This window comes from Phyllobates terribilis, unplaced genomic scaffold (assembly GCF_046119375.1).
Source record: "Phyllobates terribilis strain yellow unplaced genomic scaffold, ASM4611937v1 Scaffold_583__1_contigs__length_1024312, whole genome shotgun sequence".
Classification (NCBI taxonomy): Eukaryota; Metazoa; Chordata; class Amphibia; order Anura; family Dendrobatidae; genus Phyllobates; species Phyllobates terribilis.
Genome location: NW_027363343.1, coordinates 803752 through 875840, shown reverse-complemented (window position 1 = coordinate 875840; position 72089 = coordinate 803752).

Genomic DNA, 72089 nt, shown 5'->3' with positions numbered 1-72089 from the left:
CCTGTTTTTTACCATTACACCCCTGTACAGGGATAGATACTTACCATAGGCCCAGGGTTGCATCTACAGAGTAGCTGCTGGCCGGAGGAGTGCGCTTGGGGCTTGAGTAGTTGAATCAATCCTAACTAAAGAAAAACCTATCTAATGCCACTTTCTTGTTAGGACCTGTCTGAGGCCTATGGCTCAAAAAAGCTTCTTTGGAAAGACTTGGCAAAAGCCAGTCTATCATACAGGTTCCAAAGGAACTCTGGCCTTCACTCTTTCAGCTCTGTACAGCGATAAAGACTTATTGCAGGGCCTTGATTGCATCTACATAGTAGATACTGACTGGAGGGGCAAACTTAAGGCTAGAATGGTTCAGCCAACCCTAACTATTGCTACTTTCTTAAATGTTAGGATATTTCTGAGGCCGTTGGCTCAAACAGGCTTCCTTGGACAGACTGGGCGCAAAACACACCATTTCTGATGTTTCCAAATGAACCCTGGGCTTCACCCTTGAACCTCAATACAAGGACAGTTTCATAGTTTTAAGGTTGAAAGACACAAGTCCATCAAGTTCAACCTAAAAGCTAATGTGTTGATCCAGAGGAAGGCAAAAACCCCATGAGGCAGATGCTAATTGCCCCATATTAGAGGAAAAATTCCTTCCCGACTCCACATATGGCAATCAGACTAGTTCCCTGGATCAACGTCCCATAACAAAATCTAGTACGGATAACCTGCAATTTTATATTATTCAAGAAAGGCACACATATGCCCTCCTTGAATTTTTTTTAGAAAATTAAGTATTTCAATTTCATGTGGTAGAGAGTTTCATAACCTCATTGCTCACACAATAAAAATTTGCCAACTAACTTCCTTTAGACAAAGTGAATTAGGATCTTTATGCTAGAGTAATTGAATTAACTCTAACTGAAATAGATTAATGCTTTTTTCCTAAATGTTGAAATTTGTTTAAATCCATCAGCTCAAAAAGGCTTTCTCGGACAGACTTGGCGCAAGCTACTCCATTCTGCAGATCCCAAGGGAACCCTGGCCTTTACCATTACACCCCTGTACAGGGATAGATACTTACCATAGGCCCAGGGCTGCATCTACAGAGTAGCTGCTGGCCGGAGGAGCGAGCTTGAGGCTATAGTGGTTGATTCAACTCTAACTAAAGCTTTTTTTTCCTAAATACTGGGATCTGTTTAAGGCTGTTGGCTCAAACAGACTTCCTCGGACAGACTTGGCGCAAGCTACTCCATTCTGCAGATCCCAAGGGAACCCTGTTTTTTACCATTACACCCCTGTACAGGGATAGATACTTACCATAGGCCCAGGGTTGCATCTACAGAGTAGCTGCTGGCCGGAGGAGTGCACTTGGGGCTTGAGTAGTTGAATCAATCCTAACTAAAGGAAAACCTATCTAATGCCACTTTCTTGTTAGGACCTGTCTGAGGCCTATGGCTCAAAAAAGCTTCTTTGGAAAGACTTGGCAAAAGCCAGTCTATCCTACAGGTTCCAAAGGAACTCTGGCCTTCACTCTTACAGCCCTGTACAGCGATAAAGACTTATTACAGGGCCTTGATTGCATCTACATAGTAGATGCTGACTGGAGGGGCAAACTTAAGGCTAGAATGGTTCAGCCAACCCTAACTATTGCTACTTTCTTAAATGTTAAGATATTTCTGAGGCCGTTGGCTCAAACAGGCTTCCTTGGACAGACTGGGCGCAAAACACACCATTTCTGATGTTTCCAAATGAACCCTGGGCTTCACACTTGAACCTCTATACAGGGACCGTTTCATAGTTTTAAGGTTGAAAGACACAAGTCCATCAAGTTCAACCTAAAAGCTAATGTGTTGATCCAGAGGAAGGCAAAAACCCCATGAGGCAGATGCTAATTGCCCCATATTAGGGGAAAAATTCCTTCCCGACTCCACATATGGCAATCAGACTAGTTCCCTGGATCAACGTCCCATAACAAAATCTAGTACGGATAACCTGCAATTTTATATTATTCAAGAAAGGCACACACATGCCCTCCTTGAATTTTTTTTAGAAAATTAAGTATTTCAATTTCATGTGGTAGAGAGTTTCATAACCTCATTGCTCACACAATAAAAATTTGCCAACTAACTTCCTTTAGACAAAGTGAATTAGGATCTTTATGCTAGAGTAATTGAATTAACTCTAACTGAAATAGATTAATGCTTTTTTCCTAAATGTTGAAATTTGTTTAAATCCATCAGCTCAAAAAGGCTTTCTCGGACAGACTTGGCGCAAGCTACTCCATTCTGCAGATCCCAAGGGAACCCTGGCCTTTACCATTACACCCCTGTACAGGGATAGATACTTACCATAGGCCCAGGGCTGCATCTACAGAGTAGCTGCTGGCCGGAGGAGCGAGCTTGAGGCTATAGTGGTTGATTCAACTCTAACTAAAGCTTTTTTTTCCTAAATACTGGGATCTGTTTAAGGCTGTTGGCTCAAACAGACTTCCTCGGACAGACTTGGCGCAAGCTACTCCATTCTGCAGATCCCAAGGGAACCCTGTTTTTTACCATTACACCCCTGTACAGGGATAGATACTTACCATAGGCCCAGGGTTGCATCTACAGAGTAGCTGCTGGCCGGAGGAGTGCGCTTGGGGCTTGAGTAGTTGAATCAATCCTAACTAAAGAAAAACCTATCTAATGCCACTTTCTTGTTAGGACCTGTCTGAGGCCTATGGCTCAAAAAAGCTTCTTTGGAAAGACTTGGCAAAAGCCAGTCTATCATACAGGTTCCAAAGGAACTCTGGCCTTCACTCTTTCAGCTCTGTACAGCGATAAAGACTTATTGCAGGGCCTTGATTGCATCTACATAGTAGATACTGACTGGAGGGGCAAACTTAAGGCTAGAATGGTTCAGCCAACCCTAACTATTGCTACTTTCTTAAATGTTAGGATATTTCTGAGGCCGTTGGCTCAAACAGGCTTCCTTGGACAGACTGGGCGCAAAACACACCATTTCTGATGTTTCCAAATGAACCCTGGGCTTCACCCTTGAACCTCAATACAAGGACAGTTTCATAGTTTTAAGGTTGAAAGACACAAGTCCATCAAGTTCAACCTAAAAGCTAATGTGTTGATCCAGAGGAAGGCAAAAACCCCATGAGGCAGATGCTAATTGCCCCATATTAGAGGAAAAATTCCTTCCCGACTCCACATATGGCAATCAGACTAGTTCCCTGGATCAACGTCCCATAACAAAATCTAGTACGGATAACCTGCAATTTTATATTATTCAAGAAAGGCACACATATGCCCTCCTTGAATTTTTTTTAGAAAATTAAGTATTTCAATTTCATGTGGTAGAGAGTTTCATAACCTCATTGCTCACACAATAAAAATTTGCCAACTAACTTCCTTTAGACAAAGTGAATTAGGATCTTTATGCTAGAGTAATTGAATTAACTCTAACTGAAATAGATTAATGCTTTTTTCCTAAATGTTGAAATTTGTTTAAATCCATCAGCTCAAAAAGGCTTTCTCGGACAGACTTGGCGCAAGCTACTCCATTCTGCAGATCCCAAGGGAACCCTGGCCTTTACCATTACACCCCTGTACAGGGATAGATACTTACCATAGGCCCAGGGCTGCATCTACAGAGTAGCTGCTGGCCGGAGGAGCGAGCTTGAGGCTATAGTGGTTGATTCAACTCTAACTAAAGCTTTTTTTTCCTAAATACTGGGATCTGTTTAAGGCTGTTGGCTCAAACAGACTTCCTCGGACAGACTTGGCGCAAGCTACTCCATTCTGCAGATCCCAAGGGAACCCTGTTTTTTACCATTACACCCCTGTACAGGGATAGATACTTACCATAGGCCCAGGGTTGCATCTACAGAGTAGCTGCTGGCCGGAGGAGTGCGCTTGGGGCTTGAGTAGTTGAATCAATCCTAACTAAAGAAAAACCTATCTAATGCCACTTTCTTGTTAGGACCTGTCTGAGGCCTATGGCTCAAAAAAGCTTCTTTGGAAAGACTTGGCAAAAGCCAGTCTATCATACAGGTTCCAAAGGAACTCTGGCCTTCACTCTTTCAGCTCTGTACAGCGATAAAGACTTATTGCAGGGCCTTGATTGCATCTACATAGTAGATACTGACTGGAGGGGCAAACTTAAGGCTAGAATGGTTCAGCCAACCCTAACTATTGCTACTTTCTTAAATGTTAGGATATTTCTGAGGCCATTGGCTCAAACAGGCTTCCTTGGACAGACTTGGCGCAAGACACACCATTTCTGATGTTTCTAAATGAACCCTGGGCTTCAACCTTGAACCTCTATACAGGGACCGTTTCATAGTTTTAAGGTTGAAAGACACAAGTCTGTCAAGTTCAACCTAAAAGCTAATGTGTTGATCCAGAGGAAGGCAAAAACCCCATGAGGCAGATGCTAATTGCCCCATATTAGGGGAAAAATTCCTTCCCGACTCCACATATGGCAATCAGACTAGTTCCCTGGATCAACGTCCCATAACAAAATCTAGTACGGATAACCTGCAATTTTATATTATTTAAGAAAGGCACACACATGCCCTCCTTGAATTTTTTTTAGAAAATTAAGTATTTCAATTTCATGTGGTAGAGAGTTTCATAACCTCATTGCTCACACAATAAAAATTTGCCAACTAACTTCCTTTAGACAAAGTGAATTAGGATCTTTATGCTAGAGTAATTGAATTAACTCTAACTGAAATAGATTAATGCTTTTTTCCTAAATGTTGAAATTTGTTTAAATCCATCAGCTCAAAAAGGCTTTCTCGGACAGACTTGGCGCAAGCTACTCCATTCTGCAGATCCCAAGGGAACCCTGGCCTTTACCATTACACCCCTGTACAGGGATAGATACTTACCATAGGCCCAGGGCTGCATCTACAGAGTAGCTGCTGGCCGGAGGAGCGAGCTTGAGGCTATAGTGGTTGATTCAACTCTAACTAAAGCTTTTTTTTCCTAAATACTGGGATCTGTTTAAGGCTGTTGGCTCAAACAGACTTCCTCGGACAGACTTGGCGCAAGCTACTCCATTCTGCAGATCCCAAGGGAACCCTGGTTTTTACCATTACACCCCTGTACAGGGATAGATACTTACCATAGGCCCAGGGTTGCATCTACAGAGTAGCTGCTGGCCGGAGGAGTGCGCTTGAGGCTTGAGTAGTTGAATCAATCCTAACTAAAGGAAAACCTATCTAATGCCACTTTCTTGTTAGGACCTGTCTGAGGCCTATGGCTCAAAAAAGCTTCTTTGGAAAGACTTGGCAAAAGCCAGTCTATCCTACAGGTTCCAAAGGAACTCTGGCCTTCACTCTTACAGCCCTGTACAGCGATAAAGACTTATTACAGGGCCTTGATTGCATCTACATAGTAGATGCTGACTGGAGGGGCAAACTTAAGGCTAGAATGGTTCAGCCAACCCTAACTATTGCTACTTTCTTAAATGTTAAGATATTTCTGAGGCCGTTGGCTCAAACAGGCTTCCTTGGACAGACTGGGCGCAAAACACACCATTTCTGATGTTTCCAAATGAACCCTGGGCTTCACACTTGAACCTCTATACAGGGACCGTTTCATAGTTTTAAGGTTGAAAGACACAAGTCCATCAAGTTCAACCTAAAAGCTAATGTGTTGATCCAGAGGAAGGCAAAAACCCCATGAGGCAGATGCTAATTGCCCCATATTAGGGGAAAAATTCCTTCCCGACTCCACATATGGCAATCAGACTAGTTCCCTGGATCAACGTCCCATAACAAAATCTAGTACGGATAACCTGCAATTTTATATTATTCAAGAAAGGCACACACATGCCCTCCTTGAATTTTTTTTAGAAAATTAAGTATTTCAATTTCATGTGGTAGAGAGTTTCATAACCTCATTGCTCACACAATAAAAATTTGCCAACTAACTTCCTTTAGACAAAGTGAATTAGGATCTTTATGCTAGAGTAATTGAATTAACTCTAACTGAAATAGATTAATGCTTTTTTCCTAAATGTTGAAATTTGTTTAAATCCATCAGCTCAAAAAGGCTTTCTCGGACAGACATGGCGCAAGCTACTCCATTCTGCAGATCCCAAGGGAACCCTGGCCTTTACCATTACACCCCTGTACAGGGATAGATACTTACCATAGGCCCAGGGCTGCATCTACAGAGTAGCTGCTGGCCGGAGGAGCGAGCTTGAGGCTATAGTGGTTGATTCAACTCTAACTAAAGCTTTTTTTTCCTAAATACTGGGATCTGTTTAAGGCTGTTGGCTCAAACAGACTTCCTCGGACAGACTTGGCGCAAGCTACTCCATTCTGCAGATCCCAAGGGAACCCTGTTTTTTACCATTACACCCCTGTACAGGGATAGATACTTACCATAGGCCCAGGGTTGCATCTACAGAGTAGCTGCTGGCCGGAGGAGTGCGCTTGGGGCTTGAGTAGTTGAATCAATCCTAACTAAAGAAAAACCTATCTAATGCCACTTTCTTGTTAGGACCTGTCTGAGGCCTATGGCTCAAAAAAGCTTCTTTGGAAAGACTTGGCAAAAGCCAGTCTATAATACAGGTTCCAAAGGAACTCTGGCCTTCACTCTTTCAGCTCTGTACAGCGATAAAGACTTATTGCAGGGCCTTGATTGCATCTACATAGTAGATACTGACTGGAGGGGCAAACTTAAGGCTAGAATGGTTCAGCCAACCCTAACTATTGCTACTTTCTTAAATGTTAGGATATTTCTGAGGCCGTTGGCTCAAACAGGCTTCCTTGGACAGACTGGGCGCAAAACACACCATTTCTGATGTTTCCAAATGAACCCTGGGCTTCACCCTTGAACCTCAATACAAGGACAGTTTCATAGTTTTAAGGTTGAAAGACACAAGTCCATCAAGTTCAACCTAAAAGCTAATGTGTTGATCCAGAGGAAGGCAAAAACCCCATGAGGCAGATGCTAATTGCCCCATATTAGAGGAAAATTCCTTCCCGACTCCACATATGGCAATCAGACTAGTTCCCTGGATCAACGTCCCATAACAAAATCTAGTACGGATAACCTGCAATTTTATATTATTCAAGAAAGGCACACATATGCCCTCCTTGAATTTTTTTTAGAAAATTAAGTATTTCAATTTCATGTGGTAGAGAGTTTCATAACCTCATTGCTCACACAATAAAAATTTGCCAACTAACTTCCTTTAGACAAAGTGAATTAGGATCTTTATGCTAGAGTAATTGAATTAACTCTAACTGAAATAGATTAATGCTTTTTTCCTAAATGTTGAAATTTGTTTAAATCCATCAGCTCAAAAAGGCTTTCTCGGACAGACTTGGCGCAAGCTACTCCATTCTGCAGATCCCAAGGGAACCCTGGCCTTTACCATTACACCCCTGTACAGGGATAGATACTTACCATAGGCCCAGGGCTGCATCTACAGAGTAGCTGCTGGCCGGAGGAGCGAGCTTGAGGCTATAGTGGTTGATTCAACTCTAACTAAAGCTTTTTTTTCCTAAATACTGGGATCTGTTTAAGGCTGTTGGCTCAAACAGACTTCCTCGGACAGACTTGGTGCAAGCTACTCCATTCTGCAGATCCCAAGGGAACCCTGTTTTTTACCATTACATCCCTGTACAGGGATAGATACTTACCATAGGCCCAGGGTTGCATCTACAGAGTAGCTGCTGGCCGGAGGAGTGCGCTTGGGGCTTGAGTAGTTGAATCAATCCTAACTAAAGAAAAACCTATCTAATGCCACTTTCTTGTTAGGACCTGTCTGAGGCCTATGGCTCAAAAAAGCTTCTTTGGAAAGACTTGGCAAAAGCCAGTTTATCCTACAGGTTCCAAAGGAACTCTGGCCTTCACTCTTTCAGCTCTGTACAGCGATAAAGATTTATTGCAGGGCCTTGATTGCATCTACATAGTAGATGCTGACTGGAGGGGCAAACTTAAAGTTAGAATGGTTCAGCCAACCCTAACTATTGCTACTTTCTTAAATGTTAGGATATTTCTGAGGCCATTGGCTCAAACAGGCTTCCTTGGACAGACTTGGCGCAAGACACACCATTTCTGATGTTTCTAAATGAACCCTGGGCTTCAACCTTGAACCTCTATACAGGGACCGTTTCATAGTTTTAAGGTTGAAAGACACAAGTCTGTCAAGTTCAACCTAAAAGCTAATGTGTTGATCCAGAGGAAGGCAAAAACCCCATGAGGCAGATGCTAATTGCCCCATATTAGGGGAAAAATTCCTTCCCGACTCCACATATGGCAATCAGACTAGTTCCCTGGATCAACGTCCCATAACAAAATCTAGTACGGATAACCTGCAATTTTATATTATTTAAGAAAGGCACACACATGCCCTCCTTGAATTTTTTTTAGAAAATTAAGTATTTCAATTTCATGTGGTAGAGAGTTTCATAACCTCATTGCTCACACAATAAAAATTTGCCAACTAACTTCCTTTAGACAAAGTGAATTAGGATCTTTATGCTAGAGTAATTGAATTAACTCTAACTGAAATAGATTAATGCTTTTTTCCTAAATGTTGAAATTTGTTTAAATCCATCAGCTCAAAAAGGCTTTCTCGGACAGACTTGGCGCAAGCTACTCCATTCTGCAGATCCCAAGGGAACCCTGGCCTTTACCATTACACCCCTGTACAGGGATAGATACTTACCATAGGCCCAGGGCTGCATCTACAGAGTAGCTGCTGGCCGGAGGAGCGAGCTTGAGGCTATAGTGGTTGATTCAACTCTAACTAAAGCTTTTTTTTCCTAAATACTGGGATCTGTTTAAGGCTGTTGGCTCAAACAGACTTCCTCGGACAGACTTGGCGCAAGCTACTCCATTCTGCAGATCCCAAGGGAACCCTGTTTTTTACCATTACACCCCTGTACAGGGATAGATACTTACCATAGGCCCAGGGTTGCATCTACAGAGTAGCTGCTGGCCGGAGGAGTGCGCTTGGGGCTTGAGTAGTTGAATCAATCCTAACTAAAGAAAAACCTATCTAATGCCACTTTCTTGTTAGGACCTGTCTGAGGCCTATGGCTCAAAAAAGCTTCTTTGGAAAGACTTGGCAAAAGCCAGTCTATCATACAGGTTCCAAAGGAACTCTGGCCTTCACTCTTTCAGCTCTGTACAGCGATAAAGACTTATTGCAGGGCCTTGATTGCATCTACATAGTAGATACTGACTGGAGGGGCAAACTTAAGGCTAGAATGGTTCAGCCAACCCTAACTATTGCTACTTTCTTAAATGTTAGGATATTTCTGAGGCCGTTGGCTCAAACAGGCTTCCTTGGACAGACTGGGCGCAAAACACACCATTTCTGATGTTTCCAAATGAACCCTGGGCTTCACCCTTGAACCTCAATACAAGGACAGTTTCATAGTTTTAAGGTTGAAAGACACAAGTCCATCAAGTTCAACCTAAAAGCTAATGTGTTGATCCAGAGGAAGGCAAAAACCCCATGAGGCAGATGCTAATTGCCCCATATTAGAGGAAAAATTCCTTCCCGACTCCACATATGGCAATCAGACTAGTTCCCTGGATCAACGTCCCATAACAAAATCTAGTACGGATAACCTGCAATTTTATATTATTCAAGAAAGGCACACATATGCCCTCCTTGAATTTTTTTTAGAAAATTAAGTATTTCAATTTCATGTGGTAGAGAGTTTCATAACCTCATTGCTCACACAATAAAAATTTGCCAACTAACTTCCTTTAGACAAAGTGAATTAGGATCTTTATGCTAGAGTAATTGAATTAACTCTAACTGAAATAGATTAATGCTTTTTTCCTAAATGTTGAAATTTGTTTAAATCCATCAGCTCAAAAAGGCTTTCTCGGACAGACTTGGCGCAAGCTACTCCATTCTGCAGATCCCAAGGGAACCCTGGCCTTTACCATTACACCCCTGTACAGGGATAGATACTTACCATAGGCCCAGGGCTGCATCTACAGAGTAGCTGCTGGCCGGAGGAGCGAGCTTGAGGCTATAGTGGTTGATTCAACTCTAACTAAAGCTTTTTTTTCCTAAATACTGGGATCTGTTTAAGGCTGTTGGCTCAAACAGACTTCCTCGGACAGACTTGGCGCAAGCTACTCCATTCTGCAGATCCCAAGGGAACCCTGTTTTTTACCATTACACCCCTGTACAGGGATAGATACTTACCATAGGCCCAGGGTTGCATCTACAGAGTAGCTGCTGGCCGGAGGAGTGCGCTTGGGGCTTGAGTAGTTGAATCAATCCTAACTAAAGAAAAACCTATCTAATGCCACTTTCTTGTTAGGACCTGTCTGAGGCCTATGGCTCAAAAAAGCTTCTTTGGAAAGACTTGGCAAAAGCCAGTCTATCCTACAGGTTCCAAAGGAACTCTGGCCTTCACTCTTTCAGCTCTGTACAGCGATAAAGACTTATTGCAGGGCCTTGATTGCATCTACATAGTAGATGCTGACTGGAGGGGCAAACTTAAAGTTAGAATGGTTCAGCCAACCCTAACTATTGCTACTTTCTTAAATGTTAGGATATTTCTGAGGCCATTGGCTCAAACAGGCTTCCTTGGACAGACTTGGCGCAAGACACACCATTTCTGATGTTTCTAAATGAACCCTGGGCTTCAACCTTGAACCTCTATACAGGGACCGTTTCATAGTTTTAAGGTTGAAAGACACAAGTCTGTCAAGTTCAACCTAAAAGCTAATGTGTTGATCCAGAGGAAGGCAAAAACCCCATGAGGCAGATGCTAATTGCCCCATATTAGGGGAAAAATTCCTTCCCGACTCCACATATGGCAATCAGACTAGTTCCCTGGATCAACGTCCCATAACAAAATCTAGTACGGATAACCTGCAATTTTATATTATTTAAGAAAGGCACACACATGCCCTCCTTGAATTTTTTTTAGAAAATTAAGTATTTCAATTTCATGTGGTAGAGAGTTTCATAACCTCATTGCTCACACAATAAAAATTTGCCAACTAACTTCCTTTAGACAAAGTGAATTAGGATCTTTATGCTAGAGTAATTGAATTAACTCTAACTGAAATAGATTAATGCTTTTTTCCTAAATGTTGAAATTTGTTTAAATCCATCAGCTCAAAAAGGCTTTCTCGGACAGACTTGGCGCAAGCTACTCCATTCTGCAGATCCCAAGGGAACCCTGGCCTTTACCATTACACCCCTGTACAGGGATAGATACTTACCATAGGCCCAGGGCTGCATCTACAGAGTAGCTGCTGGCCGGAGGAGCGAGCTTGAGGCTATAGTGGTTGATTCAACTCTAACTAAAGCTTTTTTTTCCTAAATACTGGGATCTGTTTAAGGCTGTTGGCTCAAACAGACTTCCTCGGACAGACTTGGCGCAAGCTACTCCATTCTGCAGATCCCAAGGGAACCCTGTTTTTTACCATTACACCCCTGTACAGGGATAGATACTTACCATAGGCCCAGGGTTGCATCTACAGAGTAGCTGCTGGCCGGAGGAGTGCGCTTGGGGCTTGAGTAGTTGAATCAATCCTAACTAAAGAAAAACCTATCTAATGCCACTTTCTTGTTAGGACCTGTCTGAGGCCTATGGCTCAAAAAAGCTTCTTTGGAAAGACTTGGCAAAAGCCAGTCTATCCTACAGGTTCCAAAGGAACTCTGGCCTTCACTCTTTCAGCTCTGTACAGCGATAAAGACTTATTGCAGGGCCTTGATTGCATCTACATAGTAGATGCTGACTGGAGGGGCAAACTTAAAGTTAGAATGGTTCAGCCAACCCTAACTATTGCTACTTTCTTAAATGTTAGGATATTTCTGAGGCCATTGGCTCAAACAGGCTTCCTTGGACAGACTTGGCGCAAGACACACCATTTCTGATGTTTCTAAATGAACCCTGGGCTTCAACCTTGAACCTCTATACAGGGACCGTTTCATAGTTTTAAGGTTGAAAGACACAAGTCTGTCAAGTTCAACCTAAAAGCTAATGTGTTGATCCAGAGGAAGGCAAAAACCCCATGAGGCAGATGCTAATTGCCCCATATTAGGGGAAAAATTCCTTCCCGACTCCACATATGGCAATCAGACTAGTTCCCTGGATCAACGTCCCATAACAAAATCTAGTACGGATAACCTGCAATTTTATATTATTTAAGAAAGGCACACACATGCCCTCCTTGAATTTTTTTTAGAAAATTAAGTATTTCAATTTCATGTGGTAGAGAGTTTCATAACCTCATTGCTCACACAATAAAAATTTGCCAACTAACTTCCTTTAGACAAAGTGAATTAGGATCTTTATGCTAGAGTAATTGAATTAACTCTAACTGAAATAGATTAATGCTTTTTTCCTAAATGTTGAAATTTGTTTAAATCCATCAGCTCAAAAAGGCTTTCTCGGACAGACTTGGCGCAAGCTACTCCATTCTGCAGATCCCAAGGGAACCCTGGCCTTTACCATTACACCCCTGTACAGGGATAGATACTTACCATAGGCCCAGGGCTGCATCTACAGAGTAGCTGCTGGCCGGAGGAGCGAGCTTGAGGCTATAGTGGTTGATTCAACTCTAACTAAAGCTTTTTTTTCCTAAATACTGGGATCTGTTTAAGGCTGTTGGCTCAAACAGACTTCCTCGGACAGACTTGGCGCAAGCTACTCCATTCTGCAGATCCCAAGGGAACCCTGTTTTTTACCATTACACCCCTGTACAGGGATAGATACTTACCATAGGCCCAGGGTTGCATCTACAGAGTAGCTGCTGGCCGGAGGAGTGCGCTTGGGGCTTGAGTAGTTGAATCAATCCTAACTAAAGAAAAACCTATCTAATGCCACTTTCTTGTTAGGACCTGTCTGAGGCCTATGGCTCAAAAAAGCTTCTTTGGAAAGACTTGGCAAAAGCCAGTCTATCCTACAGGTTCCAAAGGAACTCTGGCCTTCACTCTTTCAGCTCTGTACAGCGATAAAGACTTATTGCAGGGCCTTGATTGCATCTACATAGTAGATGCTGACTGGAGGGGCAAACTTAAAGTTAGAATGGTTCAGCCAACCCTAACTATTGCTACTTTCTTAAATGTTAGGATATTTCTGAGGCCATTGGCTCAAACAGGCTTCCTTGGACAGACTTGGCGCAAGACACACCATTTCTGATGTTTCTAAATGAACCCTGGGCTTCAACCTTGAACCTCTATACAGGGACCGTTTCATAGTTTTAAGGTTGAAAGACACAAGTCTGTCAAGTTCAACCTAAAAGCTAATGTGTTGATCCAGAGGAAGGCAAAAACCCCATGAGGCAGATGCTAATTGCCCCATATTAGGGGAAAAATTCCTTCCCGACTCCACATATGGCAATCAGACTAGTTCCCTGGATCAACGTCCCATAACAAAATCTAGTACGGATAACCTGCAATTTTATATTATTTAAGAAAGGCACACACATGCCCTCCTTGAATTTTTTTTAGAAAATTAAGTATTTCAATTTCATGTGGTAGAGAGTTTCATAACCTCATTGCTCACACAATAAAAATTTGCCAACTAACTTCCTTTAGACAAAGTGAATTAGGATCTTTATGCTAGAGTAATTGAATTAACTCTAACTGAAATAGATTAATGCTTTTTTCCTAAATGTTGAAATTTGTTTAAATCCATCAGCTCAAAAAGGCTTTCTCGGACAGACTTGGCGCAAGCTACTCCATTCTGCAGATCCCAAGGGAACCCTGGCCTTTACCATTACACCCCTGTACAGGGATAGATACTTACCATAGGCCCAGGGCTGCATCTACAGAGTAGCTGCTGGCCGGAGGAGCGAGCTTGAGGCTATAGTGGTTGATTCAACTCTAACTAAAGCTTTTTTTTCCTAAATACTGGGATCTGTTTAAGGCTGTTGGCTCAAACAGACTTCCTCGGACAGACTTGGCGCAAGCTACTCCATTCTGCAGATCCCAAGGGAACCCTGGTTTTTACCATTACACCCCTGTACAGGGATAGATACTTACCATAGGCCCAGGGTTGCATCTACAGAGTAGCTGCTGGCCGGAGGAGTGCGCTTGAGGCTTGAGTAGTTGAATCAATCCTAACTAAAGGAAAACCTATCTAATGCCACTTTCTTGTTAGGACCTGTCTGAGGCCTATGGCTCAAAAAAGCTTCTTTGGAAAGACTTTGCAAAAGCCAGTCTATCCTACAGGTTCCAAAGGAACTCTGGCCTTCACTCTTACAGCCCTGTACAGCGATAAAGACTTATTACAGGGCCTTGATTGCATCTACATAGTAGATGCTGACTGGAGGGGCAAACTTAAGGCTAGAATGGTTCAGCCAACCCTAACTATTGCTACTTTCTTAAATGTTAAGATATTTCTGAGGCCGTTGGCTCAAACAGGCTTCCTTGGACAGACTGGGCGCAAAACACACCATTTCTGATGTTTCCAAATGAACCCTGGGCTTCACACTTGAACCTCTATACAGGGACCGTTTCATAGTTTTAAGGTTGAAAGACACAAGTCCATCAAGTTCAACCTAAAAGCTAATGTGTTGATCCAGAGGAAGGCAAAAACCCCATGAGGCAGATGCTAATTGCCCCATATTAGGGGAAAAATTCCTTCCCGACTCCACATATGGCAATCAGACTAGTTCCCTGGATCAACGTCCCATAACAAAATCTAGTACGGATAACCTGCAGTTTTATATTATTCAAGAAAGGCACACACATGCCCTCCTTGAATTTTTTTTAGAAAATTAAGTATTTCAATTTCATGTGGTAGAGAGTTTCATAACTTCATTGCTCACACAATAAAAATTTGACAACTAACTTCCTTTAGACAAAGTGAATTAGGATCTTTATGCTAGAGTAATTGAATTAACTCTAACTGAAATAGATTAATGCTTTTTTCCTAAATGTTGAAATTTGTTTAAATCCATCAGCTCAAAAAGGCTTTCTCGGACAGACTTGGCGCAAGCTACTCCATTCTGCAGATCCCAAGGGAACCCTGGCCTTTACCATTACACCCCTGTACAGGGATAGATACTTACCATAGGCCCAGGGCTGCATCTACAGAGTAGCTGCTGGCCGGAGGAGCGAGCTTGAGGCTATAGTGGTTGATTCAACTCTAACTAAAGCTTTTTTTTCCTAAATACTGGGATCTGTTTAAGGCTGTTGGCTCAAACAGACTTCCTCGGACAGACTTGGCGCAAGCTACTCCATTCTGCAGATCCCAAGGGAACCCTGTTTTTTACCATTACACCCCTGTACAGGGATAGATACTTACCATAGGCCCAGGGTTGCATCTACAGAGTAGCTGCTGGCCGGAGGAGTGCGCTTGGGGCTTGAGTAGTTGAATCAATCCTAACTAAAGAAAAACCTATCTAATGCCACTTTCTTGTTAGGACCTGTCTGAGGCCTATGGCTCAAAAAAGCTTCTTTGGAAAGACTTGGCAAAAGCCAGTCTATCATACAGGTTCCAAAGGAACTCTGGCCTTCACTCTTTCAGCTCTGTACAGCGATAAAGACTTATTGCAGGGCCTTGATTGCATCTACATAGTAGATACTGACTGGAGGGGCAAACTTAAGGCTAGAATGGTTCAGCCAACCCTAACTATTGCTACTTTCTTAAATGTTAGGATATTTCTGAGGCCGTTGGCTCAAACAGGCTTCCTTGGACAGACTGGGCGCAAAACACACCATTTCTGATGTTTCCAAATGAACCCTGGGCTTCACCCTTGAACCTCAATACAAGGACAGTTTCATAGTTTTAAGGTTGAAAGACACAAGTCCATCAAGTTCAACCTAAAAGCTAATGTGTTGATCCAGAGGAAGGCAAAAACCCCATGAGGCAGATGCTAATTGCCCCATATTAGAGGAAAAATTCCTTCCCGACTCCACATATGGCAATCAGACTAGTTCCCTGGATCAACGTCCCATAACAAAATCTAGTACGGATAACCTGCAATTTTATATTATTCAAGAAAGGCACACATAGGCCCTCCTTGAATTTTTTTTAGAAAATTAAGTATTTCAATTTCATGTGGTAGAGAGTTTCATAACCTCATTGCTCACACAATAAAAATTTGCCAACTAACTTCCTTTAGACAAAGTGAATTAGGATCTTTATGCTAGAGTAATTGAATTAACTCTAACTGAAATAGATTAATGCTTTTTTCCTAAATGTTGAAATTTGTTTAAATCCATCAGCTCAAAAAGGCTTTCTCGGACAGACTTGGCGCAAGCTACTCCATTCTGCAGATCCCAAGGGAACCCTGGCCTTTACCATTACACCCCTGTACAGGGATAGATACTTACCATAGGCCCAGGGCTGCATCTACAGAGTAGCTGCTGGCCGGAGGAGCGAGCTTGAGGCTATAGTGGTTGATTCAACTCTAACTAAAGCTTTTTTTTCCTAAATACTGGGATCTGTTTAAGGCTGTTGGCTCAAACAGACTTCCTCGGACAGACTTGGCGCAAGCTACTCCATTCTGCAGATCCCAAGGGAACCCTGTTTTTTACCATTACACCCCTGTACAGGGATAGATACTTACCATAGGCCCAGGGTTGCATCTACAGAGTAGCTGCTGGCCGGAGGAGTGCGCTTGGGGCTTGAGTAGTTGAATCAATCCTAACTAAAGAAAAACCTATCTAATGCCACTTTCTTGTTAGGACCTGTCTGAGGCCTATGGCTCAAAAAAGCTTCTTTGGAAAGACTTGGCAAAAGCCAGTCTATCATACAGGTTCCAAAGGAACTCTGGCCTTCACTCTTTCAGCTCTGTACAGCGATAAAGACTTATTGCAGGGCCTTGATTGCATCTACATAGTAGATACTGACTGGAGGGGCAAACTTAAGGCTAGAATGGTTCAGCCAACCCTAACTATTGCTACTTTCTTAAATGTTAGGATATTTCTGAGGCCGTTGGCTCAAACAGGCTTCCTTGGACAGACTGGGCGCAAAACACACCATTTCTGATGTTTCCAAATGAACCCTGGGCTTCACCCTTGAACCTCAATACAAGGACAGTTTCATAGTTTTAAGGTTGAAAGACACAAGTCCATCAAGTTCAACCTAAAAGCTAATGTGTTGATCCAGAGGAAGGCAAAAACCCCATGAGGCAGATGCTAATTGCCCCATATTAGAGGAAAAATTCCTTCCCGACTCCACATATGGCAATCAGACTAGTTCCCTGGATCAACGTCCCATAACAAAATCTAGTACGGATAACCTGCAATTTTATATTATTCAAGAAAGGCACACATATGCCCTCCTTGAATTTTTTTTAGAAAATTAAGTATTTCAATTTCATGTGGTAGAGAGTTTCATAACCTCATTGCTCACACAATAAAAATTTGCCAACTAACTTCCTTTAGACAAAGTGAATTAGGATCTTTATGCTAGAGTAATTGAATTAACTCTAGCTGAAATAGATTAATGCTTTTTTCCTAAATGTTGAAATTTGTTTAAATCCATCAGCTCAAAAAGGCTTTCTCGGACAGACTTGGCGCAAGCTACTCCATTCTGCAGATCCCAAGGGAACCCTGGCCTTTACCATTACACCCCTGTACAGGGATAGATACTTACCATAGGCCCAGGGCTGCATCTACAGAGTAGCTGCTGGCCGGAGGAGCGAGCTTGAGGCTATAGTGGTTGATTCAACTCTAACTAAAGCTTTTTTTTCCTAAATACTGGGATCTGTTTAAGGCTGTTGGCTCAAACAGACTTCCTCGGACAGACTTGGCGCAAGCTACTCCATTCTGCAGATCCCAAGGGAACCCTGTTTTTTACCATTACACCCCTGTACAGGGATAGATACTTACCATAGGCCCAGGGTTGCATCTACAGAGTAGCTGCTGGCCGGAGGAGTGCGCTTGGGGCTTGAGTAGTTGAATCAATCCTAACTAAAGAAAAACCTATCTAATGCCACTTTCTTGTTAGGACCTGTCTGAGGCCTATGGCTCAAAAAAGCTTCTTTGGAAAGACTTGGCAAAAGCCAGTCTATCATACAGGTTCCAAAGGAACTCTGGCCTTCACTCTTTCAGCTCTGTACAGCGATAAAGACTTATTGCAGGGCCTTGATTGCATCTACATAGTAGATGCTGACTGGAGGGGCAAACTTAAAGTTAGAATGGTTCAGCCAACCCTAACTATTGCTACTTTCTTAAATGTTAGGATATTTCTGAGGCCATTGGCTCAAACAGGCTTCCTTGGACAGATGTGGCGCAAGACACACCATTTCTGATGTTTCCAAATGAACCCTGGGCTTCAACCTTGAACCTCTATACAGGGACCGTTTCATAGTTTTAAGGTTGAAAGACACAAGTCTGTCAAGTTCAACCTAAAAGCTAATGTGTTGATCCAGAGGAAGGCAAAAACCCCATGAGGCAGATGCTAATTGCCCCATATTAGGGGAAAAATTCCTTCCCGACTCCACATATGGCAATCAGACTAGTTCCCTGGATCAACGTCCCATAACAAAATCTAGTACGGATAACCTGCAATTTTATATTATTTAAGAAAGGCACACACATGCCCTCCTTGAATTTTTTTTAGAAAATTAAGTATTTCAATTTCATGTGGTAGAGAGTTTCATAACCTCATTGCTCACACAATAAAAATTTGCCAACTAACTTCCTTTAGACAACGTGAATTAGGATCTTTATGCTAGAGTAATTGAATTAACTCTAACTGAAATAGATTAATGCTTTTTTCCTAAATGTTGAAATTTGTTTAAATCCATCAGCTCAAAAAGGCTTTCTCGGACAGACTTGGCGCAAGCTACTCCATTCTGCAGATCCCAAGGGAACCCTGGCCTTTACCATTACACCCCTGTACAGGGATAGATACTTACCATAGGCCCAGGGCTGCATCTACAGAGTAGCTGCTGGCCGGAGGAGCGAGCTTGAGGCTATAGTGGTTGATTCAACTCTAACTAAAGCTTTTTTTTCCTAAATACTGGGATCTGTTTAAGGCTGTTGGCTCAAACAGACTTCCTCGGACAGACTTGGCGCAAGCTACTCCATTCTGCAGATCCCAAGGGAACCCTGGTTTTTACCATTACACCCCTGTACAGGGATAGATACTTACCATAGGCCCAGGGTTGCATCTACAGAGTAGCTGCTGGCCGGAGGAGTGCGCTTGAGGCTTGAGTAGTTGAATCAATCCTAACTAAAGGAAAACCTATCTAATGCCACTTTCTTGTTAGGACCTGTCTGAGGCCTATGGCTCAAAAAAGCTTCTTTGGAAAGACTTGGCAAAAGCCAGTCTATCCTACAGGTTCCAAAGGAACTCTGGCCTTCACTCTTACAGCCCTGTACAGCGATAAAGACTTATTACAGGGCCTTGATTGCATCTACATAGTAGATGCTGACTGGAGGGGCAAACTTAAGGCTAGAATGGTTCAGCCAACCCTAACTATTGCTACTTTCTTAAATGTTAAGATATTTCTGAGGCCGTTGGCTCAAACAGGCTTCCTTGGACTGACTGGGCGCAAAACACACCATTTCTGATGTTTCCAAATGAACCCTGGGCTTCACACTTGAACCTCTATACAGGGACCGTTTCATAGTTTTAAGGTTGAAAGACACAAGTCCATCAAGTTCAACCTAAAAGCTAATGTGTTGATCCAGAGGAAGGCAAAAACCCCATGAGGCAGATGCTAATTGCCCCATATTAGGGGAAAAATTCCTTCCCGACTCCACATATGGCAATCAGACTAGTTCCCTGGATCAACGTCCCATAACAAAATCTAGTACGGATAACCTGCAATTTTATATTATTCAAGAAAGGCACACACATGCCCTCCTTGAATTTTTTTTAGAAAATTAAGTATTTCAATTTCATGTGGTAGAGAGTTTCATAACCTCATTGCTCACACAATAAAAATTTGCCAACTAACTTCCTTTAGACAAAGTGAATTAGGATCTTTATGCTAGAGTAATTGAATTAACTCTAACTGAAATAGATTAATGCTTTTTTCCTAAATGTTGAAATTTGTTTAAATCCATCAGCTCAAAAAGGCTTTCTCGGACAGACTTGGCGCAAGCTACTCCATTCTGCAGATCCCAAGGGAACCCTGGCCTTTACCATTACACCCCTGTACAGGGATAGATACTTACCATAGGCCCAGGGCTGCATCTACAGAGTAGCTGCTGGCCGGAGGAGCGAGCTTGAGGCTATAGTGGTTGATTCAACTCTAACTAAAGCTTTTTTTTCCTAAATACTGGGATCTGTTTAAGGCTGTTGGCTCAAACAGACTTCCTCGGACAAACTTGGCGCAAGCTACTCCATTCTGCAGATCCCAAGGGAACCCTGTTTTTTACCATTACACCCCTGTACAGGGATAGATACTTACCATAGGCCCAGGGTTGCATCTACAGAGTAGCTGCTGGCCGGAGGAGTGCGCTTGGGGCTTGAGTAGTTGAATCAATCCTAACTAAAGAAAAACCTATCTAATGCCACTTTCTTGTTAGGACCTGTCTGAGGCCTATGGCTCAAAAAAGCTTCTTTGGAAAGACTTGGCAAAAGCCAGTCTATCATACAGGTTCCAAAGGAACTCTGGCCTTCACTCTTTCAGCTCTGTACAGCGATAAAGACTTATTGCAGGGCCTTGATTGCATCTACATAGTAGATACTGACTGGAGGGGCAAACTTAAGGCTAGAATGGTTCAGCCAACCCTAACTATTGCTACTTTCTTAAATGTTAGGATATTTCTGAGGCCGTTGGCTCAAACAGGCTTCCTTGGACAGACTGGGCGCAAAACACACCATTTCTGATGTTTCCAAATGAACCCTGGGCTTCACCCTTGAACCTCAATACAAGGACAGTTTCATAGTTTTAACGTTGAAAGACACAAGTCCATCAAGTTCAACCTAAAAGCTAATGTGTTGATCCAGAGGAAGGCAAAAACCCCATGAGGCAGATGCTAATTGCCCCATATTAGAGGAAAAATTCCTTCCCGACTCCACATATGGCAATCAGACTAGTTCCCTGGATCAACGTCCCATAACAAAATCTAGTACGGATAACCTGCAATTTTATATTATTCAAGAAAGGCACACATATGCCCTCCTTGAATTTTTTTTAGAAAATTAAGTATTTCAAGTTCATGTGGTAGAGAGTTCCATAACCTCATTGCTCACACAATAAAAATTTGCCAACTAACTTCCTTTAGACAAAGTGAATTAGGATCTTTATGCTAGAGTAATTGAATTAACTCTAACTGAAATAGATTAATGCTTTTTTTCCTAAATGTTGAAATTTGTTTAAATCCATCAGCTCAAAAAGGCTTTCTCGGACAGACTTGGCGCAAGCTACTCCATTCTGCAGATCCCAAGGGAACCCTGGCCTTTACCATTACACCCCTGTACAGGGATAGATACTTACCATAGGCCCAGGGCTGCATCTACAGAGTAGCTGCTGGCCGGAGGAGCGAGCTTGAGGCTATAGTGGTTGATTCAACTCTAACTGAAGCTTTTTTTTTTCCTAAATACTGGGATCTGTTTAAGGCTGTTGGCTCAAACAGACTTCCTCGGACAGACTTGGCGCAAGCTACTCCATTCTGCAGATCCCAAGGGAACCCAGGTTTTTACCATTACACCCCTGTACAGGGATAGATACTTACCATAGGCCCAGGGTTGCATCTACAGAGTAGCTGCTGGCCGGAGGAGTGCGCTTGAGGCTTGAGTAGTTGAATCAATCCTAACTAAAGAAAAACCTATCTAATGCCACTTTCTTGTTAGGACCTGTCTGAGGCCTATGGCTCAAAAAAGCTTCTTTGGAAAGACTTGGCAAAAGCCAGTCTATCCTACAGGTTCCAAAGGAACTCTGGCCTTCACTCTTACAGCCCTGTACAGCGATAAAGACTTATTACATGGCCTTGATTGCATCTACATAGTAGATGCTGACTGGAGGGGCAAACTTAAGGCTAGAATGGTTCAGCCACCCTAACTATTGCTACTTTCTGAAATGTTAGGATATTTCTGAGGCCGTTGGCTCAAACAGGCTTCCTTGGACAGACTGGGCGCAAAACACACCATTTCTGATGTTTCCAAATGAACCCTGGGCTTCACCCTTGAACCTCAATACAAGGACAGTTTCATAGTTTTAAGGTTGAAAGACACAAGTCCATCAAGTTCAACCTAAAAGCTAATGTGTTGATCCAGAGGAAGGCAAAAACCCCATGAGGCAGATGCTAATTGCCCCATATTAGAGGAAAAATTCCTTCCCGACTCCACATATGGCAATCAGACTAGTTCCCTGGATCAACGTCCCATAACAAAATCTAGTACGGATAACCTGCAATTTTATATTATTCAAGAAAGGCACACATATGCCCTCCTTGAATTTTTTTTAGAAAATTAAGTATTTCAATTTCATGTGGTAGAGAGTTTCATAACCTCATTGCTCACACAATAAAAATTTGCCAACTAACTTCCTTTAGACAAAGTGAATTAGGATCTTTATGCTAGAGTAATTGAATTAACTCTAACTGAAATAGATTAATGCTTTTTTCCTAAATGTTGAAATTTGTTTAAATCCATCAGCTCAAAAAGGCTTTCTCGGACAGACTTGGCGCAAGCTACTCCATTCTGCAGATCCCAAGGGAACCCTGGCCTTTACCATTACACCCCTGTACAGGGATAGATACTTACCATAGGCCCAGGGCTGCATCTACAGAGTAGCTGCTGGCCGGAGGAGCGAGCTTGAGGCTATAGTGGTTGATTCAACTCTAACTAAAGCTTTTTTTTCCTAAATACTGGGATCTGTTTAAGGCTGTTGGCTCAAACAGACTTCCTCGGACAGACTTGGCGCAAGCTACTCCATTCTGCAGATCCCAAGGGAACCCTGTTTTTTACCATTACATCCCTGTACAGGGATAGATACTTACCATAGGCCCAGGGTTGCATCTACAGAGTAGCTGCTGGCCGGAGGAGTGCGCTTGGGGCTTGAGTAGTTGAATCAATCCTAACTAAAGAAAAACCTATCTAATGCCACTTTCTTGTTAGGACCTGTCTGAGGCCTATGGCTCAAAAAAGCTTCTTTGGAAAGACTTGGCAAAAGCCAGTCTATCCTACAGGTTCCAAAGGAACTCTGGCCTTCACTCTTTCAGCTCTGTACAGCGATAAAGATTTATTGCAGGGCCTTGATTGCATCTACATAGTAGATGCTGACTGGAGGGGCAAACTTAAAGTTAGAATGGTTCAGCCAACCCTAACTATTGCTACTTTCTTAAATGTTAGGATATTTCTGAGGCCATTAGCTCAAACAGGCTTCCTTGGACAGACTTGGCGCAAGACACACCATTTCTGATGTTTCTAAATGAACCCTGGGCTTCAACCTTGAACCTCTATACAGGGACCGTTTCATAGTTTTAAGGTTGAAAGACACAAGTCTGTCAAGTTCAACCTAAAAGCTAATGTGTTGATCCAGAGGAAGGCAAAAACCCCATGAGGCAGATGCTAATTGCCCCATATTAGGGGAAAAATTCCTTCCCGACTCCACATATGGCAATCAGACTAGTTCCCTGGATCAACGTCCCATAACAAAATCTAGTACGGATAACGTGCAATTTTATATTATTTAAGAAAGGCACACACATGCCCTCCTTGAATTTTTTTTAGAAAATTAAGTATTTCAATTTCATGTGGTAGAGAGTTTCATAACCTCATTGCTCACACAATAAAAATTTGCCAACTAACTTCCTTTAGACAAAGTGAATTAGGATCTTTATGCTAGAGTAATTGAATTAACTCTAACTGAAATAGATTAATGCTTTTTTCCTAAATGTTGAAATTTGTTTAAATCCATCAGCTCAAAAAGGCTTTCTCGGACAGACTTGGCGCAAGCTACTCCATTCTGCAGATCCCAAGGGAACCCTGGCCTTTACCATTACACCCCTGTACAGGGATAGATACTTACCATAGGCCCAGGGCTGCATCTACAGAGTAGCTGCTGGCCGGAGGAGCGAGCTTGAGGCTATAGTGGTTGATTCAACTCTAACTAAAGCTTTTTTTTCCTAAATACTGGGATCTGTTTAAGGCTGTTGGCTCAAACAGACTTCCTCGGACAGACTTGGCGCAAGCTACTCCATTCTGCAGATCCCAAGGGAACCCTGTTTTTTACCATTACACCCCTGTACAGGGATAGATACTTACCATAGGCCCAGGGTTGCATCTACAGAGTAGCTGCTGGCCGGAGGAGTGCGCTTGGGGCTTGAGTAGTTGAATCAATCCTAACTAAAGAAAAACCTATCTAATGCCACTTTCTTGTTAGGACCTGTCTGAGGCCTATGGCTCAAAAAAGCTTCTTTGGAAAGACTTGGCAAAAGCCAGTCTATCATACAGGTTCCAAAGGAACTCTGGCCTTCACTCTTTCAGCTCTGTACAGCGATAAAGACTTATTGCAGGGCCTTGATTGCATCTACATAGTAGATACTGACTGGAGGGGCAAACTTAAGGCTAGAATGGTTCAGCCAACCCTAACTATTGCTACTTTCTTAAATGTTAGGATATTTCTGAGGCCGTTGGCTCAAACAGGCTTCCTTGGACAGACTGGGCGCAAAACACACCATTTCTGATGTTTCCAAATGAACCCTGGGCTTCACCCTTGAACCTCAATACAAGGACAGTTTCATAGTTTTAAGGTTGAAAGACACAAGTCCATCAAGTTCAACCTAAAAGCTAATGTGTTGATCCAGAGGAAGGCAAAAACCCCATGAGGCAGATGCTAATTGCCCCATATTAGGGGAAAAATTCCTTCCCGACTCCACATATGGCAATCAGACTAGTTCCCTGGATCAACGTCCCATAACAAAATCTAGTACGGATAACCTGCAATTTTATATTATTCAAGAAAGGCACACACATGCCCTCCTTGAATTTTTTTTAGAAAATTAAGTATTTCAATTTCATGTGGTAGAGAGTTTCATAACTTCATTGCTCACACAATAAAAATTTGCCAACTAACTTCCTTTAGACAAAGTGAATTAGGATCTTTATGCTAGAGTAATTGAATTAACTCTAACTGAAATAGATTAATGCTTTTTTCCTAAATGTTGAAATTTGTTTAAATCCATCAGCTCAAAAAGGCTTTCTCGGACAGACTTGGCGCAAGCTACTCCATTCTGCAGATCCCAAGGGAACCCTGGCCTTTACCATTACACCCCTGTACAGGGATAGATACTTACCATAGGCCCAGGGCTGCATCTACAGAGTAGCTGCTGGCCGGAGGAGCGAGCTTGAGGCTATAGTGGTTGATTCAACTCTAACTAAAGCTTTTTTTTCCTAAATACTGGGATCTGTTTAAGGCTGTTGGCTCAAACAGACTTCCTCGGACAGACTTGGCGCAAGCTACTCCATTCTGCAGATCCCAAGGGAACCCTGTTTTTTACCATTACACCCCTGTACAGGGATAGATACTTACCATAGGCCCAGGGTTGCATCTACAGAGTAGCTGCTGGCCGGAGGAGTGCGCTTGGGGCTTGAGTAGTTGAATCAATCCTAACTAAAGAAAAACCTATCTAATGCCACTTTCTTGTTAGGACCTGTCTGAGGCCTATGGCTCAAAAAAGCTTCTTTGGAAAGACTTGGCAAAAGCCAGTCTATCATACAGGTTCCAAAGGAACTCTGGCCTTCACTCTTTCAGCTCTGTACAGCGATAAAGACTTATTGCAGGGCCTTGATTGCATCTACATAGTAGATACTGACTGGAGGGGCAAACTTAAGGCTAGAATGGTTCAGCCAACCCTAACTATTGCTACTTTCTTAAATGTTAGGATATTTCTGAGGCCGTTGGCTCAAACAGGCTTCCTTGGACAGACTGGGCGCAAAACACACCATTTCTGATGTTTCCAAATGAACCCTGGGCTTCACCCTTGAACCTCAATACAAGGACAGTTTCATAGTTTTAAGGTTGAAAGACACAAGTCCATCAAGTTCAACCTAAAAGCTAATGTGTTGATCCAGAGGAAGGCAAAAACCCCATGAGGCAGATGCTAATTGCCCCATATTAGAGGAAAAATTCCTTCCCGACTCCACATATGGCAATCAGACTAGTTCCCTGGATCAACGTCCCATAACAAAATCTAGTACGGATAACCTGCAATTTTATATTATTCAAGAAAGGCACACATATGCCCTCCTTGAATTTTTTTTAGAAAATTAAGTATTTCAATTTCATGTGGTAGAGAGTTTCATAACCTCATTGCTCACACAATAAAAATTTGCCAACTAACTTCCTTTAGACAAAGTGAATTAGGATCTTTATGCTAGAGTAATTGAATTAACTCTAGCTGAAATAGATTAATGCTTTTTTCCTAAATGTTGAAATTTGTTTAAATCCATCAGCTCAAAAAGGCTTTCTCGGACAGACTTGGCGCAAGCTACTCCATTCTGCAGATCCCAAGGGAACCCTGGCCTTTACCATTACACCCCTGTACAGGGATAGATACTTACCATAGGCCCAGGGCTGCATCTACAGAGTAGCTGCTGGCCGGAGGAGCGAGCTTGAGGCTATAGTGGTTGATTCAACTCTAACTAAAGCTTTTTTTTCCTAAATACTGGGATCTGTTTAAGGCTGTTGGCTCAAACAGACTTCCTCGGACAGACTTGGCGCAAGCTACTCCATTCTGCAGATCCCAAGGGAACCCTGTTTTTTACCATTACACCCCTGTACAGGGATAGATACTTACCATAGGCCCAGGGTTGCATCTACAGAGTAGCTGCTGGCCGGAGGAGTGCGCTTGGGGCTTGAGTAGTTGAATCAATCCTAACTAAAGAAAAACCTATCTAATGCCACTTTCTTGTTAGGACCTGTCTGAGGCCTATGGCTCAAAAAAGCTTCTTTGGAAAGACTTGGCAAAAGCCAGTCTATCATACAGGTTCCAAAGGAACTCTGGCCTTCACTCTTTCAGCTCTGTACAGCGATAAAGACTTATTGCAGGGCCTTGATTGCATCTACATAGTAGATACTGACTGGAGGGGCAAACTTAAGGCTAGAATGGTTCAGCCAACCCTAACTATTGCTACTTTCTTAAATGTTAGGATATTTCTGAGGCCGTTGGCTCAAACAGGCTTCCTTGGACAGACTGGGCGCAAAACACACCATTTCTGATGTTTCCAAATGAACCCTGGGCTTCACCCTTGAACCTCAATACAAGGACAGTTTCATAGTTTTAAGGTTGAAAGACACAAGTCCATCAAGTTCAACCTAAAAGCTAATGTGTTGATCCAGAGGAAGGCAAAAACCCCATGAGGCAGATGCTAATTGCCCCATATTAGAGGAAAAATTCCTTCCCGACTCCACATATGGCAATCAGACTAGTTCCCTGGATCAACGTCCCATAACAAAATCTAGTACGGATAACCTGCAATTTTATATTATTCAAGAAAGGCACACATATGCCCTCCTTGAATTTTTTTTAGAAAATTAAGTATTTCAATTTCATGTGGTAGAGAGTTTCATAACCTCATTGCTCACACAATAAAAATTTGCCAACTAACTTCCTTTAGACAAAGTGAATTAGGATCTTTATGCTAGAGTAATTGAATTAACTCTAGCTGAAATAGATTAATGCTTTTTTCCTAAATGTTGAAATTTGTTTAAATCCATCAGCTCAAAAAGGCTTTCTCGGACAGACTTGGCGCAAGCTACTCCATTCTGCAGATCCCAAGGGAACCCTGGCCTTTACCATTACACCCCTGTACAGGGATAGATACTTACCATAGGCCCAGGGCTGCATCTACAGAGTAGCTGCTGGCCGGAGGAGCGAGCTTGAGGCTATAGTGGTTGATTCAACTCTAACTAAAGCTTTTTTTTCCTAAATACTGGGATCTGTTTAAGGCTGTTGGCTCAAACAGACTTCCTCGGACAGACTTGGCGCAAGCTACTCCATTCTGCAGATCCCAAGGGAACCCTGTTTTTTACCATTACACCCCTGTACAGGGATAGATACTTACCATAGGCCCAGGGTTGCATCTACAGAGTAGCTGCTGGCCGGAGGAGTGCGCTTGGGGCTTGAGTAGTTGAATCAATCCTAACTAAAGAAAAACCTATCTAATGCCACTTTCTTGTTAGGACCTGTCTGAGGCCTATGGCTCAAAAAAGCTTCTTTGGAAAGACTTGGCAAAAGCCAGTCTATCATACAGGTTCCAAAGGAACTCTGGCCTTCACTCTTTCAGCTCTGTACAGCGATAAAGACTTATTGCAGGGCCTTGATTGCATCTACATAGTAGATGCTGACTGGAGGGGCAAACTTAAAGTTAGAATGGTTCAGCCAACCCTAACTATTGCTACTTTCTTAAATGTTAGGATATTTCTGAGGCCATTGGCTCAAACAGGCTTCCTTGGACAGATGTGGCGCAAGACACACCATTTCTGATGTTTCCAAATGAACCCTGGGCTTCAACCTTGAACCTCTATACAGGGACCGTTTCATAGTTTTAAGGTTGAAAGACACAAGTCTGTCAAGTTCAACCTAAAAGCTAATGTGTTGATCCAGAGGAAGGCAAAAACCCCATGAGGCAGATGCTAATTGCCCCATATTAGGGGAAAAATTCCTTCCCGACTCCACATATGGCAATCAGACTAGTTCCCTGGATCAACGTCCCATAACAAAATCTAGTACGGATAACCTGCAATTTTATATTATTTAAGAAAGGCACACACATGCCCTCCTTGAATTTTTTTTAGAAAATTAAGTATTTCAATTTCATGTGGTAGAGAGTTTCATAACCTCATTGCTCACACAATAAAAATTTGCCAACTAACTTCCTTTAGACAACGTGAATTAGGATCTTTATGCTAGAGTAATTGAATTAACTCTAACTGAAATAGATTAATGCTTTTTTCCTAAATGTTGAAATTTGTTTAAATCCATCAGCTCAAAAAGGCTTTCTCGGACAGACTTGGCGCAAGCTACTCCATTCTGCAGATCCCAAGGGAACCCTGGCCTTTACCATTACACCCCTGTACAGGGATAGATACTTACCATAGGCCCAGGGCTGCATCTACAGAGTAGCTGCTGGCCGGAGGAGCGAGCTTGAGGCTATAGTGGTTGATTCAACTCTAACTAAAGCTTTTTTTTCCTAAATACTGGGATCTGTTTAAGGCTGTTGGCTCAAACAGACTTCCTCGGACAGACTTGGCGCAAGCTACTCCATTCTGCAGATCCCAAGGGAACCCTGGTTTTTACCATTACACCCCTGTACAGGGATAGATACTTACCATAGGCCCAGGGTTGCATCTACAGAGTAGCTGCTGGCCGGAGGAGTGCGCTTGAGGCTTGAGTAGTTGAATCAATCCTAACTAAAGGAAAACCTATCTAATGCCACTTTCTTGTTAGGACCTGTCTGAGGCCTATGGCTCAAAAAAGCTTCTTTGGAAAGACTTGGCAAAAGCCAGTCTATCCTACAGGTTCCAAAGGAACTCTGGCCTTCACTCTTACAGCCCTGTACAGCGATAAAGACTTATTACAGGGCCTTGATTGCATCTACATAGTAGATGCTGACTGGAGGGGCAAACTTAAGGCTAGAATGGTTCAGCCAACCCTAACTATTGCTACTTTCTTAAATGTTAAGATATTTCTGAGGCCGTTGGCTCAAACAGGCTTCCTTGGACTGACTGGGCGCAAAACACACCATTTCTGATGTTTCCAAATGAACCCTGGGCTTCACACTTGAACCTCTATACAGGGACCGTTTCATAGTTTTAAGGTTGAAAGACACAAGTCCATCAAGTTCAACCTAAAAGCTAATGTGTTGATCCAGAGGAAGGCAAAAACCCCATGAGGCAGATGCTAATTGCCCCATATTAGGGGAAAAATTCCTTCCCGACTCCACATATGGCAATCAGACTAGTTCCCTGGATCAACGTCCCATAACAAAATCTAGTACGGATAACCTGCAATTTTATATTATTCAAGAAAGGCACACACATGCCCTCCTTGAATTTTTTTTAGAAAATTAAGTATTTCAATTTCATGTGGTAGAGAGTTTCATAACCTCATTGCTCACACAATAAAAATTTGCCAACTAACTTCCTTTAGACAAAGTGAATTAGGATCTTTATGCTAGAGTAATTGAATTAACTCTAACTGAAATAGATTAATGCTTTTTTCCTAAATGTTGAAATTTGTTTAAATCCATCAGCTCAAAAAGGCTTTCTCGGACAGACTTGGCGCAAGCTACTCCATTCTGCAGATCCCAAGGGAACCCTGGCCTTTACCATTACACCCCTGTACAGGGATAGATACTTACCATAGGCCCAGGGCTGCATCTACAGAGTAGCTGCTGGCCGGAGGAGCGAGCTTGAGGCTATAGTGGTTGATTCAACTCTAACTAAAGCTTTTTTTTCCTAAATACTGGGATCTGTTTAAGGCTGTTGGCTCAAACAGACTTCCTCGGACAGACTTGGCGCAAGCTACTCCATTCTGCAGATCCCAAGGGAACCCTGTTTTTTACCATTACACCCCTGTACAGGGATAGATACTTACCATAGGCCCAGGGTTGCATCTACAGAGTAGCTGCTGGCCGGAGGAGTGCGCTTGGGGCTTGAGTAGTTGAATCAATCCTAACTAAAGAAAAACCTATCTAATGCCACTTTCTTGTTAGGACCTGTCTGAGGCCTATGGCTCAAAAAAGCTTCTTTGGAAAGACTTGGCAAAAGCCAGTCTATCATACAGGTTCCAAAGGAACTCTGGCCTTCACTCTTTCAGCTCTGTACAGCGATAAAGACTTATTGCAGGGCCTTGATTGCATCTACATAGTAGATACTGACTGGAGGGGCAAACTTAAGGCTAGAATGGTTCAGCCAACCCTAACTATTGCTACTTTCTTAAATGTTAGGATATTTCTGAGGCCGTTGGCTCAAACAGGCTTCCTTGGACAGACTGGGCGCAAAACACACCATTTCTGATGTTTCCAAATGAACCCTGGGCTTCACCCTTGAACCTCAATACAAGGACAGTTTCATAGTTTTAACGTTGAAAGACACAAGTCCATCAAGTTCAACCTAAAAGCTAATGTGTTGATCCAGAGGAAGGCAAAAACCCCATGAGGCAGATGCTAATTGCCCCATATTAGAGGAAAAATTCCTTCCCGACTCCACATATGGCAATCAGACTAGTTCCCTGGATCAACGTCCCATAACAAAATCTAGTACGGATAACCTGCAATTTTATATTATTCAAGAAAGGCACACATATGCCCTCCTTGAATTTTTTTTAGAAAATTAAGTATTTCAAGTTCATGTGGTAGAGAGTTCCATAACCTCATTGCTCACACAATAAAAATTTGCCAACTAACTTCCTTTAGACAAAGTGAATTAGGATCTTTATGCTAGAGTAATTGAATTAACTCTAACTGAAATAGATTAATGCTTTTTTTCCTAAATGTTGAAATTTGTTTAAATCCATCAGCTCAAAAAGGCTTTCTCGGACAGACTTGGCGCAAGCTACTCCATTCTGCAGATCCCAAGGGAACCCTGGCCTTTACCATTACACCCCTGTACAGGGATAGATACTTACCATAGGCCCAGGGCTGCATCTACAGAGTAGCTGCTGGCCGGAGGAGCGAGCTTGAGGCTATAGTGGTTGATTCAACTCTAACTGAAGCTTTTTTTTTTCCTAAATACTGGGATCTGTTTAAGGCTGTTGGCTCAAACAGACTTCCTCGGACAGACTTGGCGCAAGCTACTCCATTCTGCAGATCCCAAGGGAACCCAGGTTTTTACCATTACACCCCTGTACAGGGATAGATACTTACCATAGGCCCAGGGTTGCATCTACAGAGTAGCTGCTGGCCGGAGGAGTGCGCTTGAGGCTTGAGTAGTTGAATCAATCCTAACTAAAGAAAAACCTATCTAATGCCACTTTCTTGTTAGGACCTGTCTGAGGCCTATGGCTCAAAAAAGCTTCTTTGGAAAGACTTGGCAAAAGCCAGTCTATCCTACAGGTTCCAAAGGAACTCTGGCCTTCACTCTTACAGCCCTGTACAGCGATAAAGACTTATTACATGGCCTTGATTGCATCTACATAGTAGATGCTGACTGGAGGGGCAAACTTAAGGCTAGAATGGTTCAGCCAACCCTAACTATTGCTACTTTCTTAAATGTTAGGATATTTCTGAGGCCGTTGGCTCAAACAGGCTTCCTTGGACAGACTGGGCGCAAAACACACCATTTCTGATGTTTCCAAATGAACCCTGGGCTTCACCCTTGAACCTCAATACAAGGACAGTTTCATAGTTTTAAGGTTGAAAGACACAAGTCCATCAAGTTCAACCTAAAAGCTAATGTGTTGATCCAGAGGAAGGCAAAAACCCCATGAGGCAGATGCTAATTGCCCCATATTAGAGGAAAAATTCCTTCCCGACTCCACATATGGCAATCAGACTAGTTCCCTGGATCAACGTCCCATAACAAAATCTAGTACGGATAACCTGCAATTTTATATTATTCAAGAAAGGCACACATATGCCCTCCTTGAATTTTTTTTAGAAAATTAAGTATTTCAATTTCATGTGGTAGAGAGTTTCATAACCTCATTGCTCACACAATAAAAATTTGCCAACTAACTTCCTTTAGACAAAGTGAATTAGGATCTTTATGCTAGAGTAATTGAATTAACTCTAACTGAAATAGATTAATGCTTTTTTCCTAAATGTTGAAATTTGTTTAAATCCATCAGCTCAAAAAGGCTTTCTCGGACAGACTTGGCGCAAGCTACTCCATTCTGCAGATCCCAAGGGAACCCTGGCCTTTACCATTACACCCCTGTACAGGGATAGATACTTACCATAGGCCCAGGGCTGCATCTACAGAGTAGCTGCTGGCCGGAGGAGCGAGCTTGAGGCTATAGTGGTTGATTCAACTCTAACTAAAGCTTTTTTTTCCTAAATACTGGGATCTGTTTAAGGCTGTTGGCTCAAACAGACTTCCTCGGACAGACTTGGCGCAAGCTACTCCATTCTGCAGATCCCAAGGGAACCCTGTTTTTTACCATTACACCCCTGTACAGGGATAGATACTTACCATAGGCCCAGGGTTGCATCTACAGAGTAGCTGCTGGCCGGAGGAGTGCGCTTGGGGCTTGAGTAGTTGAATCAATCCTAACTAAAGAAAAACCTATCTAATGCCACTTTCTTGTTAGGACCTGTCTGAGGCCTATGGCTCAAAAAAGCTTCTTTGGAAAGACTTGGCAAAAGCCAGTCTATCATACAGGTTCCAAAGGAACTCTGGCCTTCACTCTTTCAGCTCTGTACAGCGATAAAGACTTATTGCAGGGCCTTGATTGCATCTACATAGTAGATACTGACTGGAGGGGCAAACTTAAGGCTAGAATGGTTCAGCCAACCCTAACTATTGCTACTTTCTTAAATGTTAGGATATTTCTGAGGCCGTTGGCTCAAACAGGCTTCCTTGGACAGACTGGGCGCAAAACACACCATTTCTGATGTTTCCAAATGAATCCTGGGCTTCACCCTTGAACCTCAATACAAGGACAGTTTCATAGTTTTAAGGTTGAAAGACACAAGTCCATCAAGTTCAACCTAAAAGCTAATGTGTTGATCTAGAGGAAGGCAAAAACCCCATGAGGCAGATGCTAATTGCCCCATATTAGAGGAAAAATTCCTTCCCGACTCCACATATGGCAATCAGACTAGTTCCCTGGATCAACGTCCCATAACAAAATCTAGTACGGATAACCTGCAATTTTATATTATTCAAGAAAGGCACACATATGCCCTCCTTGAATTTTTTTTAGAAAATTAAGTATTTCAATTTCATGTGGTAGAGAGTTTCATAACCTCATTGCTCACACAATAAAAATTTGCCAACTAACTTCCTTTAGACAAAGTGAATTAGGATCTTTATGCTAGAGTAATTGAATTAACTCTAGCTGAAATAGATTAATGCTTTTTTCCTAAATGTTGAAATTTGTTTAAATCCATCAGCTCAAAAAGGCTTTCTCGGACAGACTTGGCGCAAGCTACTCCATTCTGCAGATCCCAAGGGAACCCTGGCCTTTACCATTACACCCCTGTACAGGGATAGATACTTACCATAGGCCCAGGGCTGCATCTACAGAGTAGCTGCTGGCCGGAGGAGCGAGCTTGAGGCTATAGTGGTTGATTCAACTCTAACTAAAGCTTTTTTTTCCTAAATACTGGGATCTGTTTAAGGCTGTTGGCTCAAACAGACTTCCTCGGACAGACTTGGCGCAAGCTACTCCATTCTGCAGATCCCAAGGGAACCCTGTTTTTTACCATTACACCCCTGTACAGGGATAGATACTTACCATAGGCCCAGGGTTGCATCTACAGAGTAGCTGCTGGCCGGAGGAGTGCGCTTGGGGCTTGAGTAGTTGAATCAATCCTAACTAAAGAAAAACCTATCTAATGCCACTTTCTTGTTAGGACCTGTCTGAGGCCTATGGCTCAAAAAAGCTTCTTTGGAAAGACTTGGCAAAAGCCAGTCTATCATACAGGTTCCAAAGGAACTCTGGCCTTCACTCTTTCAGCTCTGTACAGCGATAAAGACTTATTGCAGGGCCTTGATTGCATCTACATAGTAGATGCTGACTGGAGGGGCAAACTTAAAGTTAGAATGGTTCAGCCAACCCTAACTATTGCTACTTTCTTAAATGTTAGGATATTTCTGAGGCCATTGGCTCAAACAGGCTTCCTTGGACAGATGTGGCGAAAGACACACCATTTCTGATGTTTCCAAATGAACCCTGGGCTTCAACCTTGAACCTCTATACAGGGACCGTTTCATAGTTTTAAGGTTGAAAGACACAAGTCTGTCAAGTTCAACCTAAAAGCTAATGTGTTGATCCAGAGGAAGGCAAAAACCCCATGAGGCAGATGCTAATTGCCCCATATTAGGGGAAAAATTCCTTCCCGACTCCACATATGGCAATCAGACTAGTTCCCTGGATCAACGTCCCATAACAAAATCTAGTACGGATAACCTGCAATTTTATATTATTTAAGAAAGGCACACACATGCCCTCCTTGAATTTTTTTTAGAAAATTAAGTATTTCAATTTCATGTGGTAGAGAGTTTCATAACCTCATTGCTCACACAATAAAAATTTGCCAACTAACTTCCTTTAGACAACGTGAATTAGGATCTTTATGCTAGAGTAATTGAATTAACTCTAACTGAAATAGATTAATGCTTTTTTCCTAAATGTTGAAATTTGTTTAAATCCATCAGCTCAAAAAGGCTTTCTCGGACAGACTTGGCGCAAGCTACTCCATTCTGCAGATCCCAAGGGAACCCTGGCCTTTACCATTACACCCCTGTACAGGGATAGATACTTACCATAGGCCCAGGGCTGCATCTACAGAGTAGCTGCTGGCCGGAGGAGCGAGCTTGAGGCTATAGTGGTTGATTCAACTCTAACTAAAGCTTTTTTTTCCTAAATACTGGGATCTGTTTAAGGCTGTTGGCTCAAACAGACTTCCTCGGACAGACTTGGCGCAAGCTACTCCATTCTGCAGATCCCAAGGGAACCCTGGTTTTTACCATTACACCCCTGTACAGGGATAGATACTTACCATAGGCCCAGGGTTGCATCTACAGAGTAGCTGCTGGCCGGAGGAGTGCGCTTGAGGCTTGAGTAGTTGAATCAATCCTAACTAAAGGAAAACCTATCTAATGCCACTTTCTTGTTAGGACCTGTCTGAGGCCTATGGCTCAAAAAAGCTTCTTTGGAAAGACTTGGCAAAAGCCAGTCTATCCTACAGGTTCCAAAGGAACTCTGGCCTTCACTCTTACAGCCCTGTACAGCGATAAAGACTTATTACAGGGCCTTGATTGCATCTACATAGTAGATGCTGACTGGAGGGGCAAACTTAAGGCTAGAATGGTTCAGCCAACCCTAACTATTGCTACTTTCTTAAATGTTAAGATATTTCTGAGGCCGTTGGCTCAAACAGGCTTCCTTGGACTGACTGGGCGCAAAACACACCATTTCTGATGTTTCCAAATGAACCCTGGGCTTCACACTTGAACCTCTATACAGGGACCGTTTCATAGTTTTAAGGTTGAAAGACACAAGTCCATCAAGTTCAACCTAAAAGCTAATGTGTTGATCCAGAGGAAGGCAAAAACCCCATGAGGCAGATGCTAATTGCCCCATATTAGGGGAAAAATTCCTTCCCGACTCCACATATGGCAATCAGACTAGTTCCCTGGATCAACGTCCCATAACAAAATCTAGTACGGATAACCTGCAATTTTATATTATTCAAGAAAGGCACACACATGCCCTCCTTGAATTTTTTTTAGAAAATTAAGTATTTCAATTTCATGTGGTAGAGAGTTTCATAACCTCATTGCTCACACAATAAAAATTTGCCAACTAACTTCCTTTAGACAAAGTGAATTAGGATCTTTATGCTAGAGTAATTGAATTAACTCTAACTGAAATAGATTAATGCTTTTTTCCTAAATGTTGAAATTTGTTTAAATCCATCAGCTCAAAAAGGCTTTCTCGGACAGACTTGGCGCAAGCTACTCCATTCTGCAGATCCCAAGGGAACCCTGGCCTTTACCATTACACCCCTGTACAGGGATAGATACTTACCATAGGCCCAGGGCTGCATCTACAGAGTAGCTGCTGGCCGGAGGAGCGAGCTTGAGGCTATAGTGGTTGATTCAACTCTAACTAAAGCTTTTTTTTCCTAAATACTGGGATCTGTTTAAGGCTGTTGGCTCAAACAGACTTCCTCGGACAGACTTGGCGCAAGCTACTCCATTCTGCAGATCCCAAGGGAACCCTGTTTTTTACCATTACACCCCTGTACAGGGATAGATACTTACCATAGGCCCAGGGTTGCATCTACAGAGTAGCTGCTGGCCGGAGGAGTGCGCTTGGGGCTTGAGTAGTTGAATCAATCCTAACTAAAGAAAAACCTATCTAATGCCACTTTCTTGTTAGGACCTGTCTGAGGCCTATGGCTCAAAAAAGCTTCTTTGGAAAGACTTGGCAAAAGCCAGTCTATCATACAGGTTCCAAAGGAACTCTGGCCTTCACTCTTTCAGCTCTGTACAGCGATAAAGACTTATTGCAGGGCCTTGATTGCATCTACATAGTAGATACTGACTGGAGGGGCAAACTTAAGGCTAGAATGGTTCAGCCAACCCTAACTATTGCTACTTTCTTAAATGTTAGGATATTTCTGAGGCCGTTGGCTCAAACAGGCTTCCTTGGACAGACTGGGCGCAAAACACACCATTTCTGATGTTTCCAAATGAACCCTGGGCTTCACCCTTGAACCTCAATACAAGGACAGTTTCATAGTTTTAACGTTGAAAGACACAAGTCCATCAAGTTCAACCTAAAAGCTAATGTGTTGATCCAGAGGAAGGCAAAAACCCCATGAGGCAGATGCTAATTGCCCCATATTAGAGGAAAAATTCCTTCCCGACTCCACATATGGCAATCAGACTAGTTCCCTGGATCAACGTCCCATAACAAAATCTAGTACGGATAACCTGCAATTTTATATTATTCAAGAAAGGCACACATATGCCCTCCTTGAATTTTTTTTAGAAAATTAAGTATTTCAAGTTCATGTGGTAGAGAGTTCCATAACCTCATTGCTCACACAATAAAAATTTGCCAACTAACTTCCTTTAGACAAAGTGAATTAGGATCTTTATGCTAGAGTAATTGAATTAACTCTAACTGAAATAGATTAATGCTTTTTTTCCTAAATGTTGAAATTTGTTTAAATCCATCAGCTCAAAAAGGCTTTCTCGGACAGACTTGGCGCAAGCTACTCCATTCTGCAGATCCCAAGGGAACCCTGGCCTTTACCATTACACCCCTGTACAGGGATAGATACTTACCATAGGCCCAGGGCTGCATCTACAGAGTAGCTGCTGGCCGGAGGAGCGAGCTTGAGGCTATAGTGGTTGATTCAACTCTAACTGAAGCTTTTTTTTTTCCTAAATACTGGGATCTGTTTAAGGCTGTTGGCTCAAACAGACTTCCTCGGACAGACTTGGCGCAAGCTACTCCATTCTGCAGATCCCAAGGGAACCCAGGTTTTTACCATTACACCCCTGTACAGGGATAGATACTTACCATAGGCCCAGGGTTGCATCTACAGAGTAGCTGCTGGCCGGAGGAGTGCGCTTGAGGCTTGAGTAGTTGAATCAATCCTAACTAAAGAAAAACCTATCTAATGCCACTTTCTTGTTAGGACCTGTCTGAGGCCTATGGCTCAAAAAAGCTTCTTTGGAAAGACTTGGCAAAAGCCAGTCTATCCTACAGGTTCCAAAGGAACTCTGGCCTTCACTCTTACAGCCCTGTACAGCGATAAAGACTTATTACATGGCCTTGATTGCATCTACATAGTAGATGCTGACTGGAGGGGCAAACTTAAGGCTAGAATGGTTCAGCCACCCTAACTATTGCTACTTTCTGAAATGTTAGGATATTTCTGAGGCCGTTGGCTCAAACAGGCTTCCTTGAACAGACTGGGCGCAAAACACACCATTTCTGATGGTTCCAAATGAACCCTGGGCTTCACCCTTGAACCTCAATACAGGGACAGTTTCATAGTTTTAAGGTTGAAAGACACAAGTCCATCAAGTTCAACCTAAAAGCTAATGTGTTGATCCAGAGGAAGGCAAAAACCCCATGAGGCAGATGCTAATTGCCCCATATTAGGGGAAAAATTCCTTCCCGACTCCACATATGGCAATCAGACTAGTTCCCTGGATCAACGTCCCATAATAAAATCTATTACCACTAACCTGAAATGTTATATTATTCAAGGAACATTTTTCATCAAGCAGTTTTCACCGGAAATGTGTTGCACAACTGTTTGAATCTCAGTAAATTCCTGCGCAACTTACATTTAAATACTCTGACCTTTTTACACCCACTCTTTTAACTTCTTAAATAGTGAACAGAGCTTATCTGGACCGCTTGTGGCTTAGCTTTACCTGAAAACTTATTACAAATTAGGCTGGAAAAGTGGTGTAAAATAGGACTGAAATTGACTCCATCTTTTGACTGGAGTACATTTCTTGAGGTGTAGTACGTTAGCTTTAAGGGGTTATTTCAATAAATGAATGACCCTAGCTGCAGGTATAAAGAATCAAACTGTGCTGTCCTGACCCATTCCTGGGATTGTGTATGGCACTGACATCACCTCAATACTGCCGCAGCCAACAAATGTAATCAGACGGACTGCCCAGCTGAGCGCACTGAGCTGCTGCAGCTCTGAGATGGTGGAACCTCTTTTTTTTAATTAAATGACCTGCAGCTAGGGACATTCATTTATTGAAAGGGAACAACCCCTTTAAGGATGAGTCAAGTTCATTAAGAGGTTTAGTCTTTTTAATGAATTTGGTGCACGTTCCTCCAATAGGCGCTTCATGAATGCTGGTATAGAAATCCACCAGCCTTGATGAATCGGCCACCATAGGTTTACATGGCATGAGCATATACAGAACAGTTGTGTAGTATACGTTACCAGGCCCTCATGATGCTCTTGGTCCTGGATGGCCTTCCACAGTCTGCTTTCTTGCTTCATCATCTTGAAGGGCTCCACTTTCTTTTCTTCTGGCTGGCATGGTGCGGCTCTATCATCCTGCTCCTTTAACACGAAGGGACGAATGACTGTAAAGCTGCCAGGAGCGTTTTTTTATCCCCTTAGATCATTGTGACACCACAAAGTGATGACATAGACAAGTGGGTGAGGCGCCTTTATTCAGTCATCGGGTGTGGTCAGAAGAAATTAGCATATTCCGTGATGTTACTACAATGAGAACAGACATGAACATTCTATTCGGAACCCGACCGCCATTATCAGCGGAACCTTCACTGCTGTCAGATTGGCACTAAAAACAAAAAGAGACCGCGGTGAACCTGGACAGTAACAATCTACAGGGACAGTGACTGCTAAGCGGACTTCATGTCAGATGTTATGCAGTTTTGTCAGAAAAAAAAACAATAAAATATATAAAAGACAGGCTCCAATAAACCTTAAACACTGGGCTGTAGTCACAGATTCTCCTTCTACCTGCAGCACATTGCTCCCCTGCCTAACCCTCCCCGTCCTGCAGCATATTTCTCACCGCTTAATTCTCCCACTCCTGCAGCACATCATTCCCCTGTCTAAACCTCCCCCTCTTGCGGCACATTGCTCCCGTCTAATCCTCCCTTCCTTGCAGCACATTGTGCCCTTTCTAAATCTCCCCCTTCCTGCACCACATCACCCACTGCCAAATCCCCTCTTGCACCACATCACCCACTGCCAAATCCCCTCTTGCACCACATCGCCCACTGCCAAATCCTGCACTTCCTGCAGCATATCGCTCCCTGCCTAATCCTCTCCTATTGCATTACATCACTCCCCTGCATAAGCCACCTCTTCCTGCAGCACATCGCTTCCCTGCCTAAGCCTCCCCCTCCTGCATTACATCACTCCCCTGCCTAATCCTCCTCTTCCTGCAGCACAGCGCTCCCTGCCTAATCCTCGTCTTCCTGCAGCACATCGCTCCCCTGACCCCCTCTTACGTGACATCTTTTCTATCAGTTACATTTGTGAAGTAACTGCTGTCTCCTGTGAGCAGTGGAGAGCGAAGCTGAGAGCCAGGAGGCTCTGCCCCTCTGCCCCTTCTTGCCACATCATCATCCATCTACATCAGGGCTGTCAAACTCAAATATATAGAGGGCCAAAAGGAAGAGTTTAACTCAGAAAAATAAGTCAACACTTTATCAGATGTTTCTGTGAAAACTTGAGTACAACAAATAAGATTTTGTTATTTTCCCTCAGTTATAAAAAAAATAGTTATGAGAAAAGTGTGACAAAAAGGAGTCATAAAATGCACCAAAATGAAATATCACAATTTATGGCTCAAATTGAGGTGAAGCAAGGAAGAGGTTGAGCTTAGCTAATGAGATGCATCAAACATACAGGTGCTTCTCACAAAATTAGAATATCATCAAAAAGTTTATTTATTTCAGTTCTTCAATCCAAAAAGTGAAACTCATATATTATACAGAGTCATTACAGAGTGATCTATTTCAAGTGTTTATTTCTGTTAATGTTGATAATGATGGCTTACAGCCAATGAAAACACAAAAGTCATTATCTCAGTAAATTAGAATAATTAACAAAAAACACCTGCAAAGGCTTCTTACGCATTTAAAAAGGTCCCTTTGTCTGTTTCAGTAGGCTCCACAATCATGGGGAAGACTGCTGACTTGACAGATGTCCAGAAGGCAGTCATTGACACACTCCACAAGGAGTGTAAACCACAAAAGGTCATTGCTAAAGAAGCTGGCTGTTAACAGAGTGCTGTATCCAAGCATATTTATGGAAAGTTGAGTGGAAAGAAAAAGTGTGGTAGGAAGAGGTGCACAAGCAACCGGGATAACCGCAGCCTTGAAAAGATTGTTAAGGAAAGGCCATTCAAACATTTGGGGAAGATTCACAAGGAGTGGACTGCTGCTGGAGTCATTGCTTCAAGAGCCACCACACACAGACGTATCCAGGACATGGGCTACAAGTGTCACATTCCTTGTGTCGAGCCACTCATCACCAATAGACAACGCCAGAAGCATCTTACCTGGGCCAAGGAGAAAAACACCTGGACTGTTGCTCAGTGGTCCAAGGTGTTGTTTTCCGATGAAAGTAAATTTTGCATTTAATTTGGAAATCAAGGTCCCAGAGTCTGGAGGAAGAGTGGAGAGGCCACAATCCAAGCTGCTGGAGGTCTCGTGTGAAGTTTCCACAATCGGTGATGGTTTGGGGAGCCATGTCATCTGCTGGTGTAGGTCCACTGTGTTTTATCAAGACCAAAGTCAGTGCACCCGTCTACCAGGACATTGTAGAGCCCTTCATGCTTCCCTCTGCCCACAAGCTTTTTGGAGATGGAAATGTCATTTTCCAGCAGGACTTGGCCCCTGTCCACACGGCCAAAAGTACCAATACCTGGTTTACACAACAGTATCACTGTGCTTGATTGGCAGCAAACTCACCTGACCTTAACCCCATAGAGAATCTATTATAGAGAATCTATGGGGTATTGTCAAGAGAAAGATGAGAGACCCCAGACCCAACAATGCAGACGAGCTAAAGGCTTCTATCAAAGCCACCTGGGCTTCCATAACACCTCAGCAGTGTCACAGGCTGATCGCCTCCATGCCACATTGCCGCATTGATGCAGTAATTGATGCAAAAGGAGCTTGGCCAAGTATTGAGGGCATTTACTGAACATACATTTCAGTAGGACAACATTTCAGATTTTAAAAACATTTTTCAAGCTGGTGTTATAAAGTATTCTAATTTACTGAGATAATAACATTAACAGAAATAAACACTTAAAATAGATCACTCTGTCTGTAACGACTCTATATAATATGAGTTTTACTATTTGTATTGAAGAACTGAAATAAATGAACTTTTTGATGATATTCTAATTTTGTGAGAAGCACCTATAGTATGCTATATGCCCAATTTTAACAAATGTACTGCAATTTTTGCTGAATGTGTTCAGAAATGTACTGATGTGTAAGCAGACAAATGCAGAGACTTAGGCTATGTGCCCACAATGCAGAAATGCTCCGGATTTTTCCTGAGCGTTTCTGCATCTCCCTGGCAGAAAAAACGCATGCGGATTGTACATGCGGATTGTACATGCGGATTGTACATGCGGATTGTATATGCGGATTGTACACGCGGATTGTACACGCGGATTGTACATGCGGATTGTATATGCGGATTGTACACGCGGATTGTACATGCGGATTGTATATGCGGATTGTACACGCGGATTGTACATGCGGATTGTACACGCGGATTGTACACGCGGATTGTACATGCGGATTGTACATGCGGATTGTATATGCGGATTGTACACGCAGATTGTACATGCGGATTGTATATGCGGATTGTACATGCGGATTGTATATGCGGATTGTATATGCGGCTTGTACACGCGGATTGTACACGCGGATTGTACACGCGGATTGTACACGCGGATTGTACATGCGGATTGTACATGCGGATTGTATATGCGGATTGTACACGCGGATTGTACACGCGGATTGTACATGCGGATTGTACACGCGGATTGTACATGCGGATTGTACATGCGCATTGTACATGCGGATTGTACATGCGTTTTTCCTGCCAGGGACATGCAGAAGTGGAGCGTTCTTCACATGCATTTCCGCATGCGGGTTGACAAGCGCTTTACAAGCGATTTTAGCATCACTTGGAAAGTGCTTGTCAACTTGGTCACACTATAGAAATCCATGAAAACGGCATGGATTTATATAGTGTGACCCCAACGACTGGTTAAAAATCAAAAAATAAATCTATACTTACCTTCCGATGGCCCCCGCAGTCTTGCTTCGCTCCGTCCTGGCTGCCGGCAGATCGCGGTACACTGAAGGACCTGCCGTCACATGACTATGACGTCAGCGCAGGTCCTTCAGTCCTTCGCGAGCTGCCGGCATGGGAGGACGAGCGCAGCGGGGGCCGTCAGAAGGTAAATATAACATTTATTTTTTATTTTATTCTTTATTTTGACAGGTTCTATGGTACCCGGGTCCGGAGGAGAGTCTCCCATCCTCCACACCCGGGTACCATCCGCACATTGAACGCATGTATTCCGCATGTGCTTATCTAGTGAAGCGGAATCCATGCGTTCCAATGCAAGTCAATGGCCAGGAAAACGCTGCGCTTCCGCAAAATAATTGGTAGTGCTGCGTTTTTTTCCGCAATGATAATCCGCAGCGGAAATTTCCGCAGCATGTGCACAGCACATGCGGACTATCATTGGGGAACATGGCAGACCTTCTAACATGCGTCTTTAAGCGTTTCTGCAGCGTTTTTGCCATGCGGAAACGCTTAAAATACGCGTTGTGGGCACACAGCCTTAGGCTATGTGCCCACGTAGCGTTTTTGTAGCGTTTTTGCGGCGTTTTTACGGCCGCGAAAACGTTTGTAGAACAGTCTGCCATGCAAAGCCATGTGAATTCGGATGTGCTGTGCACATGATGCGCTAATTTGCGCGACGAATTCGCATTACTTTGCAAAACGCAGCATGACCATTTCTACTGCGATTACGCTGAAGCTTATTCGCGATGCGTGTGGTATCTGGGAGGAAGACGAGACTACAACTCCTCTTCATCCCGGCTACCACGCGGTGAAAAAAAGAAATAAAAAAGTTAAAAATAAACAAAACCTGTATATTCACCTCTCCGGCGGCCCCCGGTCTGCTCTCCGGTCTCCTCCGGTCTGCTGTCTGTACTGTCAGGACCTGCGCTAACGTCATTTAGTCAGGTGATGGTCGCATGACCGCTGACGTCGGCATCAGGTGATGGTCGCGTGGCCATCAGCTGACTAAATGACGTCACCGCAGGTCCCGACCGTACACTGCGGGACGCTGAAGAGAGAAGACGCGGCCGGGAGCAGACCGGAGGAGACCGGAGAGCAGACCGGGGGCCGCCGGAGAGGTGAATATACCGTTCTTTTTTTTATTTATTAACGTTTTGATTCTTTTTTTTACTATAGATGCTGCATTTAAAGCATCTAAGTTGTTCACACATTATAGATCCATTTCGGTTGCATGGATTTATATTGTGTGATCAACTTGTCAAGCACTTTTCCAAGTGATGCTCAAAATCGCTTGGAAAATTGCTTGAAAAAATGCATGTGAAAACGCTTCTCTCTAGCAGAAAAAACGCATGTAAATCTGCATCAAATCTGCTAGGTGTGCACACAGCCTTATAGCTGGTTTTGCTCTGAGCTGAGATGTCCAGGCTGAATAATGCTCTGGGAGCAGAACCCATCAGCAGAATCTGTCTGTTTTCTGCCTTGTAGCAGTGGATCCCGGCTATTTAGCTCACAGAGCATTGTCTACACAAGATACAATTGTATCCAATTTTCAGCTGGGAACAGGACTATGGACAAGTTTTGCAGCAACTGCATTTGTGATAGGAAATGTTGATCAATCTAGATTTTCTTCAGTGTTCTTATTCATTGCAGAAAATCTTAAAAAAGCCGAGGAATGTGGGCAACATGGTGGGTCAATGATTAACGCTGTGGGGCTGGGTTCATATAATAGCAAGGACAACATCTGCAAGGAGTTTGTATGTTCTCCCCGTGTTTGTGTGGGTTTCCTCCGGGTTCTCCGGTTTCCTCCCACACTCCAAAGACATACTGATAGGGAATTCATATTGTGAGCCCCAATGGGGACAGTGATGATAATGTCTGTAAGGTGCTACGAAAACTAACGGCGCTATATAAGAGAGTAAAATAAATATATAACTAAATAAAATGAATGTATTAAAAGGCTAAGATTGCAAAGAGCTTGTAAAAACAAGAAACTTTGCAATTTCCTTCTTATTCAAAATCTTCTCTGTTCTCAAGAAGGAAAAGATTTTTAATTCTGCAGTGTACAGCTCATTGCTATGGTTACTGACCACCTGAGAAGTGGCTGGTCTCCTTGGCAAGAAGCGCTCACTTGCAGACTGGTGGACTTCAGTGCCCCTGTGCCTGTCCCATTCTGCAGAGGCAAAGCCGCCTCTGCCCGCAGAATGCAAGAGGGCACAATTCAGACAAGCGGCTCAGCCAAGCCACCGGCCAGAACTGTAAATCTTCAGCTTCTGATGAGAGGAACACAAGACCACCCCTTTAATAAAGGAGTAGAGCAGAACTCATACAGTGATTAGTGGGGGTCTGACACCTGAAATCCCCAGACATCAGCTACTTCTGCAAGATGATGTACACAGTGTTAAGAGCTGGAATAGCACAGCTCCGCACACTGTGCAATGGCTGGTTTCAGGTACTACAGCTCAGATCACAATCATTTCAATAGGAGCTGCAGTACCAAGATCGGCCACTACACAGTGTACAGCGCTGTGCTGTTTGGTCTCTACGCTGAGTATTTCCAGCTGCTGTCTTATTGGTGAGGGGGCCGTGTGTTGGAACCTCACTGATCTGATATTGATGACCAGGGTCGGACTGCGGTGTCTGGGGCCCACAGGGGAAATTAACTCTAGGGGCCCACCTACAGCAAGATGCAAATATCTGTTATCCGCTCTCGCTGTTATAGTGGAGCATTGACTGGCGGCTCCTGCACATCTACTGGGCGACACTCTAACTGGGATGGACATGTTTGCATTAAAGGGCTTCTTTGGTTAAAACTAGTGTTGAGCGAGTATGTTCTGTTAACCCTTTCGGCGAGTATGCTCGGGCCGAGCTCCGAGTATTTATAGCTGCTCGGTGATATGGTTGAATCGCTCCCGTGTGCATGATTTGCGACTGTTTGACGGTTTTAATACATGTGAGGAATGTGTAAGAAATAGACATTCCTCACATGTATTAACCCCTTAAGCCGCGGAGCATTTTCCGTTTTTGCATTTTCGCTTTTTGCTCCCCTTGTTCCCAGAGCCATAGCGTTTTTATTTTTTAGTCAATATGGCCATGTTAGGGCTTATTTTTTGCGGGACGAGTTGTACTTTTTAACGCCATTACTAGTTTTACCATGCCGTGTACGGGAAAACGGGAAAAAAATTCCAAGCGCCGTGAAATTGCAAAAAAAGTGCAATACCACTAAGGTTTTTTTAATTTTTTTTTACCACGTTCACTGAATGCTAAAACTGACCTGCCATTATTATTCTCCAGGTCATTAAGAGTTCAAAGACACCAAACATGTATAGGTTCTTTTTTATTTAAGTGATGAAAAAAAATTCCAAAGTTTGGTAAAAAAAAAAAATGGTGCCATTTTCCGAGACCCGTAGCGTCTCCATTTTTCGGGATCTGGGGCAGGGTGAGGGCTTATTTTTTGTGAACCGAGCTGAAGTTTTTATAGATGCTATTTTGGGGTAGATCCGATGTTTTGATCGCCCGTTATTGCATTTTATTGCAATTTTACGGCGACCAAAAAACGTAATTCTGGCGTTTAGAATTTTTTTCTCATTACACCATTTACCGATCGCATTAATTCTTTTTTTATATTGATAGATAGGGCAATTCTAAATGCGGCGATACCAAATATGTGTATGTAGGGTTTTTTTTTATGATTTTATTTTGAATGAGGCGAAAGGGGGGTGATTTAAACTTTTATATTTTTTTATTTTTTTTCATACTTTTTAAAACTTTTTTTTTCACTTTTTGCTTGCTTCTGTAGTTTCCATAGGAGACTAGAAGCAGCAACTGTCCGATCGCCTCTGCTACATACAGGGGACGATCAGATCCCCTGTATGCAGCAGAAATGGTCCTGTGCTATGAGCGCCGACCACTAGGTGGCGCTCACAGCGACAGGATCATTACAACCACTGGTGTCTGCTGCAGACCCAGGGTTGTCATGACCACCCATCGGCGACCCACGATCATGTGACGGGGTCGCCGATGGGAGGGGTAAGTGACGCGCTTTCAGGAAGCGCGCGTTAAATGCCGCTGTCGGAGATTGACAGCGGCATTTAATATGTTAACAGCCGCGGGTGGATCGCGATTCCACCCGCGCCTGTTGCGGGCACATGTAAGCTGTAATAATCAGCTGACATGTGCTTGGTTCAGTGCGGGCTCAGCGCAGCAGCCCTCACTGAACCGGAGGATAACGACATGCGCGTACTAATACGTGACATGTCGTTAAGGGGTTAAAGCTGTCAAACAGTTGCAAATCATGCACACGGGAGCGATTCAACCATATCACCGAGCAGCTGTAAATACTCGGCGCTCGGCCCGAGCATACTCGGACAGAACATACTCGCTCAACACTAGTTAAAACAAGTTATCACCGATCCATGGGCTCTACAGGATAGGTGATCACTTATTGAGCATTTGTGTCCGAACATTGGAAAACGCACCTATCGGAAGAATGGGGAAGTTTTATCCCTGACAGAACACTTATCCCTATTTTAAAATGATGCGGCAGGTGGGACGTCTGACCGCAGCTCTATTCATTCTCTTAGAGACTTGCAAAAAAGAGCAGCGCTCACAGCCACTGAGAGAATGAATGGATCAGTGGTCGCATCTCACATGCCGCTCCAGTCTAATGGGGAGAAAAGCTCCACATTCTGCCGGTGTGTGCAAGCAGTCAGACCCCCACCAATCAATATTATCAATGATCCTGTGGAGAGGTGATTACTTGTTTTCACCGGAGAACCCCTGTAAGTGCATCTCTGCCGCTCTGGTCCAAGTATTTAATCGCTAAGGCCACGGCCCTACTATCAGTATTCGGTCAGTATCCAGTCAGTATTTTTTCTCAGGAGTGGGAGCCAAAACAGGTGATGAACAATCAGAGAAAAGGTATAATAGAAACAAGTCACCAATTCTGCATTTATCAACCATTCCTGGTTTTGGCAGCCACTCCTGAGAAAAATACTGAACAAATACTGATGGTGGGGCTGTGGCCTAATGGAAAAAAATCTTTTCCTAGTTAAGATCAGCGAGAACAGAATGACCGCCATACACAACACAGTCCACTATATCAACACCAATAATACCACATACAAAAGGGACAAATATCGCCACACCATGACTAGATCACATATTACCACTACATAGTGACCGAATAATACCACATACAAGGAACAAATATGGCCACACTATGACCAGACCATATATTACCACCCCAAGGTGACCAAATACTACAATACTGATCATGAATACAAAACCACTAATACTAACTAAGCTCTGTATATAGTGTCAGTGTACAGGTAACACAGTGATCACCAGTGACATTATAGACAGGAGCTCTGTATATAGTGTATAGGTAATACAGTGATCACCAGTGACATACACAGGAGCTCTGTATATACTATATACACACGTGGTCAAAATTGTTCGTACCCCTCGTTTAATGAAAGAAAAACCCACAATGGTCACAGAAAAAAATTGAATCTGACAAAAGTAATAATAAATTAAAAATCGATGAAAATGAACAAATGAAAGACAGACATTGCTTTTCAACCCTGCTTCCACAGAAATGAAAAAAAAAATTAAACTCATGAAATAGGCCTGGACAGAAATGATGGTACCCCTGAAAATAATGTGACAAAAGGGACATGTTAAATCAAGTTGTGTCCACTAATTAGCATCACAGGTGTCTACAATCTTGTAATCAGTCAGTGGGCCTATATTTAGGGCTACAGATACTCACTGTGCTGTTTGGTGACATGGTGTGTACCACACTCAACATGGACCAGAGGAAGCAAAGTAAAGAGTTGTCTCAGGAGATTAGAAAGAAAATTATAGACAAGCATGTTAAAGGTAAAGGTTATAAGACCATCTCCAAGCAGCTTGATGTTCCTGTAACTACAGTTGCACATATTATTCAGAAATTTAAGATCCATGGGACTGTAGCCAACCTCCCTGGACGTGGCCGCAGGAGGAAAATTGATAACAAATCAAAGAGACGGATAATATGAATGGTAACAAGAGCCCAGGATAACTTCTAAAGAGATTAAAGGTGAACTTCAAGCTCAAGGAACATCAGTGTCAGATCGTACCATCCGTCATTGTTTGATCTAAAGTGGACTTCATGGGAGACGACCAAGGAGTACACCATTGTTGAAAAAAAAACATAAAAAAGCCAGACTGGAATTTGCCAAACTACATGTTCACAAGTCACAAAGCTTTTAGGAGAATGTCCTATGGACAGATGAGACAAAAATGGAAGTTTTTGGCAAGGCACATCAGCTTTATGTTCACAGATGGAAAAATGAAGCATATCAAGATAAGAACACTGTCCCTACTGTGAAACATGGAGGAGTCTCTTTTATGCTTTGGGGCTGGTCTGCTGCATCTGGCACAGGGTGTCTTGAATCTGTGCAGGGTACAATGAAATCTCAAGACTATCAAGGGATTCTAGAGAGAAATGTGCTGCTCAGTGTCAGAAAGCGTGGTCTCAGTCGCAGGTCATGGGTCTTGCAACAGGATAATGACCCAAAACACACAGCTAAAAACACCCAACAATGGCTAAGAGGAAAACATTGGACTATTCTGAAGTGGCTTCTATGAGCCCTGACCTAAATCCTATTGAGCATCTTTGGAAAGAGCTGAAAGAGCTGAAACATGACATCTGGAAAAGGCAACCTTCAACCATGAGACAACTGGAGCAGTTTGCTCATGAGGAGTGGCCAAAATACCTGTGGAGAGGTGCAGAAGTCTCATTGACAGTTACAGGAATCGTTTGATTGCAGTGATTGCCTCAAAAGGTTGTTCAGCAAAATATTTGTCAGATTCAAGTTATTTCTGTGACCATTGTGGGTTTTTCTTTCATTAAACGAGGGGTACCAACAATTTTGACCACGTGTGTAGTGTAAGTGTACATGTAATACACTGACTCACCAGTGGCGTCTCTAGGTGAAGTCCTTCATCTTCGCTTTTCTTCTTCATCTGGCACAGACGGCCATCACTTCTTCCAGCCAGGAATCATCTCTGCAGAAAATAACACACAGTTATCAATAACTGATCTCTTCTAGGGAATATTCCCACTCCACCCCCCGACTTCTACACTACACTAGTTGAAGAAAAAAATCAATATAGTGCGGCCCTGCACAGTAACAGGAGCCCGCTTTTGTCCCATCCCATGGAAAACAATTTCCTAAAAAGTAAATTATATTACAGAAGTAATAATGTCCCTAATTGGACTCTAAAATAATAATGTTCCCCACTGGCCACCATAAACTAATAAAGTATGTTCCTCAATCTGGCCCCAAACAGTAATTAAGTCCCTTGTTCAGCCTGGCACCCCCATATATCCATCCTGGCCCCCCCTTCCCTGCATATATCCATCCTGACACCCCCCCATATATCCCTTCTGGCCCCCATATGTCCAGTGTGACCCCTCCATATATTTATCCTAGCCCACGTGTATCGAGCCTGCCCCCTCCCATATATCCATCCTAGTCCCCCATGTGGCCTGCCTGTTCCCCCCATATATCCATCCTGGCCTCCATGTGTCCAGCCTGCCCCCCCATATATCTGTCCTGGCCTCCATGTGTCCAGCCTGCCCCCTCCCATATATCCGTCCTAAAGCCCCATGTGTCCAGCCTGCCCCCCTATATATCCATCCTGGCCTCCATGTGTCCAGCATGCCCCCCTACATATCCAGCCTGGCCTCCATGTATCCAGCCTGCCCCCCGCAATATATCCATCCTGGCCTCCATGTTTCCAGCCTGCCCCCCATATATCCATCCTGGCCTCCATGTGTCCAGCCTGCCCCCTCATATATCCATCCTGCCCTTCCCCCCTGCATATATCCATCCTGACACCCCCCATATATCCATTCTGGCCCCCATATGTCCAGCGTGGCCCCTCCATATATTTATCCTAGCCCACGTGTATCGAGCCTGCCCCCCCCACATATCTATCCTAGCCCCTCATGTGTCCAGCCTGCCCCCTCACATATCCATCCTGGCCATCATGTGTCCAGCCTGCCCCGCCCCCCATATATCCGGCCCCCCCATATATCCATCCCCCCCACATATCCATCCTGGCCTCCATGTGTCCAGCCTGCACCCCCATATAGCCATCCTGCCCCCCCTTTCCCATGTGTCCAGCCAGGCTCCTCCTTATGTGTCCAGCCAGACTCCCCCCCTTGTGTGTCCAGCCAGGGTTCCCCCCTTGTGTGTCCAGCCAGGGTTCCCTCTTGTGTGTCCAGCCAGCTCCCCCCTTGTGTGTCCAACCAGGGCTCCCCCTTGTGTGTCCAGCCAGGGTTCATAGAATCATAGAATCATAGAATGGTAGAATTGGAAGGGACCTCCTGGGTCATCTGGTCCAACCCCCTGCTCAAAGCAGGATTCACTAGATCATCTCAGACAGATGTCTGTCCAGCCTCTGTTTGAAGACGTCCATTGAAGGGGAACTCACCACCTCTCGTGGCAGCCTGTTCCACTCATTAATCACCCTAACTGTCAAAAAGTTTTTTCTAATATCTAATCTGTGTCTCCTCCCATTTAGTTTCATCCCATTGCTTCTAGTCTTTCCTTGTGCAAATGAGAATAAAGATGATCCTTCTACAATGTGACAGCCCTTAACATATTTGTAGACAGCTATTAAGTCTCCTCTCAGTCTTCTTTTTTGCAAGCTAAACATTCCCAAATCCTGCAACCGTTCCTCATAGGACATGGTTTGCAGACCAGTCACCATTCTGGTCGCTCTTCTCTGAACTTGCTCCAGTTTGTCTATGTCTTTTTTAAAATGTGGTGCCCAAAACTGTACACAGTATTCCAGATGAGGTCTGACCAAAGAGGAGTAAAGACCGATAATGACTTCACGTGATCTAGACTGTATGCTTCTGTTAATACATCCCAGAATTGTATTTGCCTTTTTTGCTGCTGCATCACACTGTTGACTCATGTTCAGTCTATGATCTATTAGTATACCTAAGTCTTTTTCACATGTGCTGTTGCTTAGCTCTATTCCTCCCATTCTGTATATGCTTTTTTCATTTTTATTGCCCAGATGTAGTACTTTGCATTTTTCCCTGTTAAAAACCATTCTGTTGGTTGCTGCCCACTGCTCCAGTTTATTTAGGTCTTTTTGAATCCTCTCTCTCTCTTCTCTAGTATTAGCTATCCCTCCTAGCTTTGTGTCATCAGCAAATTTAATCAGTTTACCCTCAATTCCTTCATCTAAATCATTGATAAAGATGTTGAACAATACAGGTCCCAGGACGGAGCCCTGTGGTACCCCACTTGAGACATTCATCCAGCTGGATGTGAAACCATTTACAACCACCCTTTGAGTCCGATCACTAAGCCAGTTATGAATCCACCTAACAGTTGCCTGGTCCATTGCATACTTGGTCATTTTTTCAATAAGGATGGTGTGAGATATTTTGTCAAATGCTTTGCTGAAGTCAAGATATACTATATCTACAGCATTTCCCTGATCCACCCAGTCAGTGATTCTGTCATAGAAGGAAATTAAGTTAGTCTAACATGACTTGTTAGTTACAAACCCATGCTGACTCTGGTTAATCACTTCATTCTTATCCATGTACTTACATACATGTTGTTTAATAATTTGTTCAAAGATCTTTCCTGGTATAGAAGTCAGACTCACCGGCCTATAGTTCCCTGGGTCCACCTTCTTCCCCTTTTTGAAGATAGGAACAACATTTGCTCTTCTCCAGTCTTCTGGGACTTCTCCTGTTCTCCAAGAATTTTCAAAGATTATGGAGAGTGGTTCTAAAATTTCTTCTACAATCTCCTTCAGTACTCTGGGGTGTAATTCATCTGGACCTGGAGACTTGAACTCATTTATGTTAGCTAAATATTCCCTCACAATCTTTCTGTTTACAGATAACTTGGATTCCTCTATTCCTTTAAAAGGACAGTGAAGATCAGTTGATGTTACATTTTCTTTCTGAGAGAAAACAGATGCAAAATAGGAATTAAAAAGTTCGGCCTTCTCAACATCCTCTCTTACCATTTCTCCATTTTCATCCTGTAAAAATCCTATAGCATCTTTGACTTTTCTTTTACTTTTGACATACCCCCAAAATCCTTTTTTATTGCTTTTGACATCTCTTGCAAGCTTTAATTCATTGTCAGCTTTAGCTAACCTGATACGTGCCCTACAGGATCTGCAGACTGCATTATAATCTTCTTTAGATATGCCTCCCTCTTTCCATTTAATAAACATTTCTTTCTTTCTTTTTAGCATGTGTTTAAGTTCTGTGTTCATCCATCCTGGTTTCCTTAAATGCTTCCCATTCTTCCTACTTTTCGGGATTGTTAACGATTGTGCTTTGAGAATCTCATTTTTAAAAATTTCCCATCCTTCCTGGACATTTTTGTCCTTAAGGACATCCAGCCATTGGATCCCTCCTATTCTCTTTCTGAGTCTCTTAAAATCTGCCTTTCTAAAATCTAACCTTGAAGTTTGAGTCTTAACATGTCTTCCTCCTCTAGTTATCCAAAATTCTATATTAGCATGATCGCTGCCTCCTAGGGTCCCAGCCACCTTTACCTCCTCAACCATTTCCTCCCTGTTTATAAGGATTAGATCCAAAGTAGCAGATCCCCTTGTTTTCTCCCCTACCTTTTGGAAGATAAAGTTGTCAGCAAGAGAGGATAAGAATTTGCTTGACCTGTTAGTTTTACTTGAGAGAGATTCCCAACAAATGTCTGGATAGTTGAAATCTCCCATGACCACTACGTCATATTTTTTGGAGAACTTGGTCATTTGATACATAAAGAGTTCATCCATATCTTCAGCTTGCCCAGGTGGCCTGTAGTAAATGCCTACAATGGTGTCCTTTCCATTGTTCTCTCCTTGTATTCTTACCCAAACAGTTTCCACAGAACTCCCAGTCTCTGAAGCTTCAATCTCTGTGCAGATATACGCTTTTCTAACATACAATGCGACACCTCCTCCTCGTTTATCAAGTCTGTTTCTTGCAAATAAGTTGTATCCTTTTAGCCTTTTATTCCAATCATGTGTATCGTCCCACCAAGTTTCAGTGATTCCAATGACATCATATTCCTTTTCCTGCATTAGTAGTTCCAATTCTCCTTGTTTGTTGCCCATGCTTTGTGCATTTGTATAAAAACATTTTAGTTTGTGATTGGTTTCTCTTCCTCCCATATTTTTATTATTTAAATTGTTTTGTCTTTGTTCTTCCTTTCCACTTCCAGTAGCAGAGATCTCAATAGTATTTGTCAGCTGTATGGCTTTTTCTGGCCTTTTGCTTCCCTTCCCACATTGTTCTAGTTTAAAGCTCTTCTGATGAGTGTAGCAAGGCGACTTCCAAATACATGTTTTCCAGTCTTCGTAAGGTGCACCCCATCTCTAGCAAGTAGTCCATCGTATAGGTAATTCATTCCGTGATCCAGAAATCCAAATCCTTGTTGACGGCACCATCGACGTAGCCAGTTGTTCACCTGTAGAATCTTATTCCACCTCATTGTTCCATGGCCATCCACTGGGAGGATGGATGAGAACACCACCTGCGCTCCCAATTCTTTCACTTTCTTGCCTAAGTCTTCAAAGTCACTGCAGATGGTTTCCAGGTCCTTTCTTGCGGTGTCATTTGTCCCCACATGTATTAGCAGGAATGGGTAGTGATCTGTAGGTCTGAAGAGTCTTGATATCCTGTCAGACACATCTTTAATTTTTGCTCCTGGAAGACAGCACATTTCTCTTGAGGTTATGTCTGGTCTGCAGATAGCGGCCTCTGTTCCTCTTAACAGGGAATCCCCCATGACCACCACTCTCCGTTTTTTCTTCACAACATTCTTCTTTCTCCATCCAGGAGGATTCTGAGGGCTTACAAGGTTATTCATTGCTGGCAAAGTCTTATCTTGCTGTATTTCTTCATGGTTCTCCTGCGTGAGAGCCTGGTACTGGTTCCTGAGCAGTATGGGTGCTGACTGCCTCTCGATCCTCCTGCTTCTGTGGGTCACATGCTTCCATTCCTCTGTTTCGTCAGGTGCAGTTCGAATTTCTTCTCTTTCTGAATCATGAAGAGATAATTCTGCTCTGTCTAAGAACTCTTCACCTTCCTTAATGATTTTCAAGGTAGTTAACCTCTCTTCTAGATTTCGCAACTTTTCCTCCAACAGGGACACAAGCTTGCATTTCTGGCATGTGAAGTTTGGCTTTTCCACTGGCAAGTCTGTGAACATGTAGCAGGATATGCAGCTGACCAAATGGCTCCTGGACTCTTCCATGTTCTTATTGTTAATGTTCTGAAAACAGTGAAAAAAGCTTAAAAAAAAAGCTTCAAAATGGTTTTCCGATGTCCTCTTTTCAGCTCCAACAGCCAAAATCCAGTATTCTTTGAGCTCGCGGAGACTCTTCACTTACCCCAAAATGCAGTGGGAATATGCAAATTATCTCCTCAGGACTCCTCCCCTGGTCTACCGATGTCCTCTTTTCAGCTCCAACAGCCAAAATTCAGTGTTCTTTGAGCTCGCGGAGACTCTTCACTTACCCCAAAATGCAGTGGGAATATGCAAATTATCTCCTCAGGACTCCTCCCCTGGTCTACCGATGTCCTCTTTTTTGAGCTCCAACAGCCAAAATCCAGTGTTCTTTGAGCTCGCGGAGACTCTTCACTTACCCCAAAATGCAGTGGAAATATGCAAATTATCTCCTCAGGACTCCTCCCCTGGTTTACCGATGTCCTCTTTTCAGCTCCAACAGCCAAAATCCAGTGTTCTTTGAGCTCGCGGAGACTCTTCACTTACCCCAAAATGCAGTGGGAATATGCAAATTATCTCCTCAGGACTCCTCCCCTGGTCTACCGATGTCCTCTTTTCAGCTCCAACAGCCAAAATCCAGTGTTCTTTGAGCTCGCGGAGACTCTTCACTTACCCCAAAATGCAGTGGGAATATGCAAATTATCTCCTCAGGACTCCTCCCCTGGTCTACCGATATCCTCTTTTCAGCTCCAACAGCCAAAATCCAGTGTTCTTTGAGCTTGCGGAGACTCTTCACTTACCCCAAAATGCAGTGGGAATATGCAAATTATCTCCTCAGGACTCCTCCTCTGGTTTACCGATGTCCTCTTTTCAGCTCCAACAGCCAAAATCCAGTGTTCTTTGAGCTCGCGGAGACTCTTCACTTACCCCAAAATGCAGTGGGAATATGCAAATTATCTCCTCAGGACTCCTCCCCTGGTTTACCGATGTCCTCTTTTCAGCTCCAACAGCCAAAATCCAGTGTTCTTTGAGCTCACGGAGACTCTTCACTTATCCCAAAATGCAGTGGGAATATGCAAATTATCTCCTCAGGACTCCTCCCCTGGTCTAGCGATGTCCTCTTTTCAGCTCCAACAGCCAAAATCCAGTGTTCTTTGAGCTTGCGGAGACTCTTCACTTACCCCAAAATGCAGTGGGAATATGCAAATTATCTCCTCAGGACTCCTCCCCTGGTTTACCGATGTCCTCTTTTCAGCTCCAACAGCCAAAATCCAGTGTTCTTTGAGCTCGCGGAGACTCTTCACTTACCCCAAAATGCAGTGGGAATATGCAAATTATCTCCTCAGGACTCCTCCCCCTTGTGTGTCCAGCCAGGGCTCCCCCTTGTGTGTCCATCAAGGCCCCTCTTGTGTGTCCAGCCGGGCCCCCCCTTGTGTGTCCAGCCTGCCCCCCATATAGCCATCCTGCCCCCCCTTTCCCATGTGTCCAGCCAGGCTCCCCCTTATGTGTCCAGCCAGGCTCCCCCCCTTGTGTGTCAAGCCAGGGTTCCCCCCTTGTGTGTCCAGTCAGGGTTCACTCTTGTGTGTCCAGCCAGCTCCCCCCTTGTGTGTCCAGCCAGGGCTCCCCCTTGTGTGTCCAGCCAGGGTTCCCCCTTGTGTGTCCAGCCAGGGCTCCCCCTTGTGTGTCCAGCAAGGCCCCTCTTGTGTGTCCAGGCGGGCCACCCCTTGTGTGTCCAGCCAGGGTCCCCCCTTGTGTGTCCAGCGGGCCCCCCCTTGTGTGTCCAGCCAGCGGCCCATCCCATTCTGCATCCACTCATATACACACAGACACACACACAGACACACACACAGACACAGACACCTCTTACCTTCCTGCGCTCCCGTGCGGTGTCCTTCTTCTCCGGCGGCTGAGTTTCGCGCCTCCTTCACAGCAGGCGCATGACGATGACATCATATGCTGGCCGGGGAAGGGAGACGCGCAGTTTCAGCTGCTTCACTGGGACGTGTGTCGCGGCGGTTCAGGTAATGAGCGCCGCGTGCGCGCGTCCCTGCATACACTGTGCCTGCGCTTTTAAAGGGCCCGTGCCCCTTAAAACCGCAGGTTTTTTTTTTCTTCATTCTCTTCTCCCCCTCTCCTCTGCAGGAGGGTACCCCGCCAGCCCAGTCCCACCCTGTTGATGACTTATCCTAAAATCGGTCATTAATATATAAGTCCTGGACAGTCCCGTTAAGCTTGTTTTACCTAGTTATAAAAGCCCTTTAAGTCCTCATTATAAGGTAAGGTATGAATGGATCTAATTAAATTCTCCAAAGAGAACTATTTATACATTTTTAGACACTGTGAGCTTTCTACAAGATATTGCGGGCAGTATATAGCGAATATACGGACACAGAGCCATTCGCCGGCTCAGATTGCCAATAAGCACCTTGTAAATATGAGACCTTGACTCAGAAAGTTTAGGATCAATGGTCCATTTGTAACGGTACACCGAACAGGTGTAGAGGCACAAAATCATTGCATTTATGCGACGTCTGCTCCGGTACACACCTGCCTTCTAAAATTGGGGAGCACAGTTTTTTCTTTATTAGGTTGAATATTATATGATTTTACGATGTCGCATTATTTTGAAATTATGGAGAAATCTTATTACTGAAATACCATAACTATACAGTAAAACCAGGAGACTCTGAGTTTTGTTAAATAAAGTTTCAAAATTATTAGTTCTAAAAGCAAACACTCACTTTAAAGGAGTTATCACCTGATTTAAAAGTGATTCTTAAAGGGGCTTTCCACTAATGGCCAATAGCTTTACTGGCCATTTTGAAAATTAAAAAAAAAAATCTTCACACCTCCCGGACCAACATGGTTCCTCCAATCACAGGGCTGTGTCTGCCAGCTTTCACATGACATGTCTTATGACCACTGCAGCCAATCAGCAGCCATTGGCAGCGGGGAGGAAGGGGCGTAATGATCACATCACAAGAGTGGGCGACGGCAATCAGGCTCATGTGGGGGACGTCGCCTACGCCAGCGCTTATTCCACCTGGATGTACATCCTCGGATGCACATTCAGATGAAATGTACTGTGGCGCAGAGACCCACTGATTCCCTGCACTTCAATACATGCTGCCGGCCAATCAGAGGCTGGCAGCTGACCTTGGCTTGCCCGTCATGGGCAGCACATGGAAATGACGTCTTGCGCTACTCATGCAGGCTCATCAAAGTCAGCTGCTGGCTTTTGCACCAGCTATAAAAGAGGATGCCGCACATTGTGGCAGCGGGAAGGTAAGAATTAATGTTTTGGTTTTTTTTTAAATGTACTGGAGAACAAATTATTACTGGAAGGGACTCAGGATGGGGAGCTATATATCAGGAAGGGGCCAAGGATGTGGGAAATTGTTATAGGATGGGGCCCAGGATGGAGAGGGGCATTATCACAGGAAGAAGCCAAGAGGGGAACATTATTACTGGAAGGTTTCAGGAAGGGGACATTATTACTGGAAGGGGCCAAGGATGGAGGACTTTATACCAGGAAGTGGTCAAAGTTGGGAGACATTATATCAGAAAGGAACACAGTATGGGGAATATTTTGCCAGGAAAGGGCACAGTAAGGGGTACATTGTTATCGGATAGAGGGGCATTAATACAGGAATGGGCCCAGGACAGGGGACAATAATTCAGGAAGGGGTCAGGAGGGGAACATTATTACTTGAAGGGGCCAGGACGGAGGACATTATTACAGGCAAGGACCAGGATGAGGAAAATTATTACAGGAAGGAGACAGGATGGGGGACATTATTACATGGGGGGGGGGGGCGAATATATATGTTTTTGTAGGTTCTAGAACGCTTACAGAAGGTAAGGTCCAAATTCTGCATGGGGCCAATCGGACTCTAGTTAAGCCACTGCAGAGATCTCTCCTGATGGTTGAAAAGCGCTGATCCAGGTGGTAAGTAGTTGTTTATTTTATGATGGTCAGTTTAGCTGTTAAGAAGGAGCTGGACAACCACTTTAATGAGTTTAGGGTAGGGATATAATGTAAATAAAAAGGACAACATCTTCAAGGAGTTTGTATGTTCTCCCCGTGTTTGCATGAATTTCCTCTGGGTTCTCCATTTTCACTCATACTGCAAAAACAAACTGACATCATAGGTTACTTGGCTTAATATGAAATTGTCCCTCATGTGTACCGCATTGTGGGCAGGGACTATATGTACATCACTGCAGAATATGTTGGCAATAAAAAGTCAACAGAAATTAATATCATGCAGATTGTTATGGGTCCGGGTGGTGGAACCTCTGTGCTGAGGTGCAAGGAGGGACCCAGAGGGGCGTGACTAAGTATCCACCCGAACCAACCCTGGTCGTACGGCAGCTAACGACACTGTGACCAGGGAGGATCCGGGCTGAGGGACCAGGTGCTACTCTGGGGACGACCTTGTAAGAGAGCAGGTGGCTCCCACGGGTCAGATGGCTGGGACTGACCGGTATGGCGGATGGACACGGCAAGCAGGCGGAAGTCTCTGGTAGCAGACAGGTGGTCACAGTTCAAGAAAGCAGAGCAAGCAGCAGTCTTTAGGTTTACCAGGAAGGTGGTCACAGCAAGTGACGGCAGGGTCTCCAGGCAGGCTGGCAGGAAACAGGCAGGTGCTCCCAGGTGAGCGGGCAGACAGATGAGGCGGGTAACTGGCAGGTAACTGGTGGGTGCTCCCAGGTGAGCCGGCAGACAGACGAGGCAGGTAACTGGCAGGTAACAGGTGGGCGCTCCCAGGTGAGTGGGCAGAGAGACGAGGCAGGTAATTGGCAGGTAACAGGTGGGCGCTCCCAGGTGAGCGGACAGACAGACGAGGCAGGTAACAGGCGGGTGCTCCCAGGTGAGCGGCCAGACAGACGAGGCAGGTAACTGGCAGGTAACTGGTGGGCGCTCCCAGGTGAGCGGTCTGACAGACAAGGCAGGCGGATGCTCCCAGGTGAGCGGACAGATAGCCAAGGCAGGTAACTGGCAGATAACAGGTGAGCACTCCAGGTGAGCAGGCTGGCAGGTAACGGGCAGATAATAGGCTGGCAGGCAGGAAGAGGAGTCAGGCTAGCAGCGGGACCTCAGGGCTGAAGCACAGATCAGACACAGTGCAAACAACTTTGCTCGGGCTCCTCCATTTTGGAGGAGGTGCCTTATATATGGGAGGTCCTCTGGCAATTGGCCGGGGACTCCTTAGGACAGCGTGCGCGGTCCCTTTAAGAGAGGGGAAGTGCGCGAGCGCGCGCCCTAAGCACACAGCCGGGGAAGGAGCGCGTGCCGGAAGCAGTGGGGAGAGAAGCGCTAGAGGACGCCGCGCCAGGAGCGGGGAGGTTAGAGGGATGGCGTCTCTGCCTAGCAAGGGGCAGAGACGCCGATGCTACACAGATCCTCACCAGGACTCCAGCAGTGTCACCATTCTGCCACCATACAGCTATAGAAGGACAATAAACCTGCAGGGTTCTCCCCTCAGTTATTTTTTCCTTTAATTTTATTATCTGTTTCTTACTCACAGTGACAGAACAGTCATCAGATATTTTATTCTTCACTTTTTATTTTACAGTCTCAGCTCTGAAGAATAGAACGTCTTATGAATAAATGACAGCTCACTTACACTGTGTTCCAAATTATTATGCAAATAATATTTTCTCAGATTTCCCAAATTACCTATATGAATTGCAGTCATTGTAATTTTCCAGTCAAATAACTATTAGAGTACAATTGAAAGGTTTTTGTACAAAGTGCCTATGATAACAGTATATTTTTAAAAAAATAAAAAACTCAAACTGCACTCAAAATGCATGTTCCAAATTATTATGCACAGCAGAGTTTTCAACCTTTTCATTTTAATAAAGAACAAAAAAAATGTTCATTTTTGAAATTATAGGCATTAGCAGGTTATTACAAACTGAAATCAAACAGTTTTCAACTCAAAACTTTATTCTAGGTGATGTTACATTTGCACATAGGACCGCTTGTTCGAATGGAGCTTCTGAACTCTCTCGTCCATTGAATTTGTCAGGTTTTGGATGGTTTCTGCTTCCAATTGTTTTGCATGATGACAGAATACCCTCCCAGAGCTGTTGCTTAGATGTGAACTGCCTCCAGCCATCATAGACACTCCTTTTGATGATGCTCAAGAGGTTCTCAATGGGGTTGAGGTCTGGGGAGCATGCGTGCCACACCATAAGTTTGTCCCCTTTTATGCCCATAGCAGCCAGAGATGCAGATGTGTTATGTGCAGCATGAGACGGGGCATTATCATGCATGAAAATGATCTTGCTGCGGAATGCACGGTTCTTCTTCTTGAACCATGGAAGGAAGTGCTGTTTGAGAAACTCAACATACATTATGGAGTTCATCTTTACCCCTTCAGGGATCCTAAAAGGGCCGACAATCTCTCTCCCCATGATTCCAGCCCAAAACATTACTCCACCTTCTCCTTGTTAGCGCCGTAGCCGTGTTTGCATGGGGTGTCCATCAACCAGCCATCCTCCACTCCATCCATCTGGACCATCGAGATCATTTCATGCATGATAATGCCCCGTCTCATGCTGCACATAACACATCTGCATCTCTGGCTGCTATGGGCATAAAAGGGGACAAACTTATGGTGTGGCACCCATGCTCCCCTGACCTCAACCCCATTGAGAACCTCTGGAGCATCATCAAAAGGAGTGTCTATGATGGCGGGAGGCAGTTCATATCTAAGCAACAGCTCTGGGAGGGTATTCTGTCCTCATGCAAAATAATTGGAAGCAGAAACCATCCAAAACCTGACAAATTCAATGGACGAGAGAGTTCAGAAGCTCCTTTCGAACAAGCGGTCCTATGTGCAAATGTAACATCACCTAGAATAAAGTTTTGAGTTGAAAACTGTTTGATTTCAGTTTGTAATAACCTGCTAATGCTTATAATTTCAAAAATGACCATTTTTTTGTTCTTTATTAAAATGAAAAGGTTGAAAACTCTGCTGTGCATAATAATTTGGAACATGCATTTTGAGTGCAGTTTGAGTTTTTTATTTTTTTTAAAATATACTGTTATCATAGGCAGTTTGTACAAAAACCTTTCAATTGTACTCTAATAGTTATTTGACTGGAAAATTACAATGACTGCAATTCATATAGGTAATTTGGGAAAATCTGAGAAAATATTATTTGCATAATAATTTGGAACACAGTGTATTACAGTGGTGGCCAAAAGTATTGGCACCCCTGCAATTCTGTCAGATAATACTCAGTTTCTTCCTGAAAATGATTGCAATCACAAATTCTTTGGTATTATTATCTTCATTTAATTTGCTTGCAAGGAAAAAACACAAAAGAGAATGAAGCAAAAATCAAAACCTTGATCATTTCACACAAAACTCCAAAAATGGGCCGGACAAAAGTATTGGCACCCTCAGCCTAATACTTGGTTGCACAACCTTTAGCCAAAATAACTGCGAACAACCGCTTCCGGTAACCATCAATGAGTTTCTTACAATGCTCTGCTGGAATTATAGACCATTCTTCTTTGGCAAACTGCTCCAGGTCCCTGATATTTGAAGGGTGCCTTCTCCAAACTGCCATTTTGAGATCTCTCCACAGGTGTTCTATGGGATTCAGGTCTGGACTCATTGCTGGCCACCTTAGACGTCTCCAGTGCTTTCTCTCAAACCATTTTATAGTGCTTTTGGAAGTGTGTTTTGGGTCATTGTCCTGCTGGAAGACCCATGACCTCTGAGAGAGACCCAGCTTTCTCACACCGGGCCCTACATTATGCTGCAAAATTTGTTGGCAGCATAGGCGGATTATAATGAGGGCAATCCGGGCTACCGCCCAGGCCCCCGAGCCTGCAGAGGGCCCGCGGCTCCGGGCGGGGTGTCTAATGCCGGATTGCCCTCATTATATGTGCGGGCCACCGCGGCACATACCGGTAGCAGTGGCGGGAGGGGGGGCCCCGGACCGCTCCCCCAGCAGCGGCCGCCGCTACTTCTTCATCGGCCGGGCCAGCACTGCAGCAGTTAACTTCCCTGTGCTGGCCCAACCGCGTCACTGCTAGGAGACACGGCCCCGTCACTGCTAGGAGACACGGCCCTGTGCGCTGTGATGTCACGCAGTGCGCGCCCGGCCTGCACTGCTGCAACGGAGAAATCAGAGCAGGCAGGAGGAATGGAGCCGGGGGATGGTGAGTCTGTGTCTGTATGTATGTACAGTCATGGCCAAAAGTTTTGAGAATGACACCAAAATTATATTTTCCCATGATCTGCTGGCCTCTGATTTTTATTAGTGTTTGTCTGATGTTTATATCACATACAGAAATATAATTGCAATCATATTATGAGTACCAATAGGTTATATTGACAGTTAGAATGAGTTAATGCAGCAAGTCAATATTTGCAGTGTTGCCCCTTCTTCTTCAAGACCTCTGTAATTCTCCCTGGCATGCTCTCAATCAACTTTTGGACCAAATCCTGACTGATAGCAGTCCATTCTTGCATGATCAATGCTTGCATTTTGCCAGAATTTGTTGGTTTTTGTTTGTCCACCCGTCTCTTGATGATTGATCACAAGTTCTCAATGGGATTAAGATCTGGGGAGTTTCCAGGCCATGGACCAAAAATCTCTATGTTTTGTTCCATGAGCCATTTAGTTATCACCTTTGCTTTATGGCAAGGTGCTCCATCATGCTGGAAAAGGCATTGTTGGGCGCCAAACTGCTCTTGGACGGTTGGGAGAAGTTGCTCTTGGAGGACATTCTGGTACCATTCTTTATTCATGGCTGTGTTTTTAGGCAAGACTGTGAGTGAGCCGATTCCCTTGGCTGAGAAGCAACCCCACACATGAATGGTTTCAGGATGCTTTACAGTTGGCATGAGACAAGACTGGTGGCAGCGCTCACCTCTTCTTCTTCGAATAAGCTGTTTTCCAGATGTCCCAAACAATCGAAAAGGGGATTCATCAGAGAAAATGACTTTGCCCCAGTCCTCAGCAGTCCACTCCCTGTACCTTTTGCAGAATATCAGTCGGTCCCTGATGTTTTTTCTGGAGAGAAGTGGCTTCTTTGCTGCCCTCCTTGAAACCAGCCCTTGCTCAAAGAGTCTCCGCCTCACAGTGCGTGCAGAAGCACTCACACCAGCCTGCTGCCATTCCTGAGCAAGCTCGGCACTGCTGGTAGTCCGATCCCGCAGCTGAAACAGTTTTAAGATACGGTCCTGGCGCTTGCTGGTCTGTCTTGGGCGCCCTGGAGCCTTTTTGACAACAATGGAAGCTCTCTCCTTGAAGTTCTTGATGATGCGATAGATTGTTGACTGAGGTGCAATCTTTGTAGCTGCGATACTCTTCCCTGTTAGGCCATTTTTGTGCAGTGCAATGATGGCTGCACATGTTTCTTTAGAGATAACCATGGTTAACTGAAGAGAAACAATGATACCAAGAACCAGCCTCCTTTTAAAGTGTCCAGTGATGTCATTCTTACTTAATCATGACTGATTGATCGCCAGCCCTGTCCTCATCAACACCCACACCTGTGTTAATGGATCAATCACTAAAACGATGTTAGCTGCTCCTTTTAAGGCAGGACTGCAATGATATTGAAATGTGTTTTGGGGGTTAAAGTTCATTTTCTGGGCAAATATTGACTTTGCAAGTACAGTAATTGCTGTTAAGCTGATCACTCTTTGACATTCAGGAGTATATGCAAATTGCCATTACAAAAAATGAAGCAGTAAACTTTGGAAAAATTACAATTTGTCTCATTCTCAATACTTTTGGCCATGACTGTATGTATGTATGTATGTGTGTGTGTGTGTGTGTGTGTGTGTGTGTAGGCAGATATCATTGTGTGATGTCTGTTTATATGTATTTTTGTGTTTCAAATGTGTTTATGCTTGTATGTATATGTCTGTATATGTTTGTGTGTGTGCGTGACTGCATGCGTGACTGCGTGCGGCCTCCTGCTGAGTATAGTTGGTGCCGTGCGGCCTCCTGCTGTCTCTGGGGGGGGCGCCGTGCGGCCTCCCACTATGTATAGATGGCACCGTGCGGCCTCCTGCTGTATATAGATGGCGCCGTGCGGCCCCTGCTTTGTATAGATGGTGCCGTGCGGCCTCCTGCTGTGTATAGATGGCTACATGAGGCCTCCTGCTGTGTATAGATGGCTATGTGCGGCCTCCTGCTGTGTATAGATGGCGCCGTGTGGCCCCCTGCTGTGTATAGATGGCGCCGTGCGGCCCTCTGCTGTGTATAGATGGCGCAGTGCGGCCTCCTGCTGTGTATAGATGGCGCCGTGCGGCCCCCTGCTGTGTATAGATGGCGCCGTAAGGCCCCCTGCTGTGAATAGATGACGCCGTGCGGCCCCCTGCTGTGTATAGATGGCGCCGTGCGGCCTCCTGCTGTGTATAGATGGCGCTGTGTGCCCTCCTGCTGTGTATAGATGGCTACGTGCGGCCTCCTGCTGTGTATAGATGGCTACGTGCGGCCTCCTGCTGTGTATAGATGGCGCCGTGCGGCCTACTGCTGTGTATAGATGGCGCCGTGCGGCCTCCTGCTGTGTATAGATGGCGCCGTGCGGCCCCCTGCTGTGTATAGGTGGCGCCGTGTGGCCCCCTGCTGTGTATAGATGGCGCCGTGCGGCCTTCTGCTGTGTATAGATGGCGCCGTGCGGCCCCTGCTGTGTATAGATGGCGCCGTGCGGCCTCCTGCTGTGTATAGATGGCGCCGTGCGGCCTCCTGCTGTGTATAGATGGCGCCATGCGGCCTCCTGCTGTGTATAGATGGCGCCGTGCGGCCTCCTGCTGTGTATAGATGGCTACGTGCCCCCACCTGCTGTGTATAGATGGCGCCGTGCGGCCTCCTGCTGCCTCTGGGGGGGACGCCGTGTGGCCTTCCGCTGTGTATAGATGGCGCCGTGCGGCCTCCTGCTGTGTTTAGATGGCGCCGTGCGGCCTCTCGCTGTGTATAGAAGGCTACGTGTGGCGTCCCGCTGTGTATAGATGGCTATGTGCGGCCTCCCGCTGTGTATAGATGGCTACGTGTGCTCAATATTGAGTCATACAATTAATGTAAGGCTATGTGCCCACGATACAGAAATGTTCCGGATTTTTTTTGAGTGTTTCTGCATCTCCCTGGCAGAAAAAACGCATGCGGATTTTACATGTGGATTGTACATGCGGATTTTACATGCGTTTTCCTGCCAGGGACATGCAGATGTGAAGCGTTCTTCACTTACATTTCCGCATGCGGGTTGACAAGCGCTTTCCAAGCGACTTTAGCATCACTTGGAAAGTGCTTGACAACTTGGTCACACTATATAAATCCATGCAACCAGCAAGGATTTATATAGTGTGACCGTAAAAGAATGGTAAAAAATAAAAAAATATATCCTTACCTTCTGATGGCCTGCCGATGTCAGCGGTCGCGTGACCCGTCACATGACTAAATGACGTCACGGCAGGTCCTTTTCAGACCATCGCGAGCTGCCGGCAAGCCAGGACGCATCGCTATGGAGACCGGGGGCCATCAGAAGGTAAGTATAATATTTATTTTTTATTTTATTCTTTTTTTACAGGTTCTATGGTACCCGGGTCCGGAGGAGAGTCTCCTGTCCTCCACACCCGGGTACCATCCGCACATTGAAACGCATGGATTCCGCATCTACAGATGCAGGGATGCGGATTCCATGCGTTCTAATGCAAGTCAATGGCGGCGAAAAGCCGCGCTTCTGCAAAATAATTGGTAATGCTGCGGATTTTTCCGCAATGATAATCCGCAGCGGAAATTTCCGCAGCATGTACACAGCACATGCAGATTATCATTGGGGAACATGGCAGACCTTCTACCAAGCGTTTTTTAAGCGTTTCGGCAGCGGAATTGTCGCTGCGGAAACGCTTAAAAAACGCATAGTGGGCACACAGCCTAAAAAAAGATATTATAATTAATATTGTGCCAAATTAATTTCACGTGAACTATCACATGATTTATCACAGGGGATCATGTGACATGTCACGTGATAAATCAGGTGTGTGTGGGGGGGGCCTGTGCCTTCTAAACTGCCCCTGGGTCCTTGCTCCTCTTAATCCACCCCTGGTTGGTAGTCTTCAGACTTCATAATGCCATGCACACGGTCAAGCAGTCCAGTGCCAGAGGCAGCAAAGCAACCCCAAAACACCAGGGAACCTCCACCATGTTTGACTGTAGGGACCATGTTCTTTTCTTTGAATGCCTCTTTTTTTTCCCTGTACACTCTATGTTGATGGTTTTTCCCAAAAGCTCGACTTTTGTCTCATCTGACCAAAGAGCATTCTTCCAAAACGTTTTAGGCTTTATCAGGTAAGTTTTGGCAAACTCCAGCCTGGCATTTTTATGTCTCGGGATAAGAAGTGGGGTCTTCCTGGGTATCCTACCATACAGTTCCTTTTCATTCAGACGCTGACGGATAGTACGGGTTGACACTGTCGTACCCTCAGACTGCAGGGCAGCTTGAACTTGTTTGGATGTTAGTCGAGGTTCTTTATCCACCATCCGCACAATCTTGCGTTGAAATCTCTCGTCAATTTTTCTTTTCCGTCCACATCTAGGGAGGTTATCCACAGTGCCATGGGCTTTAAACTTCTTGAAGACACTGCGCACGGAAGACACAGGAACATTCAGGTCTTTGGAGATGGACTTGTAGCCTTGAGATTGCTCATGCTTCCTCACAATTTGGTTTCTCAAGTCCTCAGACAGTTCTTTGGTCTTCTTTCTTTTCTCCATGCTCAATGTGGTATACACAAGGACACAGGACAGAGGTTCAGTCAACTTTAATCCATGTTAACTGGCTGCAAGTGTGATTTAGTTATTGCCAACACCTGTTAGGTGCCACAGGTAAGTTACAGGTGCTGTTAATTACACGAATTAGAGAAGCATCACATGATTTTTCAAACAGTGCCAATACTTTTGTCCATCCCCTTTTTTAGGTTTGATGTGGAATTATATGCAATTTGGCTTTAGGACAATTATTTTTGTGTTTTTTCATTGAAAACAAATTAAATGAAGATAATAATACCAAAGAATTTGTGATTGCAATCATTTTCAGGAAAAAACAGAGTATTATCTGACAGAATTGCAGGGGTGCCAATACTTTTGGCCACCACTGTATTTCATGCGGCAGAAGTTAGCCTCCAGCAATGGAAGAGGGAACCGAGAAAGTGTAGAAAATGCTCTATCATGGCAGCAGTGGTAAGAGACATTGGAAATGCACGATCAAACCTATCATATCATAGGATTATCTATCATCTATCTATCCTTATATTCTCTATTTCATATCTATCTATCCATCTATCTATCCATATATGTATCTATCTATCTTTCTATCTATCCATGTATGATAGATGGATAGATAGATGGATAAATAGATGGATAGATAGATAAATAGATAGATAGATAATGTAGGGATTTGTACTCACTGAGCCGCGTTGGAGGTAGGCACGGGTTCACACAGTGATGCAGTCCACGGGTTCAAACAAACTGGTGGCTTATTTTAGTGTCCATACACCAGTTAAGAAACAAAAGTTACAGCCTTTTCCTGGCACAAAAAGGAATAACAGAACAAAGCTCAAAATAACAAGTCCATGCAGCACGGCTTCAGCCGTTTAAACAAGGTGCTTTTCTCTGCCTCCTGCAGAGTCTAAGAAGCACCTGCAAGGTCTGCTCACCTTGCCCAGCAAACACAGACAGAGACAGGCGCAGCTGTCTTAAATTAGCCTTCCAAGACCTGGACTGGAGGTAAGTGAGCAGCTGTTCCCCCCCAGCTCTTTCAGCTGCTCATAAAACCCGGCCCTGTAATCCGGACCCATTAAATTCCTCTCAGCACTATGTGTGCTGGAGCCTGCTTCTCAGGGTCCTACATCACCGAAGCATGGCACTTCGAGGACACATACCTCCCATCCACGATCTGTCCGGCAGCAACCTTACATACACCCCCCCTCTGTCACCATACAATAAACCCTTGACAAGGCAGCGGCATTCCCATGTTGTTTCCCAGGCCTATGCTCTACCCGGAAACTAAAATCTTGTAGAGCCAGGAACCACCTAGTCACTCTGGCATTGTTTCCCTTCTTTTCTCGCATCCACCTCAATGGGGCATGGTCTGACACTAACCTGAACCTTCTACCTAATAGGTAATACCTCAGAGTGTTTAACGCCCACTTAATGGCCAAACATTCTTTTTCTACAATGGAGTAGTCCTTCTCACAAGCGGAGAGCTTCAGACTGAGGTATTTTACAGGGTGTTCTTCTCCGTTAATCTCCTGGGACAAGACTGCTCCCAGCCCGACATCCGATGCATCCATCTGGACCACAAACTCCTTGGAGAAGCTGGGTGCCACCAAGACTGGTTGTTTACAGAGGACCAGTTTCAATTCCTGGCAGGTCGCTTCTGCTTCCGGGGACCACTTGGCCATAGCTGACTTCATCCCTTTCAGAAGATCCATCAGTGGGGCTGCTATCAGGGCAAAGTTAGGGACAAATCTTCGATAGTAGCCCACAATGCCTAGAAACGCCATGACCTGCTTCTTCGAGAGGGGCTGTGGCCAGTTCAAGATCGCCTCGACCTTATTTATTTGTGGTTTTATTTCCCCTCTACCAACCACGTACCCTAGGTACTTGGCTTCCTCCATCCCCATGGCACATTTCTTCGGGTTGATAGTAAAGCCCGCCTTCCTTAGGGCATCAAGTATGGCTTGAACTTTGTCCAGATGACTTTCCCAGTCCTGGCTAAATATGACGATGGCATCTAGGTAGGCCGCTGCATACTGTTTGTGGGGTGCTAAGATCCGGTCCATGGCTCTCTGGAAGGTGGCCGGAGCTCCCTTCAACCCAAACGGCATCCTGATGTATTGGCGTTGAGAAGGCTGTCTTCTCCTTAGCCTCTTTGGACAGGGGAATTTGCCAATATCCTTTGGTGAGGTCCAGAGTGGTGATGTACCGAGCGGGTCCTAGCCTTTCGATAAGCTCATCTACCCTAGGCATTGGGTAGGCGTCGAACTTTGAGACCTCGTTCAGCTTCCTATAGTCGTTGCAAAACCGCCATTCCCCATCTGGTTTCGGCACTAAGACTATAGGACTGGACCATCCACTTTTGAACTCTTCAATGACTCCCAGGTTTAGCATCCGCCTTACTTCTTTAGAGATCACCTCTCTGCGGGCTTCGGGGATCCGGTATGGTTTTAGATTGACGCGAACATGAGGCTCTGTGAGAACCTCATGCTCTATGACCTGAGTGAGTCCTGGCAACTCCGAAAACATGTCTTTATTTCGCTGTAACAACTCTTTGCACTGTTGCTTTTGGGCATGTGACAGTGACTCTGCCACCTTGACCTCTTTCACATCGGCCTCAGCCTCAGCCATTAAACAGGGAGCTTCCGCAGGCTCTCTATCTTGCCATGGCTTAATCAAGTTAACATGGTAAATTTGGTAGGGCTTCCTCTTCCCTGGTTGGTGGATCTTAAAGTTGACTTCCCCCACTTTCTCTACCACCTCATAGGGGCCCTGCCACTTGGCCATGAACTTGTCTCCACTGTGGGACTAGCACAAGCACTCGATCTCCTGGGTTGAACGATCTCACCCTGGCCGACCTATTATACACCCTGGACTGTGCCTCTTGTGCCTTAAGGAGGTGCTCCCTCACAATGGGCATCACATGGGCAATCCTCTCTTGCATCTGGGCAACGTGCTCCACCACTCTCCTATAGGGAGTGGTCTCAGCTTTCCAGGACTCTTTCTCCACCTCCAGGAGTCCTGAAGGTGTCGTCCATAGAGTGGTTCAAACGGGGAGAAACCTGTGGAAGCTTTGGGAACTTCCCTCATGGCGAACAACATATAGTCCCAGTCTCGGCCATCCTTTTCCACTGCTTTCCTCAACATTGCTTTCAAGGTTTTGTTAAACCTCTCTACCAGTCCGTCCGTCTGGGGAGAGTACACGGAGGTTCTCAGTTGTGCAATCTGCAGTGTCTTGCACAATTCCCTCATGACCTTCGACATAAATGGAGTTCCTTGGTCTGTTAGGATCTCGTTAGGCAACCCAGTTCTTGAAAACATGTGGACTAACTCCCGGGCTATACACCTGGTGGAGGAGTTTCGTAGTGGTACGGCCTCCAGATACCATGTAGCATAATCTAATACCACCAGGATATACTGATGCACTTGGGCGGACTTGACCAGAGGCCCCACTAGATCCATTGCTATGCGTTCGAATGGAACCTCGATGACTGGTAGTGGCACTAGGGGACTGCGGAAGTGGGCCACTGGGGAGGTTATCTGGCATGTGGGGCAGGAACGACAATAACTCTATATTTCTCTATAGCAACCTGGCCAGTAGAATCTTTGGAGGATCCGTTCTTGAATCTTGTCTGCACCCAGGTGACCACCCAACACATGAGAATGAGCCATGTCTAACACCCTGCGTCTATAGGGCCCTGGCACCAGCAACTGTTCTATCACCTCAC